The sequence below is a fragment of the Carassius carassius genome, chromosome 31 (assembly GCF_963082965.1).
Source record: "Carassius carassius chromosome 31, fCarCar2.1, whole genome shotgun sequence".
Lineage (NCBI taxonomy): Eukaryota > Metazoa > Chordata > Actinopteri > Cypriniformes > Cyprinidae > Carassius > Carassius carassius.
Genome location: NC_081785.1, coordinates 8358827 through 8430915, shown reverse-complemented (window position 1 = coordinate 8430915; position 72089 = coordinate 8358827). Strand labels below are relative to the sequence as shown.

The 72089-nt window shown below is 38.4% G+C and overlaps 5 protein-coding genes across 5 annotated transcripts in view; 2 read left to right on the top strand and 3 right to left on the bottom strand.

Moving 5' to 3' along the window:
* LOC132111463 (monocarboxylate transporter 9-like) overlaps window positions 1–6012 on the top strand; it is a 6516-nt gene extending 504 nt beyond the window's left edge. Inside the window, exons 1-6 of the mRNA XM_059518768.1 lie at window positions 1–121; window positions 529–775; window positions 2910–3053; window positions 3551–3646; window positions 3891–4766; window positions 4903–6012. The exon at window positions 1–121 is cut by the window's left edge and continues 504 nt beyond it. Coding sequence (XP_059374751.1) covers window positions 571–775; window positions 2910–3053; window positions 3551–3646; window positions 3891–4766; window positions 4903–5114 — 1533 coding nt within the window. The 5' untranslated portion in view covers window positions 1–121; window positions 529–570 and the 3' untranslated portion in view covers window positions 5115–6012. The remainder of the gene's footprint in view (window positions 122–528; window positions 776–2909; window positions 3054–3550; window positions 3647–3890; window positions 4767–4902) is intronic.
* Window positions 6013–19797: 13785 nt separating this feature from the next.
* Window positions 19798–29125, top strand: LOC132111462 (SH3 and PX domain-containing protein 2A-like). The gene is made up of 7 exons (XM_059518767.1): window positions 19798–20423; window positions 23012–23116; window positions 24137–24254; window positions 24946–25562; window positions 25761–25810; window positions 25985–26104; window positions 27551–29125. Exons 1-7 carry the CDS (start codon window positions 20207–20209, stop codon window positions 29060–29062), a joined length of 2739 nt encoding a protein of 912 aa, XP_059374750.1. The 5' UTR covers window positions 19798–20206; the 3' UTR covers window positions 29063–29125.
* Window positions 29126–36446: 7321 nt separating this feature from the next.
* LOC132111460 (E3 ubiquitin-protein ligase NEURL1-like) lies at window positions 36447–41607 on the bottom strand. The gene is made up of 4 exons (XM_059518765.1): window positions 41269–41607; window positions 37760–38389; window positions 36815–36967; window positions 36447–36699 (listed from the first exon to the last, which is right to left on the bottom strand). Exons 1-4 carry the CDS (start codon window positions 41537–41539, stop codon window positions 36467–36469), a joined length of 1287 nt encoding a protein of 428 aa, XP_059374748.1. The 5' UTR covers window positions 41540–41607; the 3' UTR covers window positions 36447–36466.
* Window positions 41608–41723: 116 nt separating this feature from the next.
* On the bottom strand, window positions 41724–55228 carry LOC132111461 (E3 ubiquitin-protein ligase NEURL1-like). The gene is made up of 2 exons (XM_059518766.1): window positions 54854–55228; window positions 41724–42159 (listed from the first exon to the last, which is right to left on the bottom strand). Exons 1-2 carry the CDS (start codon window positions 54882–54884, stop codon window positions 41906–41908), a joined length of 285 nt encoding a protein of 94 aa, XP_059374749.1. The 5' UTR covers window positions 54885–55228; the 3' UTR covers window positions 41724–41905.
* Window positions 45222–50111, bottom strand: LOC132111459 (uncharacterized). The gene is made up of 9 exons (XM_059518764.1): window positions 49938–50111; window positions 48864–49218; window positions 48314–48517; window positions 47466–47581; window positions 46974–47347; window positions 46584–46650; window positions 46232–46397; window positions 45541–45771; window positions 45222–45289 (listed from the first exon to the last, which is right to left on the bottom strand). The coding sequence occupies exons 1-8, from the start codon at window positions 50053–50055 to the stop codon at window positions 45657–45659; spliced, it is 1515 nt and encodes a 504-aa protein (XP_059374747.1). The 5' UTR covers window positions 50056–50111; the 3' UTR covers window positions 45222–45289; window positions 45541–45656.
* Window positions 55229–72089: the final 16861 nt, after the last annotated feature.

Sequence of the window (72089 nt, the reverse complement as noted above, 5' to 3'; positions counted from 1 at the left end):
GGCGCGTGATGCTGCGCTCGAGAAGGTATTCAGCTGAGAAGCGCATGAGACTGGCCTGGTCTTCCAGGCACGAGCGGTTCAGCGCACCGCGCTCTCCAAGCAAGAGCAACATCCACCTGCCGTAAGTCTCACAGCTTCTAATTTTCCCATCTTATTCTGGTAGTTGACAATAACATGCACATAACCTTTCTTGGTTATGTAAATTAGTTTGAATAAGCAAAAGTGAATATTTAAGTTGTAGTTGCTGGTTTACATTTCAAGCTTTCACCATTTTAAATCACCTGTTAACTTTTTGCAGTTCAATTTCTATTATATATTGACCTTTATTTATATACAATTAACCAAAAAAGTGACTTATTTTTTGTATGAAGTTTAAATATAATATTGCAGATTATATATACATAACATATAGTTCCTGTAAGAATGATCGTTTTGAATAAATGATAGCATATCACACTGTAGAACACTGCTGTCACTGTGTGACACGTGAACTACACCCTGTCATACTATCTCCCTTTCTTTCATCAGGTCTGTGTGCCAAGTAAAGTCAGGTTAAGATCAGTGCTGAGAATGGGTGCTGTAAAGGCTGAGGGTGCTTTAGATGGTGGATGGGGATGGATGATTGTGTTGGCCTCTTTCATGGCCCAGTTCCTATCCTTTGGATCTCCCCAGTCTGTCGGTGTGTTGTACCCTGAGTGGCTCAGTGCCTTTCAGGAGGGAAAAGGCATGACGGCTTGGGTCGGATCCATGGTGTCTGGTGTGGCGTTCATCACCAGTGAGTACTGATCATCTTGTGTGTGTGTTTGTGTGTGTGTGTGTGTGTGTGTGTGTGTAAGAGAGAGAGAGAGAGAGAAATGAAGAGTGTACAAGTTTCCTAATAAAAAGCAGTTAGTGCAAACAGCAAGAGTTCTGATGCTGTTATACAGTGCAAACTATCACACGTGCTGACAAATGGGTGTTCAACATTTTAAAAGACAACAAAAAGAGTGCTAAAATTTTTTGTAGGTTTTACATTATATTTTGTTCGATTTAAACAAGATCAAATAAATTTACTTAAAAATAAGTTCTCTTTGTTATAGTTATTGCATCAGTTAACATGAACTAACTATGATATTTGTACAGCATTTATTAACCTTTGTTCATGGTAAATGATAAAATTCAAATGTTAGTTGCTTTAATGGAAAAAGACAAAAAAACTAAGAAAATTCATGAGCAAAATTACACTGCTCTTTCCTATCAAACCTGTTTCTTTGACCTCAGCGTCTAATCGGGGCATAAAAATCACACACTAAAACATACAGTACTGCTCTTTATTTCCCATAGAATGCTGCTGACTCAGTGCTCTAAAGCACTCTTCCATGAAAAAACACGCTGACAGATAAAGAAATTATCTTCTTGTTTACAGTATAGTTGTATTTAGTCAGTCATTGCTGTCTGCATTGCAGGGGTCAAATTTACAAGCCCAGAACAACATCTTCTAAGCTTTACTTAGAAGATAGAGAAAGAGGTCAGAAAGATTGAACCATAGCCATGCAGTCTAGGTTTGTTTGTTTTTAGTATGGCCAAGTTAGCCATTTATGGTAAATACCAAAATCTGCTTCTCAACAGATGTTTTATAAAAAGAGCTTTTATGGAATTTTTTCCCTTTGTTTTGCAAGCAACATATAACCATTAGTAAATGGTTTATGATTACTGAGATTAATGTGACAGGCATAACATTGTGTTCCGAAAACAAGAAAGACAGCACTCTCTCACCTTTCATAAGCTACAGTAAAAGTTCACACAAGCCGAATGTGCTTGTGTGAATGTGTCTGTGTGCGTGTTTTGGTTTTGGAGGTGTCAGGTTTTGTTTACAGACACTTTTAGCTGTGTGGTCCTTCGTCACAGCAGGGAAAGTCATGACTGGATGGGACTGTCTGGAACATGGGTGTCTATGTGTGAGCATGAGTAGCATGTGTTTGTGTATCCTGGTCATGCTGATTCAGAAGAAGAGTGATTTACTGAGTTGTTTCTGAGCTGCGAAGCAAACACACATATCTTATTCAGTACTAGTAGGAGATGTCTATCATGCTCCAATTGATTTATGATCAGACGCACCCTGTGAAAGGGCAACAAAATAGATAGTTCCCCTTTCTCCTTATTATATTAGCTCCTTTATTATTTATTGTCTCATTATGCTTGATAAGAGTTCTGATTATTTTGGGTTGGATGGTTCTGGTTCAGCTGTAGGTCCATCCATACTTATATTGTTGGTCAGTTTATAGAGCCCTAGTTTGGAAAGATTGATATCAGTGTAGTGTTGTGCAATCGTAAGTGTATTTGAGGGCATTTGGCAATGATGTTAGATTATATAAAGTGTCCCATACCAGACAGTACAAAACCTAATGAGCCGTTAAAATAAAGACTAAGAAATCATTTAGTCTGGGTGGCACAAACACACACACACTGTTCCCACTAAATGCTCTCCAGAGTCCAGCCATTTTTGGCCATATTAGGAGCAACTCAGTGCTGAGTAATTTGTTATTTCTAATGATAGACTAACGCATTCTCTTTACCACTAAAGTATGACAGGGTCTTATTTAGTATCTGTTGAGACAGAGTTGGAGTGAGGGTCCCTTTACCCATTAATAGGACAGAAGGGCTGTTGGTCCTGTGAGGGGTCTTATAACATGGTACCAATAATTTATGGTGTAATAAATCATAATATAAGGGTAAAAATTATAACAAAACATTTACCTAACTGCATAAGGCAAAGATACAACTTTGATAGATACAAGATACAAAGTTTGTGGTTTGCGGTCAAATGTACGGTGTGCATAATTTTTCTTGTAGAACATTTCCCAGATTTTTCGGGGTTTTTTTTTTTTTTTGCATTCAGTAATATATGGTTCCTGTCTCTTTCTTTGTAGGCCCAGTGTGCAATGCTTGTGTGGATAATTTTGGTGCACGGCCGGTAACTGTCTTCAGTGGTCTGATGGTGGCCGGAGGTCTAATGCTGAGTGCTTTTGCTCCGAACATCTCTTTCCTCATCTTCTCCTATGGCATTGTCGTCGGTAAGATAATAAAAGCATCATTAGCATTGATTGAATAGCAGTTTGCCAGTAGAAACAGATACATTTGTGTCTGTTCTTTGACCTTCAAAGCTTAATGAATATGCCCTGTATTTATCTTCTCAGGTCATAATACTATTAGAGAGTGATGGTTTGTGCTTGTGTGAAAGATTGTAAGAAAATGCTGAACAGTTTGCATAATGTGATGGTGTGTTTGTGTCAGGGTTGCTATTTATTATGATTATATAACATTCATTGAGAGTTTAGAATTTGAAACCATGGTACCATCAATGTTAACAGTGCTGACTTCTGGTCATACACAACAACAACAACAACAACAACAACAACAACAACAACAACAACAAAAAAAAACCCTCTGAACACACACACAGAAGTATGCTAACCACAAAAATGATAACACATTTTAAATGTATACATATAGTTGTGAAATGCTACATTCATGTAGAATTCAAGAATACGTTTATGTTTCTGTTTTTAAGGCATTGGCTGTGGACTTGTCTATGCAGCCACCCTTACCATAACCTGCCAGTACTTTGACAAGAGGCGTGGCCTAGCACTGGGCATTGTCACCACAGGTCTGGAATGAAATAAAATATGTATTATGTAAAATATGTATTATGATATTTTATTGGTACTTTAATTTGTAATCAGTTGTTTTTGGCTTCATGAAAATCAAGTGAAACAAATACCTAAAATACAAAAATACACAAGAAATCAACTTTCATTAGAAAACATAAAAAATGGTGCAGATCGCAAAAAGCAAAGATTTTTATTTGGTTACCTGATTCTTTAGATGTTAATTATATTAATCCTACTCAGGTACAAGTGTGGGCGGGTTCATTTACGCCACACTCCAGAATGAGCTCATTGAGTTGTTTGGATTGGAGGGCTGCCTGCTTATCGTTGGAGCACTGGCGCTCAACCTGATGGCATGTGCTGGGCCAATGCGACCTATGAACTTACCTGGATACTACCTAAAGCAGAGAGCTGCTCTACAACGTACAGAAGAACCAGAACCACTTTACATCAAACCTACTGCCATTATCATTGACTCTGATCTCAAAACCACATCCGGCTCAGCTGATAAGACAGTCACCAAGCTTTTGATCATCAAGGAACCCACCCAACTGCAAGAGAGTGAAGGGGAAAGAAAAGGTGGGATATTGACTTGTTCAGTAGTAGCACGGGCTATCAAAAAGCAAATGCGCCCCTATAGACAGTACCTGTGCAAGACTATAGAGCTCCTACAGGACCGTGTCTTCATGGCTTTCTGTATCGCCATATTCTTGTTCAGCTTGGGGGCATTCCCCCCAGTACTCTTCATGGAGGATGTAGCCCAGAGTGAGGGGCTTATCGATGGGATTGCACTAATACCACTAGTCTCCATCGTTGCCATGACAACCGGCATCGGTAAGCTGGTCCTGGGCATCCTGGCAGACATGCGATGGGTGAACAGCTTGTACCTGTATGCCCTGACGCTGACAGGCACAGGCATAGCTCTGCTGCTCATTCCTGTGTCGAAAAGCTACATAGGTCTGCAAGTTTTATCAGCCGCAATTGGATTTTTCTCAGGGAACTGGTCTCTCACATCCTACATCACTACCAAGATAGTGGGCATTGAACGACTCAGTCAGGCTCACGGCATTCTCATGTGCTTCGGAGGGTTTGGAATCACCCTCGGACCACCTGTTGTAGGTAAGAAACAAATAATGAGCACAGGCATGGTTAAAAATTAAGACAAATGCTTGCATGATCAGAAAAGTAAACAAATACTAAAGAAAATACAAAATAAACTTTTACTGACGTTTTCTCTGGTTTTCTTTTCTTATAGGTTGGTTTTTCGACTGGACTCAGTCATATGACTTGGCATTTTACTTCAGTGGCACTTGTGTTTTAGTGTCTGGAATTTTTCTGTTCTTGTTCTGTTCCACTCTGCCTTGCTGGAACAGGACATCAGAGGAGGGAAATTTCCCTGCAGAAGAGGGCATCAACACTTCTCGACAGCCCACTCTTGATTGTGACAAAGTAGCTTCTGTGGCTTGAACAATATCTCAAAGGTCTAAAACCGACCTTGGTCTTAACATTCTGCTGAACATGTAGAAGATTGACTTCCTTTTCTTATGGTTTTCTTTTCTGGTATGGTTTTGACAAGGGACTTCTCATGGTGCCAAACATTTTCTTTTGTTCAAAGCAATGCATTTTTGTATATCTCCCACAAACCCTGTCATTTTTGAGAGGATGTATTCATTTCTCTTAGATGCTTTTAAGACTGCCTCATTTTTTGAGGCTTATATATGGCAGAAGTTGTTTGCTAGTAGTATAAGTAGATTGTTTACTGGACAACAGATTCTGTTTTTTTGTAGATCTTGATCACTTGAATTGTGTTACTTTACTCTCCTAGATGAATGGTCTCACCGTGTTGGATGTGGACATCATCAACCTATAAAGATACATGCTAGCATCAATGAGAACATTTGTCACTGAAAGCTGCAGAGTTATATAATATGTGAATGGGGTTTTTACTGCACTTACCATGAAAAATCCATATCCAAAGATTTATTTAGTTATTTCTGGAATAACAAGGACTTTGAAATAGTAACTGCACATTATCTTCCTGTTTTCTTGTTTTGTTTTTGTTTTACAAGAGTCTCCTTCACACAGGGCCATCCTTAAGGGGCTGCAACTGTTGCAGCCGCACTGGGCCCTGCACTTGAGGGGGCCCTGCCTTCACATTATCTTCTTTTTTTGTCTGCAATACCAAAGTGACAACAAATTGAATTTAATTGGTAGAGAGAAGCCTTATTTTGAAATTGTCTTACTTAAGCCACCTTTGATTTTAAGACATACCTCAGCATGTTCTGCATCTCTAATCATTAGTAATGTAGAAATATACGAATATGCTGAAGTCCATAAAAAGAAAAAAGAAAAAAAAGAGACAGAATTTGATTCTGTGACTAATGTATGTGTATGTCTGCGCCCGGTAATACGGTAATCCTTCACAGTTTTTTAACAGGCTGGTCCCTGACAACAGTATATATTTTATTACTGTATATGTGAGATGCCAGTGTCAATATTTCACGTCAGTATATGTTGTAGAACCTTAATATATTATGTATAAATATTTGCAAATGAATGTTAAGAAAATGCCACTACACTTTTGACCAAAGCCTTGCTTTGTGTCTTGAGTAAACCTTTGACTGGGTGCAAAATAATTCTGTATAAAATGTAACATTGTCCCCCAATATCATATATATGTCATTACTTTATTGCAGTGAGTCCGTTTTATACAATACTATGTTAAGTAATTTTTAAGTGACAATAAAAAAGGATTTATGACAAAGATCCTTGTTCTATCATCAACTTCACTAACCACCTTTTCCTTGCAGTAAAGGCGAGGAAGCTTTCTTGTGGAGTGTCTCATATTTCCTGGGAGATCTGGAAAGTCTGAGTTGTTGGTTTTCCAGATTTGGTATAGTGAATGTAATTACAGTTGCCTTATACAGGTGCATATAATTAAACTAGAATGTTGTGGAAACGTTCATTTATTTCAGTAATTCAATTCAAATTGTGAAACTCGTGTATTAAATCAATTCAATGCACACAGACTGAAGTCTTTGGTTCTTTTAATTGTGATGATTTTGGCTCACATTTAACAAAAACCCACCAATTCATCATCTCACCAAATTAGAATATGGTGACATGCCAATCAGCTAATTAACTCAAAACACCTGCAAAGGTTTCCTGAGCCTTCAAAATTGTCTCTCAGTTTGGTTCACTAGGTTACAAGATCATGGGGAAGACTGCTGATCTGACAGCTGTCCAGAAGACAATCACTGACCCCTTTCATAAGAAGGGTAAGCCACAAACATTCATTGCCAAAGAAGCTGGCTGTTCACAGAGTGCTGTATCCAAGCATGTTAACAGAAAGCCTAATGAGGATTGTCTAGCAAAATCGATTCAAGAATTTGAGTGAACTTCACAAAGAATGGATTGAAGCTGAGATCAAGGCATCAAGAGCCACCACAAACAGACGTGTCTAGGAATTTGGCTACAGTTGCCATATTCCTCTTGTTAAGCCACTCCTGAACCACAGACAACTTCAGATGCATCTTACCTGGGCTAAGGAGAAGAAGAACTGGACTGTTGCCCAGTGGTCCAAAGTCCTCTTTTCAGATGAGAGCAAGTTTTGTATTTCATTTGGAAACCAAGATCCTAGAGTCTGAAGGAAGGGTGGAGAAGTTCATAGCCCAAGTTTCTTGAAGTCCAGTGTTAGGTTTTCACAGTCTGTGATGATTTGGGGTGCAATGTCATCTGCTGGTGTTGATCCATTGTGTTTTTTTGAAAACCAAAGTCACTGCACCTGTTTACCAAGACATTTTGGAGCATGTCATGCTTCCTTCTGCTGACCAGCTTTTTGAAGGTGCCGGTTTCATTTTCCAGCAGTATTTGGCACCTGCCTATGACTATGGTGTTGGTGTGCTTGACTGGCCAGCAAACTCACTAGACCTGAACCTCATAGAAAATCTATGGTATATTGTCAAGAGGAAAATGAGAAACAGGAAAAAAATTAGCTGAAGGCCACTGTCAAAGAAACCTGGGCTTCCATACCACCTCAGCAGTGCCACAAACTGATCACCTCAATGCCACACCGAATTGATGCAGTAATTAAAGCAAAAGGAGCCCCCCCCCTTACCAAAAAGTAGTATATTTCAAATTTATTTTATTAAGTATACTTAAGTAAAGTTCAAGTATATATTTAAGTATACTTTATGTAGCAAGTATACAAATATCAGTGTTCAAGTAGTATACTTGTAAGTGTACTGTTTCAATACTCATTGGGACTAAATTTTCCCACTTTCTAGCATATAAAATTTTATTTTAAGTATACTTGAAGTATATTAGTAGCAAACTTTGAGTACACAACTAGTTTACTTCTATGTTTGTAGTTTGTACTGCAATTACAATAAAAGTGAACTTATAGGTGTACTGATAGTTTACTAATTAAATAGCTACTTTGTAAACTTTAAAGTATAATCTCAGTAAACTACTAGTTTAGTAGTTTTATACTGCAAGTATACTCATACGTTTTTTTAGTGAACTTTACATCATGCTTTAAGTATACTACTATGTCCCTATTTAGGTTTTAATATGTATATATTTTGTTATATGAACATCTGAACATACAAAACATCCAAAGAAAGAACAGAGTATCTGCTTGTAAACAAAAACATTTTATTCTAGCTTCATGCATTATTTTTTTAACACTTTAATGTGGGCAAGTTTCATAAAAAAATAAAGAGATAACATTTTGAATAAAAAGCTGAAAAAAATAATTGGATTCAGAATGATAATGAAAAAGTAGATTGAGTCAATCAACACCCCAAAGCTTGACTATAATCATTACCTCTTCATCGGTTGACATTTTATTCCATAACGTTACAGTTTTGATGCTGTTTCACGTCAGATGATCATGTTAGAGTACATGTGTTAGTATCTGGTGTTTCTTTTTCTTCTTCACTAGTGTTTTTTGGAAATTCTGTGCAGAAGATGTGTACTAGCGCCCTCTATCATATAATAATGAAAACACTGATTCTAGTATAGCTCAAATACATTTAGACTTTTTGCAAGTATAAATCAAGTATACTTAAATGTAATTCTAAGTATATTTCTGAGGAGTACATAAAGCCCATTTCTGAGAAGTGCATAAAAACTAAACTAAAAGCATATTTTCCTTTTTTTTTTTTTTTTTTTTTTAAATAAGTATACTTAAACTTATTTTTTGTAAGGGCTACCAAGTATTGAGTACATGTACAGTAAATGAACATACTTTCCAGAAGGCCAACAATTCACTAAAAATTTGTATTTATTTATTTTATTATTATTCTTTTTTTTAAATTGGTCTTATTGAAGTATTCTAATTTGTTGAGATGGTGAATTGGTGGGTTTTTGTTAAATGTGAGCCAAAATCATCACAGTTAAAAGAACCATAGTCTTAAACTACTTCAGTCTGTGTGCACTTAATTTATTAAATACACGTGTTTCACAATTTGAGTTGAATTACTGAAATAATTGAACTTTTCCACGACATTCTAATTTATTGAGATGGACCTGTAAGTGGACATTTGGTCTTCAGAGTATGAGAAACCCAAAACATGCACTGACAGTTTTAAAATGCCATTCCATTATCAACCTTTACAACTTTGTACTGTTCATTATTTTTCTGCAAATGACAGATACATGTGTGTGTTCTGAGTCAGGTTTTGTCTACATTTTGAAGAATAAATACAAAAACCTTAAAGAATTGTTTAATAATCCTGCAAATTATTAGAACTGAATATAACAGCTTCATTTTAAAGCTCCCCACACCCAACTGAATCTGATGAACTAGTGAAACATGGCAATTGTTTAGGGATTTTTTAGTAAGTGTTGTTGTATGTTGCTTATTGTGCATGCAGTTAGATATAAAGCATTATGCATATTAGATAATTTGATTACAGCTTCCTTGTCCCTTTGTTTAGTCTGCAAATCTAATTGATTATTTGCCTTTGACACACAAACCCAGCTTGCTATAATCAGTGAATATGAGTCATAGTAATGTAATATCTCTGAATTGGTTATTTGTAGGTTTTATTTACCAGTCGTAATATTTACCAGCTTTATATACTTGTAAGTGTGTGTGTGTGTGTTGTTAGTAACAGGAAAATTACCTTGTCATGTATACAAGACACTGCTATTGGCATGTTCCATTTGGAGCAGTGGAAAAATAACAGGCAGACAGTGTGTGTGTGTAAGAGAGATGCCCTTATGTATTTTTAATACGGACTGTCTGGTCACTCAGTAAACAAAATATTTCCATGCTTTTAATATTCTGGCCTCTAATACACCCTCCCATAGCACACGGTCACAAACTAAAATTATACTGCCTACCAATAATACATAGAAGTACACATATAAGTTGGATTAAGTTTAAACAGAAATAAAATTGAATTGTAAAGTCTATAATGACAAGATGGACAGAAGTTCACAGTTCATACACAGTTCAGAACAAAACTGTATTATTAATAAGTAGTGCTAAATCTTTTCAGACATTAAGTTTGATAAGCCATTTGTTTAATGTCTTTATACACTTTAGCTGAAAAGTACAATCTTGACACAGATTACCTTCGAGTGGAGTGGTAATGTTATGCAGCACCTTTTAAAACAAGAGCTGAAAGTTTCCCACTGTTCCTCTGGTGACCAGAAGGGGGAGACAGAGTGAGCCAGTCAGCTCAGAGAGTTTCTAATGAGAGGATTTGTTTCGTATTAACGATCAAAGTTAATATCCAGTAAAAACATAATATTCACATGTAAGTTTTTTTTAACAATAACTGCAATTATACAAAAAACAAACACATTTCATCTATATGTTTTACTAAATTAAGCTATAAATGGAAATCCAAAAGTAGCAAGTAGGTTTAATGCTTTCAACAACAACTTGTACATGTCAATTGCTTACATCAGCTTCCCTTCAGCGCCTATATTTCTATTCAGTTCTATTTATTAATATTATAGTTTTATTAAGTAGCCTAGGGAGTAGGCTAGTCTCATTATAGTATATAGTCTTGTTAAAGGGATACCCCACCCTGAAATGAAAATGTAAAATTCCTTGCCATTAGATAAAGTGCTAAGAGACATGACATCAAATGTAATATAAACTTGAATCTAAATTACATGCAAGCTTTTCCTTACATTTATCTGCTAATGTTCTGACATATTTACAAAAACTAAACAGCATCAAACAATATTAATTAATACTGACAAACATATGCATAAGTGTGAACCTTTTCGCATAAGCCAAGTGTGCCGTTCCAGGAAAATTCATATTAAACTCATCTATCCTCTCTTCTCTCTTTACTTCTCCCTCTAAATCTCTGCTTTGCCTTTTACAACATTTGTTATCACCCCATTTGACCATAAAAAAGATTTATTGATGTTCCACTTCCACCGAATATGACATTACAATGATACAGAACAGAACAGTAAACATTTATAATGTTTCACAAAACCTGAAAACATAACACTACAATAAGACAAAGTCACATTCAATTCAGCTATTAAAACCTGTTTAGACAAGTTTAGGTAATTACATTCTTATTTTGCTGCTGAATGCATTCATTTATTAATGTGAGCATACAGTGGGTATAGAAAAGGATCACCTCCCTTTAAAATAATCACATTTTGTTGCTTTGCAGACTGAAATGAAGACGGACACAGTTTTTGTTTTATCCAGATGTATTTAATCAGTGTAACTTATAACATCCAAGTGAAAGATATAACACCAACATGTCAGAAAATAATTACAGAATCACTGAGTTTGAAAAAAGGATCGACTTGAATCGGACTTGAAAACTCATTCAGGTGTATAATCACCTTCTCAATGGCACATAAAAACATTTGGCTTTCAACTGTGATTGGCTGTAGTCATTTTGATTAGCTCAGCATGAAAAAACTTTCCTAGATCATTTCAGTCCTTGGCAGTGCAGCTGAAGCAAACAATCTAATGTGGATGGCAAGGCACTGTCAAAGATCTCTGGGACAAAGTTGTGGACAGGCACAAGTCAGGAGATGGGATACAAAAAAAGTGTCAAAGGCTTTATCAATGCCACAGTCAAGTCTATTATTAAGAAGTGGAAGGTATTTGGAGGACGCAGTGTCTCATTCCCTACTCAGCGAACCATGGTTACATTCGTAACCTGAGACGTTCCCTTTCTAGGGAACTTCAAACTGCATCCTCTAGGGGTCGCTATGGGGAACAGTATACCCATGCTGCCATGCTGAGGGGAGTGCAGGCCAGAATCATGGCAAACACTAAGTACCAACTCTACCATTTCCATAGGAGTTGCTCCTGGGACATTTAGACGGCTGTCCATGACATTATCCCTTACGGCCATACCCAGTATTTATTTGTTAGGGCCTCGGCCCGGGGTAGAGCTAAAGGCTTGGAATCAGGAACAATTCCTTTAAAGGGATACGGCTTAGAACCCAGGATTTATACAAGATCTTGACTGTCACACAGGGGCTACAACTTGCTCTTGCATAAGCTTGCTGAAGGAGCTGTCTCAACAGATCCCTAGTAGCAACACCCTGTTTAGATAGGTATCCGAGGATACATAAATGGAGTGGTGCCCAAGATGAACGGGGCTTTTACCAACTCAAGAAAGGGCACAAAGCAACCACGCAAAGCCCTCACCATATAGGATTTTAGAAAGAACGCAGAGCATAGACCCCTAGAGGATGCAGTTCGAAGTTCCCTTGAAAGGGAACACAGCAAACACAAAAGAGAAACTGAAAAAAACCTTCAGTAATGTGCTCAAATAATGTGGAAGATGATATCTGCAAATGTGCATGATCAGGATATAGATGAACAATTTTGCATATTTAAAATTGATTGTAAAATCCAGAGAAAGCCAGATAAATAATTGTATTGTATAATCACATCATAAAGTTAGACCTTTATTTTATTTGTAATGTTTCTTACCCAATGAAAAACTTATTACATAGATGTATGATTGCGTCCAGTTGTCTTGTATGGTTTGCTGTGGTCTGAAAACAAGTGCTATTGGGTAAAGGAGGATGTTTTGTTAACAACCATCTCACATTTTTCAGGGTGCTCCGATACTCGCAGAAACATTCAAGATTACACATGTACACAGTTAAATTTAAAAACACACAGATAAAGATTAAGGAATTTGTATAGGAAAAAAAAATTCTGACTCTAAGAAACGGTCATCTAGTAAGTTTTAGATTTATTTATAGGACTTTTAGTATATTAGCAGTGGTTTAGTAAAAATCTAATAAAATAAAATTTAATTAAAATTGTGATGGATCTTATTTTTGCATGGGATATAAAACAGTTTCTATACAGTTTTTCTTCCTTGGCATGTAATAAGAGGCAACAGAAAAAGTAACAGAACAATATTATTTATTGTTAAACAGTTTGAAAATATCGGAATATAGGAAATGACCCAAATGTAGCCAACCATATTAATATGAAGGATTTTTTTTTCCTATAGATTTCTCAGAGGTGTTTAACTTGTGTTTTGAATTGTATTTGTTTTGTGTTTAAGGGTTGAAGGACACATCTGAAAATTTCTGCCAGGACATTATCCGCTTTTCTTCTGACAGTTTTTTCTTATAGTGTAATACAGAGTTTGTTGTACATAGATTGCAGTTGAGTTAGGTTTGTTAAGGATATTAATTGGTAAAATGTATAAAATGAAAGGTAAGTGTTATGAAACACTTCTGTGCATGCTGGTTTTAGGGCAATTCCAAAATGATCCTTAACATTCAACATTAGCTGAGTCTCTTATGCATTTGCAGAGGTTGTGTTATTGTAGGTAACAGTGATTTATATATCTGTTACCATGTTGTTAGCTGTTTATCAGTCCTGAACTTTACTGATTAATATAAAGTTGTTGTTGTTTTTTTCTAAAAATCCATCCAACTTTTTTCAGGTTGAATTAGCAGAAGATGTCCTTCATGTCTGAAGTGCTTTCACAGGTAAAGCTACTTTAACATTACATCATGGGGAGTGCATAATTTTAACAAAAAAGAAGAGGAACAGCTGGATTCAATTTGCACAGAAATATCTTTGTCAAGATCCCCTGGACTGCTGATGTGAAGGTATGTGGATTACATCTGCAAGGTAATGTATGATAATAAGTACTGTACCTCCCAATATCAGTGTGTGTGCAACAGAAAGAGGGATATCATTTAAACATGACGCATGTTGAAGAGGTGCATTTGATATTCTAAACACTGAGTGAAATGTAATAATGTTGTTGTGTGTGTGTGTTTTCTCTTACTGCTCTTGAGTGTTTCAAATGAGATCTCAGTTCTGCTGTCTTAGTTATGCAATTCTTCATTCCTCCACCATAGTCAACTGGAAACACAAATGTGTGTGGATGTGATACTGTATGTAGGCCAGCGCAAAGTCCTCCTCAGGGTTACTGGAAAGAAAGAGAACAAAAATTAGTTCTGTTGTTTTCAGTGTGCACTACATAAACTGTCTGTATTTGGTACTGAACATCATTTTAAGTTTGAAGTTACCCATCATTTGAAAAATGGTTAATAGAGTGCTTCAGCCATTTTGCAAAAACCCAGAAGACTAATTCACCATGGGTTCCCTTGAAATTTTCCTATGGGTTTTTATAATGTTTTTTTTTTCTTCTTCTGTTTATTAGTAAAATAAGGTCTTTGGTAAACATAACTTGACTATACTTGGATGTTTTGGTCTACAATGTAAATGATGTACACCTGTAATGAAAATGTGAAATGTAAAACAGTTAATTTTTTAAAACATGTTTGTAATAAGTAACTATATAAGAATGGTCAGGGTGTGAGTGTGTACAGTTTACATTGTACAACTAAATGTGCAAGTATTGTCAATATATATTTACCACAGACCTTATACTCAAAAAAAAAAAAAAACCTACAAACCCATAGGAAAATCTTGAGATGAACCTAATGACAAATTAGTTTTCTGGGTTTTGATGTCATGGCTGCAGCACTCTATTAATATTAAAATTTCCTAAGAAAACCCTCCAAAGGAAGATAATTAAAATATATTTTTCGGAACATTGAACATACATTACAAAACGTGCCTTTAGATGTCTGCATATTGTTTGTTTTGATAATTGAACATATTCTCTTACTGGCAGTACACAGCAATTGAGTCTGTATGGTTCAGTCATGTGAATTCTTTCTGAGTCTGAAATGTTAATAATGAGACAGACTGATATCATTGGCCATTGCATTATGTATTGCTGTTTTTTCAGCGACTGGTTCTATGAGCACTGTATTTAAAACATTTATTAAACTTTAAAAAGACATATTGAGACCCCTGCTTCCCTTTCAAGGGAACTTCGAACTACGTCCTCTAGGGGTCGCCAGTAGCAGCAGGTCAGACTGTCACTTCATTGCACATGGTGGAGGTGCTTCAGGCTAGTGATGGGAAGTTCGGATCATTTTACCGACTCGGACTTTTGAGTCTCGTTCAGCAAAATGAACGAATCTTTTTTCGAGTCATTTCGTTCATTTTAGCAAAATGTAATGAAAATGTTATGTATTACTTCCCCAACACATCTAGTACTTACGCAAACGTTGATCACACTAAAAACAATACAAAACTAAAATGCTATAAGATACAGAAGAAAAAAAATTCATTCTTTACCTGGGTCTTTAGTCTGTGATTAGCTTACCTCACCTCTTATCTGACAACAAGTCCTCGGGTTTAAGTCATTCCTTAATCACGTGACAGCCCCATACGCAAAACTAACGCAGTCTTGAGCCGGAAAGAGAATTGATTAGTTCATCTCAAGAGTCTTTCGGGTCTCGGGTCGAGTTTGACTCGTTCACGTGACAGACCCATACGCTATTTCTGACATTTTCTGTCACTGTGTTTTTGTTACTGTTTGTTGAGGATCTGTGGTTTGTTATTATTTTATAAATAAATAAAACCCTGTTATAAATAAAATATTGATTAATTTGTCTTTTTGACTGTCTATCGGTAAATAAACACTAGGCAATAATTATATAATAATCCAAGTTTACAATAAAAAGTATTTAATTTTTACTCCAATTTTGAGTTTGCTGGTATAATAATTGCTTTTCCTAGGCAGACTTGACATATTAGTGTAATATATGTATAAGAAGATTGCTCAAAAAAGGACATAATGCCATATACATTAAAAGCAAATAAAATTTTGAATTTGAATTATTAATGTTAGTTTAAAACATTAAGGTTATGATAACTTCAGCTTTAACAGTTTTAACCCAGCTCAGAGTGAGGAGGATACTTCAGATCCTGGTGCTACTGCCAGTGCAGGGGCCATGTTTTGGGAAGACTTTGACGAGAGGGTAGCAAGCTTGAGGCCTTCTGCTACCTCTTCTAAGACCTCAGATGCTATGATGGAGAGCCACTCTTACCCCGCACATCAGACCCTCTGGCCTGGTGGAGGAGATGTTCACCAGTATACAAAAGCCTTTCTGAAGTCACAAAGACAAGACTTTGCATTGTGGCCACATCTGTTTTTTCTAAAACTGGGCAGATTATCTCAGATAGAAGAAACAGACTCAGCCCATCCAAGGTCAGGGAGCTTGTTTTTTTTTTAATGCAAACATGCCTTAAAGCAAGTCCTAAAAATATAGCCACAGTGTGTTATTTATTTTAAAGCTTATTTATTTTTATTTATTTAGAAAAAGACTAGCTTGTTGTGCAATATTTTTGTTGTTGTTGTGATTTTAAAGGTAATTTGTTATTGTTATAAGGCTCCGTAGCTTTAGTATCTCTTAATTTTCATTTATTTTTATTTAAATGGTTTAAAATTATTTGGGGAATAGTTATCCTCTTTGATATAAAGTTTTTATTTTGGCACAAAAGTGTTATTTATTTTAAAACATATTCATTTTAAATTATTATTTTAAAAAAAAGCAAAGCTTGTTGTGCAATATTTATTTTTCTTTTTTCTTTTTTTATATTGTACTTTTAAAGTTCATTTGTTAAGGTTATTAGACCCTGTGGCTTTATTATCTTTTAATTTTAATTTTATTTTTAATTATTTACTTTTTCTGATTATTTTGATTTATTTTGGAATAGTTGTCCTCTTTGTTACAAAGCTTTTCTGGCACAAAAATAAACAATAAACAACAATTCAAAAGTATGTACACAGTGGTTTTAATGTTTATAAAGTGTCATATGTTACAAAAGTATGGTTTATACAGACAATCTGATTTAATAATTACTCTAGCCAATGTTGCCACGTCACGGGACAAAAGAACGAACAACCCGAAGAACCGAAAGATGAACTAATCAATTATCTTTCCGGCTCAATACTGCATTCTTTTACTGTCTATGATTTTAGCGTATGGGTCTGTCACGTGATTAAGGAATGACTCAACCCGAAGACTCATGAGATGAACTAATCAATTCTCTTTCCGGCTCATACTGCAATTGGGTTTAGCGTATGGGGCTGTCACGTGATCTGTGGGTGAACCTTTCGGGAAGAACGAGGGGCTTTCTTCTCGATGCTCTGATGTCACCTTCCAAACTTTTCGATACCTCTGTCGAGACAGTGGTTAAGAAGTTCAGGGAGGCAAAGGCGTGCTCAGCAGCCTTCAAATCCTTTTGTTCCATGAAGGTCCAGGTCTGACCCCGTACAACAAACACAGGGGTCCTGACCCATCTCGATCTGAGGATCAGAAAAGGGAACAGAAGGCTAGTCTTGTAGCTCATGCCCCTCCCCTGCCTGCAGGTAGGGGTAGGAGGAATCACGGGTCAAAGGGAAGTAGGCAAGATAAGAGATGTGATCCAGATGAGGCGTCAGCACTTTCATCCTGATTAGAGTGATACTTGAGTATCTATTCATTTCTATCAGAGGGTTTAACATCTGCTTTATCTTCCCCTTCCTAATTCCCCTGTAACCACCATCTCTCTACCTGACCACGATGGGTAGGAACTTCCTGCATTAGTCTCCTATACTGGACCTATGATGTTTGGTTGGTTCTTTGGGTCGCCTCTTGAACAGGGCTCCAGCATGGGAACCATGGTGGGTGAGTACGATCCATTCTATATATTAATGTGCTGGTGGTTATGTGTGTATTATTCTTCTGTGAGCTTTCTTTGCAGTGTTTTCCTGGGACCTGTGGGTTGTGTCCTTTCTAAGGTAGGTCCTCTGTGAGCACCCCCCTTGGCTGGATTCAGAAACCGGGGGCTGAACTTGCAGTGTTACTTCACTCATCGATATTTTGTCCAGCTGGTATGATAACACTGGTTCCGGCTTCATGCTTCCTGGATCATGCAGACATTTCAAAGGCTTCTGCAGGAGCCTTCTCGATCATCAGGCAGCATGGCACTGCAAAATTTCCTTGATGTTCGGCTAGGTCGCCCTGAGGGCCTTCATGGTCACCAGAATTCCCTTAGCACTCTTTTACAACCTCCCAGCTTTTCCGCCCTGTTTTGACTCAAAACGAAGCTATTCTGCTGTGCGCACCTGAGACTGTTACTGAAAACTGTGCTTTATGCTGGACAGTATTCATAATCATTCATTAATTTTTTGAGTTGTAACATATTTATGTACTTTATTAAGTGTAGTTTAGTGTGCATTACTGAATGTGCAGCTATAATGTAAGATTTATAATGTAAGAAAGTACATTATGCCTGTTTGTTCATGAGGTAAGCTGAATTCCTGCAGGAAACATAGGCCTACTGCAGAAATAAACAACAACTATGTAAAATCTAACATGTAAAATATGATGTTGGGGTCAGAGAGATGAAGAGAGAGAGAGTATTTGGGAGAAAGGAAAAGAGAGAAAGGGATTCTGTGATTTTGAAGAATAAGCAGTTCAGAGGGAGGCCGTTGACGTGGCAGAGAGGAAGTGGCTTCAGTGTGAAGGGGGGAGTGAGGAGGGGGGAGCCATGGGAGAGAAGGAAAGAGGAAAAATAAGAGCAAAACAGAGAAAGAGGGACTGTAAAAGGGGAATAAAACATCCCTTTACTTCTACATTGTGAAAATTAAAAGTTTATCACACTCTGTGTGTGTGCTGCTTTGAGGATGAGGACTGGAAAATGGAGTGAAGTACTCAGGATACTTTTTAAAGAATAATCACTCCAAATAACAGCATCTGCACAAATGCTTTAAATGCTAATGTATCAAAATGAGGATGTAATCTGTTTATAAAATTTCATCAAGAGTTATGTTGTTTTAAATATCAACATGTGACAACCTTAAAAAAACAAAAAAACAAATTCAGTCATAAAATTACAATTACAATATGTATACAGTAGAAGAATAATTGCTCTACAACAAACATTAACATAAACATTGCTTTAAATACAGGTATAGCCACATAGACTATATTACATAGTGTGAAAGAATTAAAAAGAACTCAATGTTTTTGAAAGAGGTCAAGGCTACAGTTATATAGCCCTAAATTAATGCTAAAAACCATTAATGTAATACCATTAATGTAGTCATTGTTTGAAATAGAGAATCAGTCAGTGTTTCAAATGTGACCTTGCTGTTTTTGCCTTTTTTGATTTTTAACCTAAATTTTAACATAATCTTCTATGTTTTTTTTTATTATTATAATATTTATTAACATAATTAGATTTTAGATACAAGAATTTCAATAGTCTCACATTTTTGAACATCCACTAACATACTAACAAACATAGACACACACACACAAAAAAAAATCAAAACATTTATTTTTGGTTTTAATAAAAAAATAACTTTAAAAAAAACGTAACTTTTTCTTTAAAACATTCAAACAGTGACGATGTGACAAACTTATGCTGTCCTCGTGATTTGTTGTCAGTGATCTGTCTTTCATGGCTTTTTTTGTTAGCATAAATTATAGAGATGGATTGAGCCCTAAAGCGAATGCTAAAAACTACCATTAATGTAGTTGTTGTTTCTTGTTTGAAAATAGAGAATCAGTGTTTCGAATGTGACCATACTATTTTTGTGTCAGAGAGCAGTAGCATGTGTTTCAGAGAATGTGAGCAAAGTTGGAGAGAATGCGAGTATGTACTGAGTGTGTGAGTATACTTTATTTTCATATGCCATATGCTTCGGTTTAAACTGTTTTAAAGGGGTGGAGCATCATTTGATTGGCGTCTGTTTCCCCTTTCTCTATTTCCCGCCCCTTGAGCCCATAGCACTTGGTTTATTTTCCACATCTCATCTTTCACTCCTTTCGTCAGCTACCCCTTTTTTTCCTTCTGTCTTTCTTTTCCCCTTTTGCTCCTTTTCTTTATTTAGTCAGGCCTGTGTCCTGCTGCAGAAGGGATCAGAAACTATTAGAGAAGATGCCAGAGCCCATCTGAGTCTTGTCTTTGGTTGGACCCCTGGGCCCAGGGTCGGTAGGATGTGCTTCAGGTTGAACTGTGCTTGCTCAAAACCTTTTACCTTGGAACTTTAAGGTGGGATGAGACTGGATGAAAGTAGGATTTGTTGTACCTGAGCATTTTTGCTTGTTGAGACATTAACTCTACAGATCTGAGCCTCTTTGGGCCATTGTTGTTGTTGATTCTTGGATGAGCCGTTGATCTGGTACCACTTGCTGATTGGCTGGGGCTGTGTTGGTGTTGGTGAATGGCGCGGCGCAGTTCAGGTGGACGCGGACGTGGAGGCAGCTGGCTCACAGCCTGTTTTTTTCCATCATCCTCAGGGAGAGAACATGGAGAAGCCCTGGGTGCAGAGGAGTGTATGTGTCTGTATGTGGTGACGGCAGACTACCAGCGTCAGGAAAATACAGAAATCAGCCTGAAAGCAGGAGAGAGAGTCGAGGTGATTGAAAAGAGTGAGACCGGTGAGTGACACACATTCATACACACACAACGTAGTCTTGTATGTACAGTGGGGTCCAAAATTCAGAAATCACTGGTAAAAATGCTTGTACTTTGCATTTTTAAAATGTAATGCAACATTTTTAAATACAACTTACATAATAAGCATCCCAATTTGAGTTTTTTAAATTGTAAAAAGAACATGAAAGAAAGTTCAGAAAGTTCTCCTGTAAGTTTTGATATGATCCAAAGAGCTTCTTGTCCTCCAGTCCTTCAGCAAGAACACCTGTCTGAACAAAGCGTCACATGATCAATGTCACAAATTTACCTATTTTATTATTATTGACCTAAAATTGAACACAATCTTCAATGTTTTTTATTTTAAATTATAATATTTATTAACATAATTCGATTTTAGATACCAGATTTTCAATAGTCTCACACTATTGAAAATCCACTAATATACTAACAAACATATACACTCAAAAAAAAAGTGTCATTTTTGTTTTAATAAAATAAAATAAAATGTGTTCTTTAAAGTGCACTTAACATTTTCTTTAAAACAATCAAACTGTGACGATGGAACAAACTTATACTGTCCTCATGATTTGTTGTCAATGCATTACTTTGACCTTTTGTAATCTGTCTTTCATGGCAGCTATGCTTATTTTTCTGATGTCACAATTATTATTTTATGGCCTTTTTGGAAGCTAAATGAGTGAATAATGATATATAGCTAGCACAAAATGACCTATTTAATTCCAAAGACATAAAAAAGGCTCAATGGTACTCATTCATCATAAATCACCTTCACAGCAAAAACTGTCTTTCTTTTTTTTTTTTAAGTAGCAATATGTACCATTTTACATGTATTTGGATGTCAAAAAATTTGTACCACAACATGAGTTGTTGCAAAAAGCTTTACAAGTATAAAAAAAAAAAAAGAAAAAAAAAGTTTGGTTTACACGTCTTACCAGAATTTAAAGCAGCAGTTGGATTTCATTTGGAGAAATGGAAATTTTCCAGCCTACACTGTTTGAAACATTTGAAAACTTGAACATGCAAAGACAGTGAATTAAATGATCTGTTCTGAGGAAAGCATTGATATTGAGTCATTTTAGAGCAGCAGAAGAGTTTGCGTTAGTCTGGAAAATGCCCACCACAGCCAGACTCGTATTTGAGTGAAAGTCTTTAGAGCATCTTAATGGATCCGCCAGAATCTTTCCCCAGCAGAAAAAGTTTGTGTTCATATACGTATGTGTATTTGTTTGTGTGTCCTTGTGTGAGTGTGTGTTGCTGAACTCTTTATGTAAAATTCATTATGAGCTTAATAAGCTAAGACAACCTTAACTTTCCATGTACTCTTCTATTTTTTTCTCTTCAACATCAGAGAGAGCTGTTATCATGTCTCTCTTTCTTACATTAGTATGGAATGTTCTGATTCTGTCTTTTAACACATGCATACACACAAATACATGAAGGCATGTGCAATATATGCTATAACAAAAAGACTGCAGATATCTGATGTACTGTACTTACATGATTCAATCTGTCCATTTATTTTCCTAAAGGAATTTTTATTTGACAGAGCATAATAAACTGGGAATCTGGCAACCTAGTGCGTGTGTTTGTTTGCTCTAATGAGCGTCTCACACTGTGAGCACTAACTCATGGCAGGTGTTTGCAACCAGTGAAAGCTTGTGCTCCGCCTAAACAGTTTTGTGGTTCTTACAATTTTAAGGCTATTTTAAAACATTAGTTAAGTATAGTTATAAGGATTAAAAAATTAATTAAATTTTTTTAACTGATATGATATACACTACTGCACGTTTTAAGGATTTTTAGTTTGTTCATCAAAGCATCTTAAAAAATAAATATATCATGGTTTCCATAAAAAATATTAAGCAGTACAACTGTTTTCAATAATAACATTAATAATAAATGTTTCTTGAGAAACAAATCATAACTATATTAGAACTGTTTCTGAAAGAGCATGTGACTGCAGTCTGGAGTCATTTCTGCTGATCACAGAAATAATTTAATTAATATTATATTAATATTAAAATAGAAAACATATTTTAATTTGTAATCATATTTTGCAATATTACTGTTTTCAACTAACAAATGCAGCATTGGTGAGCATAAAAGACTTGTTTAAAAAAAAAAAACGTTAAAAAAAGATCTTACTGAAATATGATATTGTTAACTTCTGAAGTTAAAGTTCAGCTAAATGTTTAATTGTGCCTCCATTAAAAAATATCATGTAATGTACCTGACTTTGCACATCAGTACAGATAATTTATTAGCTTTGCAGTGTAATATAAAATAATAATATGATACTATATGCATGCATATTTATACACTATGTAACAAGGAGTCTTTGCTCCACCTCTTTATCCACCAAATGGTCCTTGGCCTAAAAATGGTTGCATTACAGAAATCACAGATGCTTTTTGCCATATCCCTTTTCCCTAAAAATATTATTTAATGGTCTGATTTTTGTTTATATTGATGTGTTCAGGACTAGTTAAACTATGAAGACAGAAGGGAAGTGACCCAATTCAAATGAACAGCTGGAATCAGTTACATGACTCTTTCTCTTTCTCTTCAGGGTGGTGGTTTGTAAGAACAGCTGAAGAACAAGGCTGGGTTCCAGCTACATACCTAGTCTCTCTCACAGGACATCGAGACCACCACAAAGCACCAAATGGAGAGAGTAAGACAAATGCACTGCAAAACTACAAATTTGATTAACCCATGCTGCCGCTAAACTGAATGAAGAACCTTTGAACAAACAAGGCACATCTTTCACAACAGATATCGGAGTGGCTGGCTTGTGTAAAACACAAGCAGTGGCCAAATGTCCTGTTTTTCTTTGTCTTGCGCAACCCTTAACTCATAACAGTTTCAAATTAATTTGTTTCAAAAGATTTTTGGATGAAAACTGTTGGTGAATTCTGTTATGGACGCAACTTGATGCCATGTCAGCACATAGTCTTGCTTGGATGAAATCTATACAGGCATTGCATCATAGCCAAGGGACCCCCTTGCACCACACACACACACACACACGCACGCACGCACGCACACACACACACACACACACACACACACACACAGCTCAGCTCAGCTCAGCTCAGCTATTGGAGCATTTAACAGCCTGGGAGTGGAAATTCCAGCAAAGATGTCAGATTTTCCATCTCCTGGTCCAGAAGCTTTTACTGTATAACCAGGACTAGTGCACACTGACCCATAGAGACACAATGTGACTTTTAGTGGAGAGATTCTGCAATGTCTTCATGTTTCATTTGGGTTTTCCATTTCTACACCAAAATAGCAAACAAACTAAACACACAAACATTACTTGAAGAGGCCCAAGACGTTTGGACACTTAAGGCACATCTAAAAATATATGAATTTCATTGCATAAGATAAAAAATATCAAAAAGTGTGGCATGTTTTTTATAGAAATATAGCATGAGCACACTTTTTAGGAAGAAAAAAAAAATTTCACACCAAATTAAATTAATCAAATTCTTTACATTTTTAAATGTAAATGTCCAAATCATTGTTGAGGGTACTGTGCAGATACACATGCGGGACAGCTACACACTCCCTGACAGATTTACAATATATTTGTTCCATGCTTTTTTTCTAAGCTTTGCATTTGTATGTATATTACGGTATATATAGCAGAACAGTGTACACTGTGCTCTCTTTCCTCTTTTGTCTGTAGCAGAGAGGTATATTACGGTTCAGTCCTTCAGCAGCTCAAGTCAGGATGAGCTGGGCTTTGAGAGTGGCGTCATTGTTGAGGTCATCCAGAGAAATCTGGAGGGTTGGTGGTTCATACGGTAAACTCATCTTCCACCTGTTTATTCTTCTCTTTAAACTACTTCAATATGCTTTGAAAATCCTTTGCTTTCTTTAGCTGGAATTGTCTCAATATTTAATGGGTTTTTGCAAAAAAAATGTAATTGTAAAGTATGCTTTTTAAACAATCATTCATGACAGACAGGCAGCCCTCCAGTTACTCCTAAACTCACTCACTCACTCACTCACTCACTCACTCACTCACTCACTCAGAAATAAAGGTACAAAGTTGTCACTGGATGGTAACATACGGTACTGGAACCTAAAAGGTTCAGTGTCACAAGATACTTCTAATATGCTTCTAATTTAAAATCATTCCAATATGCTGATTTGGTGCTCAAGAATCTTATTACTATCAATATTGAAAACATTGTGATGCTTAATAATTTTTTTTCAGTATTCTTTGATGAATAAAAAGTTCAAAGGAACAGTGTTTATTTTAATTATGTTTTTTAAACATTTTTACTGACACTTTTGAGCAATTTAATGCATATTTGCTGAATAAAAGGAATAATTTATTACAAAAATAGAAAAACAAATCTCACTAACCCCAAGCTTATGAATGGTATTGTATATAGTTATATAGTTTTATTGAAAAAAATGCCCTTGGTTGTTTTGTTTTTTTTTGTATTGAGAGTATGTGAATTATCTCTCTCTCTGTTCTCCTCTCAGTTATGGTGGAAAGGAGGGATGGGCTCCAGCGGCCTACCTGAGGAAAATGCAAGATGGTGTCATAGCTGATAACCAAGCAAATGAGACCGATAAACCAGCTGTGCAGGGTCAGGTGGAAATCATTGGAAACCTTATGGATATCAGCAACCTCCTGAACAAGAAACCTGCCAACGAACGACACTCACACACACAAACTGACACCAGTGCACACCGTAACAGCAACACAAACACATACAGGCACTCACAGACTGACACATATACACAGTACAACGGCAATGCGGAGCAGACCGATGCTTACGGTAACAATACACACACCGATAGAAACAGCAGCAGCAGCAGCAGCAGCAGCAGCAGCAGCATTAGCGCAGCAGCTAATACAGGCAGTAGTGGTTTAGATAGAGTCTCTGATGATCCGGTCAGCCAGCACACAGACATCAGTGTGTGTCTGTCAGTCTCAGACAGCAGTGTGTCTGTGTCAGTGGCGGATGCTTGTGGAACTACGTCTGTTTCTGAAGCAAGTGTATCTTCAACATTATCCGCAATAAAGACCAAAACCGTCCCTACATCTCCTGCCATTGCTCGAGTCGCACCTCAGAGATTCCACAGTGTTGAGACCAGTGAGGTTCTTTCTTTTTTACGTTCTTTATCTTTAATTTTCACTATTACCTTTTGTTTTTATTTTTCAAATTTTCATTCTCTTCATTTCCTTTTGTCTTTTTTCTTTCCTTTTTTTTTCTTTATGCATTATTTATAATTTTTTTGAGCCATGTTATGTGATAGTAAACACATTTTGATTTCTGATTCGTTTTCCCTAGGATCACCATCAAACAATCAAAAACCACCTCCCCGTCGAGAAAACAGCCTGGTCAGTGTGTGTGTGTGTTCTCATTTTTCCATTCTCGGTTTCTTTTTTCCTCTTTCTCTCCAGTACACACACACGCAGACACACACACACACACACACACACACACACACACACAAGTTGGTCATTTTGTGGTTTATAATATGCTGAACAGCATATTTTTCTCTTCACTCTCAGGGATTTCAGTTACCGCAGCCCCCAGATCCCCCTACTGTTGAAGCTGAGTATTACACCATCGCTGAGTTCAGATCCTGCTTGACAGATGGGATCAGTTTCAGTGGAGGACAGAAAGCTGAGGTAAGACACTTTTCAGTTTCACTGTTTAATCAGTTTTGGGGATTTAATTTATTTATTTTAATAAATAAAAAAATTACTGTTATTCAGCAAGGATGAATTAAATTGAACAAAACTGACATTAAAGACTTTTATAAGTTGCAAATGATTCCTGTTTCCAATAAATGCTGTTTTTTCCAACTTCCTGCTTATCAAAAAATCCTGAAAGAAAAATTGTCACAGTTTCCACAAATATAAGTGACTGTTTTTAGTATTGATAGTTTTAATGTTTATTGAGCAGCAAATAAACCTATATAAAATGATTTCTGAAAGACTGTGTGACAATGAAGATTAAAATTTTGAATTCTATTTTATTTTTTAATTACATTTTGAAATATATTAAAATAGAAAATTTTAATAAAGTTTTACAATATTATTGTTGGGGATTTTTGCTCAAATAAATGTTGCCTTGATAAGCATAAAACCCCCTAAAATGATTATTTTTTCGTAAAATAATTTTATAGTTTTAAAAAAGGTACTGTTTCTAAATCAGTGACAAAAAAAGTGGTTTCCATTGTGACAGCTTAGTATGAGGCACCGTGTAGGATTTAAATCAAACTTCGCTTATCAATACATACATAAAACACGTGCATATACACCTATAAATTACTCACATATACATGCATACTGGAACTGGATGTTCAAAAATACATATATTAAATACACGTGAACACTAATATGCAATCGATACCAAGACATATAATGTTAGCAATGTATGCATACACACTTGTGAATAACTTGCGTATACATATAAACTTGACACGTGCATATACACCTATTAAACACTCGCACATACATATAAACTCGCTGCATACAAACACACCTGCACATACTCGCACATACATATAAACTTGATCCGTGCATACACCTATTAAACACTCGCACATACATAAACAATAACATTTACTAACGTATACAGTTCAGATAAGAAAAACATATGCATTATTTGTGTTCATATATATATATATATAAGTGATTTCATATGTGGATGTGCACGTGTCAAGTTTATATGTAAACGCAAGTTATTCACAAGTGTGTATGCATACATTGCTAACATTATATGTATTGGTATCGATTTCATATTAGTGTTCACGTGTATTTAATATGTATTTTTGAACATCCAGTAGTATGCATGTATATGTGAGTAATTTATAGGTGTATATGCACGTGTTTTATGTATGTATTGATAAGCGAAGTTTGATTTAAATCCTACACAGCGCCTCATAGCTTAGCCTATATAACAACTATTTCGTTGGTCAAAACTGTATAGAACTTCAAGGTTTGTATCTATAGTAAAAAGAAACTGATCTAAAATATTCAGTAAAAAGTGTGACAACTCACTCTGTTGCTGCAGATAACATTAAATATAAGTATTTCTACAGATGGTCTGGAAACTGTGTATGTTTACAGGTCATTGACAAGAACTCCGGAGGCTGGTGGTATGTCCAGATTGGAGAGAAAGAGGGTTGGGCCCCATGTTCTTACATCGACAAACGCAAGAAACCCACCTTGAACCGCCAAACCAGTACACTGACCCGGCCAAAGGTCCCACCTCCTGCTCCACCAATCAAAAAGCAGAACTCGCTTCCATGTGTTGAGTATGAGGCTGTGAGTCCAAGGGTGTATGAGGAACCAGAATATGATGTTCCAGCAGTGGGCCTTGAATTCGACCTTGAGAAGGAGTTTCTTCCAGGAAATGCACCAACTAAAGCCCCTCCTCCTTTAAGTCATTGTACCGTTTCTTTTACATTGGGTGAAGGGGATGAAGAGGATGATGAGGGTGTTTATGTGAACGGTGGCTTCAGAGCTGTACCACAGTGTAAGGACAGTCACTCGGACACGTACTCATCCTCTGTGGCTCACCAGACATCTATGTGGGATCCACCGGAATATGACGCCCCAACAATCGAGTCCAACATTGAGACCAATACAACACTCTACGCACACACAAAGCAATCTAAACTCAAACAGCAGGCTGACGAGTTGAAATCCAAACCATCGGTACGTCCAAAACCTGCAAACCAAGACTGTAGTTCCATCAGAAGACCCCAAAACCAAGAGGAACCACGCCAGATACATTTCAGGACCTCCCGCACATCTGAGGACTCGGAGACCGACTCTGAGAACTTCCAGACATTCTCTAATCCGCCTTCTTTTTTGTACCACACTACTGCGGCATACCAGCAGGAAGAGCCGAGTGAGCTCAGCTTTCCCGCGGGAGTGCAGGTAGAGGTTCTGGAGAAGCAGGAGAGTGGCTGGTGGTTCATCCGCTGGGGGAACGAAGAGGGTTGGGCGCCCACTTACTACTTACAGGCAACCAAAAGCTCAGAAACAAGTGGTACAGAAGCCAAAACCATAGAGATGGTTAATTCTGAGACGTTTTGGTCTGCATCTCCCGAGTTGGAAATATCATTGCAGGGAGATGTTGGAAAGATGGGTAAATGCGTAAGTTTGGAGAAGAACGAGCAGCGTGTAAACCAAAGCCTAAAGAGCGGACACCGATCTAACCACCAGAACTGCCGGGTTGGCGTGAAGCAGCTCGCTGTCAGACCTCAGAATGTCCTCAAGGACAACACTAATACGCACACAACTCCGGTAGGACAGAGGAACGATGCACTGCCTAGTCATAGCTACAATGATCAAAGCACCTCTTCCTGTGCAGTTAATACTGAGAGCATGAGACGTAAAGTACCGGTGTCAATGGTGAAGCCTAAACCACATCTGATCCACAACAACCTTCGCGAAGAGTACGTTTCTATCGCCGACTATCACGGTGACGCAGAGAGCATGAGCTTACCTGCTGGCACGAGGCTGGAGGTCCTGGAGAGAAACCCTAATGGATGGTGGTACTGCCGTGTGCTTGACACAAATAAAACACAAAAAGGATGGGTGCCCTCCAATTTCCTGGAGAGGAGTTGTTAGTGGGTTACCAAAATTAATTACCAAATGCCCTTATGTCTCATACTCTCTATCTTGCCCATGATTCCAATAAAAACATGTTCCCTTTTTAATTCATAAGAGACATGACTATCTCTGTTCACAAAATCAAAGGGAACACTAAGAGAGTCAGTCACAAGTGAATTCTCTTGTTGACTGACACCTTGTTTATATGCTGTATACTCCTGCTTGTGCCGGATGATGTGATGTTATTGTCACTGAACAGATTTTTAGTTATTGCTCTTAGCTGTTTTTTTTTTCTTTTCTTTTTACTAAATAAATATCAGGTTCTGTTTACAGACTAAATGCACTTTCAAATCTATCTATAAATCTATCTATCTATCTATCTATCTATCTATCTATCTATCTATCTATCTATCTATCTATCTGTGAATGTGTAATTAAACATGGTGCTATTCCTATTAAATCACTTCATTTTCAAACCAAAGCTTATAATATATGTCCAAGGGCTATTTTGTATCTTAATCACAATAGCTTGATGCTGTTTGTGTCCATGCATTAATATAGGGCAAACGTAGGTTAACTAAATAATTCAGTAAGTGGTCGATCACTGCATTATTCACAAGAAATAAGGTAACCCTTAAAACAAACAATTGTTTATACATACGGATGATAAATGCTTAATATAAAAGCCTTACAAAATATCTATATTTATATTTTTATATTTACAATAATAAATACAGGCTTTTCTGTTGGGTAGAATTACAGTTTGTTTAATTCCACATCGAACATAAATAAAAGTTATTGGCACTTACAATTTTGCAGTGGTGTCAAAAGTATTGACATTCATTACTTAAGTAGAAGTATAGATACTAGGGTTTAAAAAGACTTTTGTAAAAGTCAAAGTATCAACTCAAGCTTTTTACTCAAGTAAAAGTGTAAAAGTACTGGTTTAAAAAACTACTTAAAGTATAAAAGTAAAAGTAATGTAAAGGAATAAAAAGCCATTAAGAACAAAAGCTTAGGCCGCGCCACAGGGGCCTATTGTGCACTACCCCACGTCCTCAAATAAAAAATTTTCTAAAGGTCATAGGCCATAATGACTATAATGTTATATTCAAATGTTCATGTTGAAAAATTTGGGATGCACTAGGCTACCTGTTTCAGCCGCATATATGCCCATTGAAAATGAACGCAATTTAGTACAATGCAAATACATCAAAGGACTAGAGATATGATGACTAGTTGCCTATAAGTATTGTTATGGTGCAAAAAGTCAAACTTCAGAACCACGTCATCAATAACCTTTGATGGAATGTAAATGTACATCCAAGCTTAGCTGCAGGAATCTGCGAGGGCAATGGACAAGAACATTGGTGCAGGCTTAGTAACAATTACTCTTGTATGGTTGTCTATATACAATAAACATTATAGTGCTGTCAAAATGAATGATTAATCCAAGTGATTAATCAAAAACTAAAAATGAAAAATAACTCATAATTCTGATACCTTCTTGATTGGTAGCTTCCTGTATTCGGTACATACGTCTGCTATGTCCAGTGTGGGGTAACGAGTTACAAAGTTGGTATAGCCTAGTTATCACAACATTGTCAATCGCGTCGTCAATCGCAAACGATAATTTAAATATGAGTAAATGAGTCAGTGAGAAATAATAACTTTTAAGTAGGGTCCGGTGCCATTTCGATACTTTTAAAATGTTACCGGTGCCTGAACCGATACTTAAAAAAAAAAGAGCCACAAAAAAAACTATGGATAACATTAAAGAACATTACAAATAATTAAAATAAATCCATAGCTTTCACCTTGGATGCTCTCATTTCACAAGTTGTGCTTCCCTTAATCTAAGGCTAATAAATGTATTTCACAATCTGGGTCATTATTTAATACAAAACCACACATAATGTTTCTACTGTATCTCTGTCAATCTCTCTGATATTTAGTTAAGATGAGTGCTGTCTGTCACTCTCTTTAATCAGTCCTGTGAATTACTGTATGCTCATTCTTTATAAATTAGCAACAATGTAGTTTTAAAAATACAGTACTGTGCAAAAGTCTTAGGCACATTAGTATTTTCACCCCAAAAAAGGGTTTTAAGCCAGTTATTTTATATATTTTGCTGAAGTGTGTCAGTAGGAAATATCAGTTTGCCATTCATTTTAACAATAATCTAGTGCGATTTTGAATGCACAAGCAGTCTGACAACGGCTAAATGAATTTTTGGAAATGTAAACTGATATTTTATACTGACACACTACAGCAAAATATATAAATAACTGGCCGAACGCCATTCTTTTAAGTGAAAATACTAACACTGTGCCTAAGACTTTTCCACAGTAGCTAGTGTATGTATAAAGTACGTATGATTAAATTAAGTATATTTAAATAAGTATAATTAAAGTATGTGTTCGTTCATAGGTGTTAAGGGCTAGATTTTCGCTGGAGGAAACGGCTGTGATGAGCGGTGACAAGTGAAAACTTTACAGTAGATGAGAAACCTAACCGACTGCTCCCTCATGACCTTTTGTAAACCGTATTTATGACAAAGAACTGCACAGATACGGATATTCTAACAATCTATCGATAAACACATACCTTGTGTCCTCTGTTTGTGTTTGTTTCCGCTTGCGCTTCTCCGCCGCGGTCTGCGGATTGAAGAGCTCGCTGAAAGAGGGAGAGGAGACCGGTCTGACGCTGGTTTCATATGAAATTTATGGGGACTGACTCTCAGGCGATCTATCGCAAATTTGTGTACAGTTTATGGAGCTAAATGCTACAGCCTCGCTAAAAAAGCCTAGCGACGCCCGTGCTTCTTGTGTACATTTCGGAGAACCAGGACAAATTTCAATCGATCGCTCAGGCATTTAAAAGGCACCGAAATCTGCGTCCTTATTCAGTTCGGTGCATACCGGTTCCATATACCCAACCCTACTTTTAAGAAATATATTTTTTGATAAACGAACCCAAACTGTCTATGTCCTTGCTGGACTGTGATGTGAATTGTGTCATGTGCAGGTGCGATGGATCGCGTACAAACCAATAGTGTGTCGGAATGGTATATGTTTATACTTCTCTTCCAACCACAATCAAATTCACTTCATCCAGATGGCGCGATTTATCTGGATAGGTTTTTTATAAAGTATAGATACCCCAAATTTCTACTTAAGTACATTTACATTTACATTTAATCATTTAACAGACGCTTTTATCCAAAGCGACTTACAAATGAGAACAATAGAAGCAGTCAGGTCAACAAGAGAACAACAACAGTATACAAGTGCCATGACGAGTCTCAGTTAGTCTAGTATAGAACGCATAGCCAGGTTTTTTTTTTTTATTAATAAATGAAAAGACAAGAAAAGGAAAAGTGCTAGTATTAGTTGGTTAAGTTCAGGCGAAAAAGATGATTATTTAGATGTTTCTTGAAAATGAGTAAAGACTCAGCTGTATGAATTTAGATTGGAAGGTCATTCCACCAGCTGGGCACAGTCCAGGAAAAGGTCTGTGAGAGTGATTTTGAACTTCTTTGGGATGGCAACACAAGGCATCGTTCACTTGCAGAACGCAAACTTTTGGAGGGCACATAAGATTTAACCAGTGAGTTTAGGTATGTTGGTGCCGTGCCAGTGGTCGTCTTGTAGGCAAGCATCAGTACCTTGAATTTGATGCGAGCGGCTACTGGTAGACAGTGTAACCTGATGAGGAGAGGAGTAACGTGAGCTTTTTTTGGCTCACTGAAGACAACCCTCGCTGCTGCATTCTGGATCAATTGCAGAGGCTTGACAGTACATGCAGGAAGGCCCGCCAGGAGAGCATTACAATAGTCCAGTCTGGAGAGAACAAGAGCTTGGACAAGAAGTTGGGTGGCTTGCTCTGACAGGAAGGGTCTAATCTTCCTAATGTTGTATAAGGCAAACCTGCAGGACCGGGTCGTTGTAGCAATGTGGTCTGTGAAACTTAACTGATGATCCATCACAACTCCTAGGTTTCTGGCTGTCCTCGAAGGAGTAATGGTTGATGAGCCCAGCTGTATAGAGATGTTGTGATGAAGCAATGGGCTAGCTGGAATCACCAGGAGTTCTGTCTTCGTAAGGTTAAGCTGAAGGTGATGGTCATTCATCCAGCTAGAAATGTCACTCAGACAGGCTGAAATGCGAGCAGCTACCGTCGGGTCATCTGGCTGGAATGAGAAGTAGAGTTGGGTGTCATCAGCGTAGCAGTGATAAGAAAAGCCATGCTTCTGAATGACAGATCCTAATGACGTCATGTAGATGGAGAAGAGAAGTGGTCCAAGTACTGAGCCTTGAGGAACCCCAGTAGCAAGGTGGTGTGACTTTGAAACATCACCCCTCCAAGACACACTGAAGGATCTGTCAGAGAGGTAGGACTTAACCCACAGGAGTGCGGTTCCAGACATGCCCATCTTTCTGAGGGTGGACAGGAGAATCTGGTGATTAACAGTGTCAAAAGCAGCAGACAGGTCCAGTAAGATGAGTACTGAGGATTTTGAAGCTACTCTTGCTAGTCGCAGGGCTTCAGCTAAGCAGTCTCAGTTGAGTGGGCACTTTTGAAGCCAGATTGGTTGCTGTCCAGGAGGTTGTTCTGTACAAGGAACATAGAAAGCTGGTTGAACACAGCTCGCTCAAGTGTCTTTGCAATGAATGGAAGAAGGGACACCGGTCTATAGTTTTCAAGAAGCGCTGGATTTAGAGTGAAAGAGAGTGGAGTGAAGAAAGGAGTTGATAATGTGAGTAAGCAAAGGTATGACTGAAGAACAGATTGCTTGAAGGAGGTGAGTGGGGATCGGATCAAGTGGACAAGTAGTAGGATGATTGGACAGGAGAAGTTTGGAGACGTCCATCTCTGAGAGTGGGGAGAAGGAGGAGAAAGAGTGTGCGTCGGTCATTGTGAAGTTGTCCTCAGTCTGCGGTGTGGAGAATTGGTAACTAATGGTTCTTGTCTTATTTGTGAAGAAAACTGCAAAGTCCTCCGCTGTAAGAGTCGATGGAGGAGGTGGTGGCGGCGGATTAAGAAGAGAAGAGAAAGTCTTGAAGAGTGTTCAAGCGTCACAACAGCTGTTAATTTTGTTGTGGTAGTAGGATGTTTTAGCCGTGAAGACATTTGCAGAGAAGGAAGAGAGGAGAGACTGATACACACTGAGGTTGGTAGAGTTTCTTGATTTCTGCCATTTCCTCTCTGCAGCCCTGAGTTTAGATCGATGTTCACGGAGAACCTCGGACAGCCAGGGGGCAGATGGGGCGGTGCGTGCTGGTCTAGACAACAGTGGGCAAAAGTTGTCCAAGCAAGATGTTAAAGTGGAGCAAAGAGTGTCCGTAGCGCTGCTCGTGTCCAGAGCTGAAAACTGAGAGAGTGCAGGAGGTGAGGATGAAACCACAGAAGGTAGGCGAGATGGAGAGAGTGAGCGTAGGTTCCGTCGAAAGGTGACCTGCATTGGAGTGTGAGGCGCTTCAGGAGTAAGTGCTAGGTTAGCAGTAATGAGGAAGTGGTCTGAGGTGTGCAGTGGAGCAACTGAAGAGTTGTCCACAGAGCAACAGCGCGTGTAGATGAGGTCCAGTTGGTTGCCTGATTTGTGAGTCGCTGTAGTAGACACTAGCTTGAGATCAAATGATGCGAGCAGAGTTTTGAAGTCAGCAGCCTGGGGTTTATCTAGGTGAATGTTGAAGTCACCAAGCAGTACCAGAGGAGTACCATCTTCAGGAAAGTTTGATAGCAGCACATCTCACTCATCCAAGAAGTTTCCCAATTGACCTGGTGGACGATAAATGACCACAAAGTGGATTTTAACAGGGTGGGTTACAGTAATGGTATGAGATTCAAATGAACCAGTACCTGTAGGTGATGGCTGAAGATCAAATTTCCATTCTTTTGACATAAGGAGACCCGTACCTCCACCCCTCCCAGTGGTACGAGGAGTGTGGGAACAAGTGAAATTAGTGGAGAGGGCTGCAGTGGTGGCAGTATCTTCAGGCTTGATCCATGTCTCAGTCAGTGCCATGAGGTTGAGACCGGAATGAGTAGCAATAGAAGAAATGAAGTCTGCTTTGTTAACTGCAGACTGGCAGGAATAGAAAGAGACCAACTGGAATACAAAGCGTAGTAGTAGAGGTCAGAGGTACAGGCCGTAGGTTTGTCAGACAGGCCTTCCTGCGATGTACGTAGCGTGCTCTTCGAGTGTTAGTAGTGTTGAAAGCACATAGTGACTACAAGTGTAAGAAATATTTGAGAACAAGTTATACAAAAAGTAAAGAAAGGGGGGGGGGAAGCAATACTCAAGTGCCCTGTCGGTGTCTTTGCTCGGTGGAGTCACGCAGGTAGAGTCGATTGTCTTTACACTCGTCGGTCTTCACACAAGGAGGGATCACACGAGGGCTGCCGCGACCGCTGCCGCGGTGAAACCTACCGTTTTTGTATTTGCCTGATTACCTGTGATTGAAGTCAGCTGGCCAAGCCTCACTATTTAGCAGATCGAAACTGGCAGTCCCGCGATAGGCAAACGCAAAAGCAAGCGACACTTTCAGCACGTATTTACCAGGGTAAGAAACACACAATTTAAACCAAAAAATTTCCTAGCAATGACGATCACAAAGTAGTCTAATGAGAAAACGAGACCAAACACTCACACGCTGCTGTCCTTCTCTGTAGCTCGACTGTTTCTTCTGACAAGTGCTTTCAAAACAGCTAATTAAGTACTTTCACTGGCTTTGGCCACGCCTCACTATTTAGCAGATCAAAACTGGCAGTCCCGTGATAGGCAAACGCAAAACCAAGCGCCACTTTCAGCACGTATTTACCAGGGTAAGACACACACAATTTAAACCAAAACTTTCCTAGCAATGATGATCACACAGTAGTCTAATGAGAAAACGAGACTAAACACTCACACGCTGCTGTCCTTCTTTGTAGCTCGACTGTTTCTTCTTAATCTGCTAAGTAATGTAACAAAGTATTTGTACTTCGTTACTTGACTCCTCTGCAATTTTGTGAATGCCTACTTTGGTATGTAAAACATTTTTTAGTTTTTTCGGTTTAATGTTTTGCAAAAAAAATTCATTTACCAACACATCAAATCCGCAGTGTATTTTTCTGATTCTGGACTGATTGAACATATACAAGTTCATACAAGTAAATATGAAAAGAAAAGAAGTGCGGGAACAAACATTTAAAACACATGTGAACAGTTTTGCATGAAGTTACTAGATTTATAGTATCTGGGATGTGCCATTCACTTAAGCAGTTACTTCTGGGTTTCTCAGCAATTTTGGTCAGACATTTAGTACCTCTTCCTTGCTGAGCTTAAACAAGCAGTCTTTTAAATGGAATTGTGGGAACGAGACCCATGTTCCCATGTTCTGTGATCCTACAGTATTTGTCAGAAAGGTGGTTTCCAGGTTACATGCTGCCGAATATTTTGATGATGTCTCTGATTGGGCTGCGACACATGGGGCAAGATGGGCTTGACATCTCCATTAACTTCCCACCACAGACGGAGCACATGCACATGTGACCACATGCATACAGCACTGAGTCCACTGCCCTCTCGCAGCATATCAAACACTCCTCACCAGTAATCACACAGCCTGATGGGGTACTGGGAGATTCTGAGGACAGTGAACTGAATGTCCCTGGTGACCACAGCAATCACAGAGAAAACAGCAATGAGGAATTATATTTTTAGTTGAGGAATTTGATAAATAAACAAAGTCATAGAAAATAAAAGAATGAAAGACAGGAACAAACCTGCAGAACTGAGGCACTGTGGGAGGGACTGAAAGCTGTCTGTAAAGCCCCTGACTGCTGTTCTGGTAATCTGATTGGCTGAGAGGTGACTGGCATCACTAAAGATGCGCCTCTGTACTTCTGAACGGGGTGGAGAGTAACCACTGGAAGTGCCTTGAAAAAATAAATAAATAAAGTAAGAAAAAATCCATTAACCCTGCACAAATAATAATAAATAATTAAAATGATATTGCATTATAATTTCATTTCAATAAAAACACAATTTATGTTACTTATGTAAAACTGGATATAAGACAAAAAAAGAAAAAACAAACCCCTAAACATCTTCACGTCATACCAGAGCAATAATTAAAAATGCATTAACCTTCCACAACTACCGGTAATATCAAATACAATTGTCAATCATACCTTTTATTATGTCATAAAGAAAACTATTCAGTACAAAAAGCAAGCAAATAAGTACTATATTATATTATTAATTAATTAATTATAATCAAAATCAATTAAAGTTACCGCTACACTTTATTTTAAGGGGCCCTTGTTAAAGTGTAATTACACATATAAGTACTGAGTAATATTAATTAACTACATGTACTTACTACAGTATATGTTTAGAGTTAGGATTTGCATGTAATTATGCATAATTAATTGTTATTATAACAGTAAGTACATCTAACGTGTAACAAGGACACCTTAAAATAAAGTGCTACCAAAGTTACTTATGTAAAATTGATTATAGGAAAAAAATAAATCTAAACACCTTCACCTTACACGAGAGAAATAATTATAAAAGGTGAATAAATATTTACAATTAAAATTATATTATAACTGAAATATAATCAATAATCAATTAAAGTCACTTATGGAAAGTTGGATAAATAATAATAAACATCATCATCACCTTATGCAATAATAGCAATAATTGTTATAATTGTATTTTTTTACCCAGTATGCTGATTTGCTTGATGTGTGGCTGTAAATGAAAGATCATCCACAGAGGAGTGGAGTTATCCACACATATCCCTCTGCAGGCCCTGCCTCCATTCTGACTCACAAGCACTTCCCCTTCTGCAGTTGCCCGGAACCCGATGACATCCCCGCCCACAAGTGGTGAAGTCAGGCAGCTAAAAGCCCAGAATTCTGTGCGGTCTATCAGGTCATCTCGATTGACTGGCAGGTGCTTTGGGTTAATATGGGCTGGGTTACAGGAAGTGAATCCATAAGACAAAAATCCATTCAGAGCAGAAGACCTCAAAGAGACCTTTAGGAACACACACTCTCCACAGCACAATGGCCGATGAGTGAACGCCAGAGTACAATCCTCACGTTTGTTATACCTATGCACCACTATGTGTTCAGTCAGCAAATGCAGACCATTGCCATGGACACAGTGGAAATGCAAGTCATCATTGAGCTGATGTGACAGCACTGAGTTTAGAGCATTTGGAGAATTTGAGAAGGATGGCGGATCTTCCTGGAGGTCAAGCTCAGAGCAGCTGCTTGACAGATGCCACTCATCCAGGCCTTCATGAGTCACAGCAGGACAGAGATATTTAGCTGGCACCATCGTACTGTCTGGAAAACACACATACACACTGCATTAATCAGGATCATGCTATTATTTTTCCAGGTAGTTGAACTTACATTTTTCTGCTCGGTGGGTAATAATTTATTCAAAAGGGAAGTCAAATGCCTAGAAACCAACCAGAAAACACTGGCAACCACATAAAATGTATTTTTGCATCATCCTTTCCCCTATTTTTACATTTACACTACCACAGGAATAATATAATATAATATAATATAAAATTATTATTATTCAAGTGAAATCATATTTCACAACTTTACTGTTTTGCTGTATTTTTATATTTATGCTGCCATGGCTAGCATAAGACTTAAAAAAAAAAAAAAAAATTACCAACCTCAAACTTTTGAAAAGTACTGTATGAAATTATATTACTTTAATATTCATTTATTCAGAATTTTCTGATATTGACGAATCTAGCATCATGGCAGTGAGTTTTGCATGCAGAAGCACTTTTCATATTTTCTTCATAAAAATCTATTGCTCATGTAGCCTGCAATCAGCAGCATCAATATAATTGTACTGGATGGTTTTTCATTTAGACCTCAGTCAGTAAAAACATTGCCACTGGCCATCCACAGTGGACAGCCACTGATGAGAACACCAGAGCTTCAGTGATGGAAATTACTGGTGTTATAACTTTCACTGCAGCTACATCAGCAGAAACGTCTTATACGCAGTAGATGTTCCTCTCTCGGTTTTTAGTTTCTGGGCTTGACGTCGCTGAAGGCTACTGAAGTGCCTTTAGCTGACACTGACGAGTCTGAACAGGAATTATTGAGAAATCGAATCTTCTGTGACACTAGGGATGGAAACGTAAGTTCAAAAGGAAGGAAACATGCATACAAAATTGTAAAATATTTGTCATACTGATTTTTAAAGTATAAAAATATTCTATAAAGCATGCATTTTGTTTTTACAAAACAATGCACATGTAGTTAATGCGTGCTGACCTACAGTACAAGGGACCACCCACCCATCACTGAGCCACTTTGACTAAATGCCAGATGTGGTGTGATCTACATTAGTGTGAACAGGAGGTGATTTTAGTCACGGCATCTGGCCATCTGACTATAAACACAGTTTGGAAGCAGAGGTAATGTGAGGGACTACAGCATGTGGGGATGGCTCGTAGCATGATTAGTAGTCATCTCTGAACCGACTATGTACGTGTATTTATACAGAGGCAAAGTGCAACTGAAAATACACATAGTGGATGTAGCTAGATAAGAAGCAAAATATAACTGGGTGCATAGATGTGTACTTGCGTCTCTTGTAGGTTTGAAAACTGAGATCAGGTTATATAATGAAGGTTAAATTAGTCTAGTTCTCCCATTGTTAAGTGATGTTGCACCAACACTGAGCCGTGATATCAGTACACATACATGCTGTCTATGCTTTTTATTATTAAACTTATTTTTTTATTATTACTGTAGCTTTGTTTTTCATAAGTGTGTACAACACAAGTGTAAGGGAGCAATTAACTTAAAAGTAGCAATGCTACTAAATTAGGTTCATTTTTTGTAGTGTGACAGCTCAGCTCTTTTCAAAACAATGTAGCTTCTTCAGTAACAATCTACTTTTTCCAACAAGCAGCAGTGTAATGTGACAAAATGCTACATTGCTATTTTTTGCACATACAGGTAGCTGAGTAGCTGTGGCTGAGATACAGTAGCTGAGACAAATGAGGTCTTAATCAAACATACTGGGAAGTTTGATTTATTTTATTGAATCAGTTTGATCAAGTAGTTTCCACAAAAAATATTAAGCAAAAAGAAAAGGTTAAAAATGTGTATTGAGCATGAAATCAGGCTTTATCAATGTCTAGAAGCACAGTGATGGTATTTGGTACAAACACAGAGCCTCCCTGGATCAGGACGCAGGAATTTATGACAAAGAGTGGTCATTGTGTATGTAACAACATTACAATTCTCCACAAATGCGGCTTGGTATGTGAGTGTTGCAAGAAAAAAGCCACTCCTCAAGAAAAGCCACCTGCAATGACGACTGAGCTTTGCCAAAACACACCTTGAAGATTCTGAGGCAGATGAGAATAAAATTGAATTATTTGTCCTCAACACCAAACGATATGTCTGGTGATAATCCAATACAGCTCACCATCCAAATAACAGCATTCTCCAGTAAAGCATGGAGGTGGTGATGTCTTGTTTTGAGGTGTTTCTCTGCAGCAGGGACTGGAGCAGTCGTCAGGATAGAAGGAAAAATGTATGGGTACAGTCACTTGACAAGGAAAAATTTCAAAAGTTTCCTAAATATTGTCAACTTTTGATTTTACAGCAGCCCTTTTTTTTCTCTCACTAAAACTAAATTATGAATAGAATAATTATTTTCCATTCAGCTGGGTTTATTGATTTTGTTCATCACAAATTGTTTTTCTCACTTTGCCAGCATTCTGGAATTCCCTGGTATGTTTTTCATTTTAAAAGTGAACGTGTTGCTAGGCGACCGTTCCTATCTCTTCCATCATTTTCCATTGGGCAGTTTTTGTAATTAGAATAAGAGGCTATAAATGTAGAATTCTATTTTTAAATGTTGTGAATTTAAATTGTTTAAACATGCTCGGCACAGAAAAAACGCACTGGCCTCTGTGAACTTTTCAACTCATCAAGTGATCAACATGTGCTCATTGAAGTGCAGCTCAGATACTGGCCCACATTACATGCCAACCATTGCTCAGCAATTCCACTCGGAGCAAACTCTGAATGGCATGTCATCTGATCTGTGTTACTTCACAGAGACGTCCAGCTAACCAGCTTCAGGCAGTTTGATGACTGCTTGGTTTAGAACGGAAACAGACATTATAAATTTGTAAGATCTGATATTTCATGTGAGAGAAATGTGAGCTTACCAAGTAGCTGTACTCCATGTGTCAGCCCGTAAATGTCAATGATCGCCCAAACCGGCTCTCTGGCTGGTACACCACTAAAGATTAAGATTGGAGGGCTGCAATTAACCCGGTAAAACACTCGCCCTGTATTATCCAACCAGAAAGACAGAATGGTTCCTTCTTCACACTGATCCTCAGGAAGTGCTCTGGCCCAAAATCCCTTTTTGCTAATTAGATCTGGGCAGGAGAACCGTGGCAGCCATGCTGAACTTAAATCAGATGGATCCACCATACTGAAACCCACTCGGAGGGCACCATTCCAAGATTCCTGTCTCTTTGTGTCTCTCTATCTAAAAGAAGTGACCAAAAATGAGAGAAACTGAGAGGGTTAGCTAAAATTGTAAATATTTCAAGAAATAAATGCCAAAGTTATTGTGTGACAAGTGTGATGCAATAAATAATTGAGACCAGCAGACGTTTTTAATCAGACACAAATTCTTGTTTTTTCATTTCCAAACAACCTCAGTCACCAAAACAAGATAACAGCACTACCTCACATGTTAGCATTTCTAGCATTCTCTTTCTGTTTTCCCCTTCTCAGGAAAGTCTGAGATTGAGTGATATGAAAGGGGGCAATTTTGGGACCACACAAAGTGCTTTACAGGATGGCATGTTGAAATGGGTGAGAGATAAGTAACCATACCTTTAGCCGAACCTGTTCATAGATTCTGACTGGCCGGTTGGTGAAGGTGATGGCATTACAGAAGCTGGCAATTCGGCGCACACTGCGCTGCATCTTGTCCATCACGATTTGAGAGCCTTTCGTGGTGGCATGGAAACAGAGCGGCGGGGGAGCTGGCAGCTGTGGGCACATGTTCACCTTCAAGGGGTGGCAGCGAATGGTTCCTCCGTCTGAGAGATGGACGAAAAATGGGGTGCCAAAATTGAGGTTATGTCTCAACACACACAAATACACACAAACTATAAAGTCAACATCTCTACTCAACATCAGCCTACTACTTTTGTTGATGATTTCTACATGTTTTATGCTATGCAAACTTTAATTTACTGAACACTGTTGTTATGAATTGTCATTATTTTAGTATTTTACCAGAGTAAAGTTGTCTAGCTTGCTAAGTAAGGTTAGGTCACACCTGTGATGTATGAGAATGTTTCACAATAGTTTTGAAAGCATCAGTTTGAACGTGTTAAAAATAAATCATGTTACCCCACAGTATGTAGGCCTACATTATCATTTTCAATCTAATTTAGTATATAATTTATTGTTATTGCTGCAAGATACATATTTTTGTTTAGGAAAACATTTACTGAAAAATATGAATATACTTATTTTTGATATAACAAAAATGTTTCTAAAATAATTTTTGTTGTAGTGGAGCTGGTACAAACCTGAGTTATCGGACTGACCAGAACAAAAACATACAAAGAAATAAACAAATAGATTAGCAAATAAACAAATCAACCTTATTAGGTGGCTGCATTACTATTTTAAACTACTGAAATAATTTGCTTTGATTTGGAACTGCAATATGGTCCATTTCTGGAACTACTCCATGGCTATGCAGTCATTGAAAAAATAATAAACACCTCAAAATTTCCCATCAAGTATCAAGCATTCTCGAGTGTTGTAGCATAACATTGAAATACAGTGACAGGTACTGTAGATGAGTAAAGAAAAATGCAGTGGTAAACAGTTTTGATATATTCAATATATAATAAAGTATAGTACATAACATATATAGTGCACAATTCTATAATGATGAATTAGACTATCTAGAATTAAAAATATAAACAGCCGTTAATAAGGATCAAATCCGATGCGCACTGATTCTCACAGACAGATCAAACACTCACTCCTCGACATTTCATATTTTTTAAGTCAAGGACACGGTCTTATTTCAGAGACGTTTCTCTTTTTAATTAACTGCTGCTGGCATTTCACTGGGTGTGAGTCAACAATTGAAACTTTAGCTTTTAGTTGCACAAGCGAGAGACTGATTCTGCATACTTCTCCCACTTTATGATTTCTGTGTGGGCAAATGAGGACATGCAGTTGCAGGTGTGAGGTTTTTTTTTTGTAAGTGTTTATATGGGAATCATGAGACAGTTTAAACACACGCACACACACACACACACACACACACACACACACACACACACACACATACAAACATAAATAAAAATAATACTTCAATCACAACCCCCTGACCTCTACAGTGGGGAAAATATTGATTTGATCCCCTGCTGATTTGGGCAAGCATGGGCAAGACCAAAGAGCTGTCAAAGGATGTCAGAGACAAGATTGTAGATCTGCACAAGGCTGGAATGGGCTACAAGACCATCAGCAAGAAGCTTGGTGAGAAAGAGACAACTGTTGGTGCGATTATTCTGAAAATGGAAGAAATATAAAACAACCATCAATCGGCCTTGGTCTGAGGTCCGTGCAAGATCTTGCCTCATGGGGTATGGATGATCATGAGAAAGGTGAGGGATCAGCCCCGAACTACACAGGAGGAGCTTGTTAATGATCTTAAGGAAGTTGGGACCACAGTCACCAAGCAAAACATTAACACAATATGCACAATGGACTGAAATCCTGCAGTGCCTGCAAGGTCCCCCTGCTCAAGAAAGCACATGTACAGGCCCATTGGTTGCTATTCTGTCTCTATACATTAAAATAAACCTACAAAAGTAAAAGTAAAGTAAAGTAAAAGTACAGACCCTTCATTTGTGGGCAAACTTACAAAATCAGCTGGGGATCAAATAAATATTTTCACTGTATGTCATGACAAATACATGAAAACCAATAAATGTGTTTGAGTTTTCATTGTGTTGTTTTTCAATATACATTTAGTTTGACGGATCAAAATACATTAACTAATCAGACAAAACCAAAATCCTCAAAGAAAACGTTTCGCATTTTAATATTTTCATTATAACATTATTTTGTGGAGGCAGTTGCTGGTCTTGACAAAAAGTGCCCCATATGTAATCACTAATCACATATTTCAATATATCTTGTTTTTCCTCTTGGTTTAAAGAGATGTTAGGGATGTTCTCTTGGTACTAATGTCATGTCCCATTATATGTGTGGACTCTCTCTCTCTCTCAGTGCTGCAGGCAATAGCAGGCCTAAGTGTCAGTTTGACTCAGTGTCAGCTTAGTTTACTAAGTGGGTATAAATCTGAAATGCTCTATTATGCCTACTTTTCTTGTCTACAGCAAGAAAGAGTAAAACCTATATAACTGGCTATATATACTATTACAGGCAAAAAAAAAAAAAAAAGTCATTTTGAGGGCATAGCCTACCCAAAAGTAAAAATTACTCAAAAGTCATGCTAAATAAAGAAAATTATGTTTTTTATTATTATTTAATTATAAGAATTAAAACACTTTCTTTAAGGTTAGAGTTATTTTATAACAATTTTATTTAGCTTTATATAAAAACAATGGATCCCTGAAAGACAAACTGTTGATCAGTACACTGCAAAATTTTTCGTTGTAAATTTACAATAAATAATTGGATAAATTTTGCATGACTTTCACAGTAAGGATTACAGCAATATACTGTGAAATATAGTCACAGCAATTTATTGTAATTTTATATCTGTGATATTACAATGCATTGTTGTAAAAGCACAACTGTATACTGTAACTTCACAGCTTCAATGTCAAAGCAATTACTGTGATATTACAGTACATAACTGGGGAATTACAATCTCTTGCTGTACATCATTACAACAAGGCCCTGTACTTTTACAGTGTGTACTGTGAAAGTAATGTACAAGTTGACAATAATTTACTGTGAATTTACAATGTATACTGTGGAAGTCATGCTAAAATTGTCCAATAACTTACTGTAAAAGTAATGCAGATGAAGCTTCCATTTACTGTGAATTTACAATCATTGTACAATTAACCCCCTCCCCCCAACAAACAACTCTGAGGTAAAGTCAACGTTAGCCCAATGGCATATTTATTAACAAAAAAATATTTTTCAATGTACAGCAGATGCCAAGAACTTCAAGAGTTCAAGAAATTCAAGTCTAGTCATTTTCTAGTCATAAAAGCCATCTTAAAATGCAGAAAATCCAGAGAAATTGTGCAAACTTCACAAAGTCGCAAAATTCAACTATTCAACTAGCTGTGTCACAATAACAGTAATGGACAGGATGAGAATGAGGCCTTCATGGCAAGATAAGAGAGCAAGGGAGAGAGCGATGAAGTAATGTCAGGCACTCCTCTCAGTCTCAAACATTATAATGAGTCCACACACAACAGCATTGTGTAAAAATCTTGTAGTGCAAAGTTGTCTTGAAAAATTACAAAAAGAACAAGGCTACTCAAAACTGAGCCTGACAACTACCACTGCAAAAAAAAAAAAAAAACTATGATGCCCACTCAAAGTCAATAAGTTTCCTCAAAAGGGTGCTCACATGAGGGTTCATTGTTGTCCGCTTCTTGGTCTTTGAGCCTCTTTCAGGATTGATGCCCAGGAAGCATCTGTTAATAAACAAAGATAGTTTCAGTTTTAAATAGACTTACAGTATATAATGCAGACAGCATTTATCAAGGTGTGCTTTTTCCCCACATCAAACCCTAATAGATTTATAATTCAAACTTGTTAGATCTTCTGCTACCCATAATTTTTTTTGCCATTTTTAGCCAAGGTGTCTCAGGTTAGGTTTGCCTGAGGCAAAGTGGTTGATTTTTTACTATGAGAGGTAGCAAAACAAAATAAATAGTTGTGATTGGACCGGCAGGTATTTGTCAGCATAACATGTGTAGAAACCCAGACTGATCGGCAGAGCGAAACTGAATGAGTTCGCGAGATCAGGATGGTCTCACCAGGCTAGCCTCATGTACCTCGTTTGTCAGCATTTTCGACCTCAAGACAATCATTGAGTTGGAAACCTGTACTATAATGTGAATTACAAGATTAAATGTGATCTTTATAAAATACCTTTGAATGAACTCCAGTGTCGAAGATCCAGCGGCAGGATACTCAAGGTTGAATACGTAATAGCTGCTGAAGAAAGCAGCTACTCCGTGTAAAAAGAAAGGTTGTGGGCCCATCACGACATGTCCCTCGATGGATATAAGCCATCCAGAGGGCTTCATCATGACACCTGAAATGAACAGATACAACATTATGTGTTATAAGCACTTTGCGATCTGCTTAAGATACAAAGGGCTATACAAATGTAATTATTATTATAATTAGAATTATTATTATTTATTGTGGTCATGTAGATTTTAGGATGAAAACAAAATAATGAGTTAGAAATGACGATACTAGATCAAAGTAACATTACCTTGAATGATCAAGCAGGGGGTTCCGGGGAGTTCTGCAGTATTGACGTCCACAGCAGTGGCACATGGCTGTAACATAGTTAAGAAAGAAAGTGACGTGACATTCAGCCAAGTATGGTGACCCATACTCAGAATTTGTGCTCTGCATTTAACCCATCCGAAGTGCACACACACAGAGCAGTGAACACACACACACACTGTGAGCACACACCCGGAGCAGTGGGCAGCCATTTATGCTGCGGCGCCCGGGGAAGCTGTTAACACACAATAGCATGGATTTAGGATAAAGGATAAATATTGTTAATTGGTCAGAGGTAGTAAATAATGCAAGGTAAATGTTGATAATGTAATCACTCATTTTGCATTTTAAATATTTGAATGAAAAATCTTACATCAACTTCAAGCATCAAACTCTCTTTCGGCTCTTTGAAGTACAACATTAGGAGCAGCAGAATGCAGGCAGCCTTGTCAGAGTCTGGATCATAGCAGGCCAGAACATCACGGATCTTGGGGTTGTCCAGTGTTGCACAGTAATCCAGGATGGTCTGTCCTCGTCGACTAATTGCCTCCTGTAGCTTCTGAAGGACATCGACGTCCGTCAGGAGGCCAAAGTGCGAGAATAGGCATTTCTGAGAGAAGAGAAATGGCCATTCCTGTTTGATCTCAGACATCGCTGCAGCAGGCACTTTGTTAAGGTATTTCCGCAGGATGACGTATGTCTTTTCCATCATTGGTTCTGCTCTCTCTGCCCCACTCATTCCTTCCTCTGTGTATACAGACATAGAAATGTATTGTTAGTACCCAAGTAACAATTTGTTCTTGTAGCCGCCCAACACACACAGTGTTCAGATCTTGACCAATTACTAAAGTCTAAACAAAATTACCCCAAAAGACAATAGATGGCATGCCTGAGTAGATGTTCAGCAGATCCCTCTTTATATTCTCCAACGTTGCCTCGGTCTCCCCCTCTGGCAAATCTGCTGGGCCCCACCTGACACACCTAGGAGTGGGCATCACAGGGTAACAATACTATTGGGGACAGTTATAACCCAGAAGGTGGAGCAAGTCGTCTCATGACTGAAGGGTCAGCAGTTTGATTCCCTATTGTGACTGTCTAAATAGACCCATCCCACAGAAGTTATGTTACAGTGTAATAGTGTTGTAAACACAGGTGTATTTTATCAAACTAATTAAAGGGATATTCCACCATTTGGGGAATTAAGCTAATTTTCCACCTCCCCTCGAGTAAAACAATTGATTTTTACCATTCTCTCGTTCATCCAGCAGTTCCCTGAGTCTGGCGATACCATGTATAGCTCCAGCCTAGCATAGATCATTGGATCGGATTAGACCATTAGCATCTCGCCCGCAAAGTGACTAAGATTTCCAGAATTTGTCCTATTTAAAAGTTGTATCCCTTTAAGGTCAAGGTATTTAGTGTACCACAACCATGCATGCCAGAGAGCCACTATGCACAATATCAGCGCCCTGGCTCAGATAAATCCTAAATGGAACAAGGCCATAATCACAGGTAATAACACCTGTGTTTACTACACTATTAACATCGCAACATGATTGCTGTGAAAAGGGTCCATGTCAAAGTGTCAATAAAGTAGTCAAGAGAAAAGTATGTTTTGTCCTGTTTCAGGGTTATTCATATTCATATACAATGCTTTCGAACAAATATTGACAGAATTTACATGTATATTGCCACATACATATTGCCACATACCCGTATTGGTCAACAGGACCTCTTGCCAGTCTGGCCTCTCCTGCCATTCCCGTGCGCGGTCTACTTTCTCTGCGGCGTTGAGCAAGAGTTTTATTCCTATTTTTGTACTCCACTCTCGTTTTTACTTGTTGCAGAAGAGAGTGACATCCGTCTCCAGCAGTATCACCGTACTTGCCAATGTCGCCAAATGATTTTGGATGGCTCCTGAAAATGTGGGTGGGATAATTAGAAAACACTTATGACAGAAGCGTACAGCTAATGTAAGGATTACTTAAAGGAAAGAACTATGCTTAAAAAAAAAAAAATCAGGCTGAACAAGACCAAAAAAAAACATCAGGCTGAAACAGACCTTCATAAAAACATGTGAATTATTATGGTTTTCTTGAATATACTAGCTCTGTTTAAGCAAACCATGTTTACAAAGTCTTCACTTTTGCACCCTTTTAACATAATAGGTGCAGGGAATGAATCAGTGAAAGTTACAAACAGTTGAAGGGGGTGGGGCTGGGGATTAACTGACAGCTAATATTGATAATAGTCCCATCCCTACCTGACAATGTTTCTCACAACGTTGTGGCACATGGCTCTGGTTGGGTTGCGGTCGTGCTGCATCATTTGGTCCACGAGCACGACCACGAGAGCCTTTCTCTCGTCTGGCAATGGTCTTTCTTCTTTTTCCACTCTAAGTCGAATGGCTGGTGACACCTGGTCCCAGTTGAGACGAAAGTCAACATGCCATGGTACGCCAGAGTGTAAAGCGCTTGACGTGCTTGGGGCAGTGCTTGGAGGGCTGGGCAACAGCTGATTTGGAGGCTGGAATGTTGTGTTTGGAGGACATGGAGTTAGGGAACTTGGAGCACTTGGATCAGGAGCAGAGACCAACTCCATATTAAGAGTAACAAGTCCTAGAGGGCACAAAAACAATTTATTAATTAAGATAGGGCAAGATGAAGTGCTATGGGGTCAATAGACTGTGTGCTTAACTGTAATCCTGCTCCAGTACTTCCCGGAGGAAGCTCACACATTGGTTTCCTGTCAGCACTATTGGATGAAGAAATTTGAATTTATTCACGTGAGTGCCATTTGTTAGAATGTGACATAATGGATTGGGAGAACGCAGAAGTGGCCATTGACTCATGTTAAAAGATTGCTCTGATAATGCCACTTAAAAAAACAATAGTTAAAATAACAGGCCAATACACTATTGGAATTACAAACTCATCATAAAAGGGTCTGATTGTTTTTCACTGCTATTGTTATTAAGTTTGGAAATGCATGCAAGTAATAAGCATCAGCTGCATTCACTTCTATGTATTTCCAGATGTAAAAACAACAGCAGTGAATAACAGCCCAGTTTTGATGAGTTTGTAATTCCATACACCATATACATTTCCCCAACCCATTACGTCACACTAAACAAATGCCACACACATGAATAAGGTCTATAAGCTGTGCTGCACTCCTAAGATTAATCACTTCATCCAATAGTATTTGACAGGTAACCAATGTGTGAGCTTGGGACTATATACAAAGCATATTGTCTACCAGTTTTGCAAATGTTCTAAGGCCCTACTTCAGTGACATGAAAGAGTGAAAAGTGTAATGGGTGAACAGATGAATTTACCGTCCTTGATGCCCTTCAATAACTTCCGACTTTGGATAGGTTTGAGGTATTTCACCAGATCCCTCTCCTCCACCAAGGTCAGATCTTCAATAGACTCGACCCCAAGCTCATCCAGCATGGTGGTAAGAAGGTCATCAGGGAGATCAGGCAAGTATGACAACACTGCCTCCTTGGCCTAGTCTCATTAAGTAGTAAATCATGAAACACTGTAATTTCTCATTTTTGCCATCCCTACACTGTATGCATATTTCATACTATAGTCTGTTCAATCAACAAAGCAAGTTAATGACAAAATCAACTTTATTCAAGGCTACCAAAAAAAAAAAAAAAAACTTTGTTTGCTTTGACTATATAGCCTGCTCTACTACTCACATCTCTCCTCACGTATCCTGTATACTCACTTTCCTCCCTGCTCATACTGCCTCTGGAAAAGAATGGTGGAGAGCAATAAGGGACTGATCATACACATTGTATGCTGAAAGAGGATAGTAGTCCAGTAGATCTTCCTGCTTAATGCACACATAATTGTCTTGGGCCACTCCTAGGTCACAGTACACACCTGTGTCACATAACTTTACAAAAGTATGTTTCTCTGAGACAAAATAGACCGAGTTATGAACAACAATAATTAGCATAATCTTCCCAATAAGAAGCCCTTCATCACTGTTCTCTAGTAAAATGTGCATCCCCCTTTTGTAATCTGTGCCTTTGACTGTAACATAGTTACAAGCCACTGCCGACTGTAACTGGAATAGACAACTGGCTACAGATGCCCTGATCTTGTCATTGTAATCGTCAACATGAAAATCAGTCCCCTTTTCTGCTTGTACAAGTGGAGGGAACAAGTTTCCTGCACTCAAATACGCTTGTAGAAGTTGGTGCCTCTCTGCTAGAGTTTTGCACAAATTTTTAAAATTGTGCAATTTTCTGGCACACTGTTTAAAGAATGTATGTTTGCTCTCAAATCGGAGTGTCCATAGGCGAATAAGTGGGCCAAAGTGAATAATGAGAGATGGATAGTGGCACAGATAATGGTGCTTTGGTCTGAGGGGGGCATTGGGGAAAAGCCTTGTCCTGTTGTCTATGTACTCCTCTATGAGGACTTTAAGATACGCAACCTGGCCCTCTGTAATGACCGGTGCACAGATAAGCTCAACAATCTCCCTCAGCTGCAAAATCATTTGCCACACCTCATTTTCGCAGGGATCTTTAATCCTGTCACCGACCATGAGTGGGAGAAGTCTAAGCAAACACCAGTTCTGAACTGCATGCCCACTGAGCTTGTCGCTGCTGGGAGAGAGGTCTGCTGGTTTGTCCTTACCATCGTTAACTTCATATCTGAACTGGTTCTTGCACCTGTTTAACTGCAGGTATGTAAAATGATTATCCTCAACTAAATGGCGAATATATAAAGGAAGGTCATAAGCTATGACTCCCTCAAATAAGTCATGGCCTAGACATGGTGGTAGGCCAGGCTGGCAAACATGGAAATGTGAAAGCTGATTGAAAGGAGAGTCAAACTTGATGCCGCATACAGAGTCAGTGGCAGTAGTTTCCTGCTCTTGCAAATTACTTGCATATGATTGGGCTGTTCTTTTGGTACCACACGATATAGGATTAGTCAGGAAATCATCTCTACACACCTCACAGTAACGACAAAAATAAGTAGACCGACTGAAGTTCTCCAAGAATCCCCCAATAGAATGGGATCCCAGGTTGTCTCCTGCAATGGCAACCAAAGAGCCCTTTAGAACAATGCCATCAGATGTGACTACACCTCTCTGCTCCAGAATTTTGAGGTCCTCAATCAGGGGAGCAAAAACTTTATTTACCCCAAAATACTTAAAGTCCTGTTCCCTACATAAGAGAACAAGTTGCATCTGATCAATAGAAGATCTATTGTGAGGCAAGATATCAGTCAGAGTTAGGTAAACCGCTAAAACCTTGTGCTTTTTTTTCCCTGAGCCCAGGGGGTTGACAACCTCAAAGGCATCTTGGTACAGTATTAAACCAAGTGAAGAAGGGTCAGCTTTCAACATTGGAATACTTTCAAAGCCTTCTCCATCCTTGACATCCTGATAGACAGCATCAGTAGATGGCTGCAAACGTGTCATGGTATACTGTTCGTGTAGAGACTCATTTTTGAAAAGTGTCACCAATGTCTCATGAATAGGAACATACTGAGCAAAACATTCTTTGTCATTTTCATCATTGCCCAAGAGCAAAGGAACGGGATGAACATAGTTAAAAAACTCTTTAAAAGCAGCCTTCCTCTTTGCATCTGTACTGAGCATTCCCCTGTTATAGAGTGTGAGTAGATCATCTCTGTTCATGTCCTCAGTGATGCTGCTTATAGTGGCCTGAGGGATTCTGAGTTCTTTTAGTTTCTCACTCAGAATGTTTAGGGAATTGGACAGGCCAAGTTCATGAGCACTTTGAAAACCATCAATAATGGTTTGAATGGTGCTTGCTGGTAAGAGTAGCTTAGATTGCAATTTCAGGTAAAAAAGTGTAAGGTTCTGTAAAAATAGGTTTTCGTCGATAGCTAATGGCATTTGTGGTTCATTATGTTCCTCGGCAGCCTCTGAATATGACTGACTGGGTCCTGGCAACGGCTCTGTAGCAATAGACTTGTCTAAAACAAGGTTATCTAAAACTGAATCCTCTGCACACCTATGTTTTCTGGAAATATGTGAAGCAAAAGTCATTACGTATGTGAACGTGCAATCACAACCTCTAAATGGACATCTAGTTACCATTCCTTCCCTTATGTGTGTCTTCAAATGCTTAATAAGAGAGGTCAAAGTGTCACACTTAAATGCACAAGCCTCAAGCAGACATTTCAAGGGTGTGTCAGGTGGTAGAGCTGATGTGCCAGGTAGTATAGGCCCAGCAGCCTGCAGGTAGGACCTATGCTGCCTATACATATGAATTTGCAGTCCCGTGTGTTTTATGTACCTCCGTGGACAGTCAGGCACCCCACACTGGTAGTGATAATTGGGGGCATTGCTATGCAGTTTTGTGTGCTGAACATAGTTACACACATTCTCAGACACATGCTCACAGCCAACGAATTTACAGTTGAACATTGTGGTGCATGTTAACTAGTCACCTACTGTACCTAATCTATTTCTCCTCACTCTTAGCCTGACACTGAACAGAATGGTTAGCCTCGCCCTCTGATGACCTGGAAAGAAAAGAAAAGGAAAGAAAAAGGAGAAATTACACGGCAACCAACAATAAGAATTTCAGTTTGAATGCAGATTATGATCATTTATCATTGTAATATAATTTTAGCCGTATGTCAAAAATGATAGTGGTATATAAATAGTGTTTTTTTCTGTAGCACTTTGAGATTGCTCACTCAATGTAAGGTGCATTTACAACTTTTACAATTATTATTCATTTATATCAGGACAAGTGGGAACCCAAGTGTTAAAACCCTCCCGTTGTCGAATACGACATGAGACTAACTTACTCCAGTTAGCTCAGTCATATTGTAACTAGGATATCTGCTGGAAAAAAATAATAATTCATGTACCGTTTGAATCACTAAGTCATTAAAGTTAAACAGCTAACGGTTAGCCCTGCTAATCTATGATAACCTTGACTAATTAGAGAAATGTGCACACATAAATAGTAATGTTTGTCCCATCATTGGTTTATAAACTTTACAAACACCAGATTTGTCTAAACTGTGATATTGACATGCAAAATATTAGCGAAACTCTCGTCATTACTAACATTACTACTATTAGCAAATGCTGTGAGAGAATTTTCAACAATTCCGGACACTTGCTAACAAAATGAGAACTGTTGTAACTAGGATATCCGCTGGAAAAAAAAAATCATGGACCGTTTGAATCACTAAGTCATTAAAGTTAAACAGCTAACGGTTAGCCCTGCTAATCTATGATAACCTTGACTAATTACAGAAATGTGCACACATAAATAGTAATGCTTGTCCCATCATTGGTTTATAAACTTTACAAACACCAGATTTTTTTAAACCGTGATAGTGACATGAAAAATTATAGAGAAACTCTCGTCATTACTAACATTACTACTATTAGCAAATGCTGTGAGAGAACTTTCAACAATTCCGGGCACTTGCTAACAAAATGTGAACTGTGTCATGCGATAAACGTTTATTTGAAAGTATATATTGTAATTATATCAAAATAACATCGGTGTAAGTGCTGCAAACATGCATGCTGCTCACCTTCTCCATTCAGCCCGGAATAGAAGAGGGACACGATGGCGCTTTCAATTCAAAACAGATCGGTTATGTCATGTGACTTCCCAGGGCATATTTCAATACAATATTTCACTGTAATAATACCGTTTAATGTTGTGAAATCCTTAATTTTTTTCACTGTGTTGCTGTGATATTACAGACCTTGTTGTGATATAACAGCAGGTTTTAGATTGCAAGATTTTACTGTAAAATAAGAGTTAAATTCTGTAAAATCCAAGGATACTGTAGTTTTTACAGGTATTCATTGGGATATTACAGGGAAAACTTAATTACAACAAGTAACTGTAAAATAATACTGTTAATTATTGTGAAATGCTGGTAATTTTTAACAGTGTAGCCTGTTGATCTACATTACAAACCATCGTCACAGACAAAAACCGAAACCACCTGAAATGCATTTATGTTGGAGAAACAGAAGAGAATAGTGATTTGTTTGATGAAAAGACTCTTAGCAACAAGTAGGCTACGTTTATGTTACAACGTTTTTATAGTAATGAAGAAACAAAAACTAATTTTTATTCTGATAATTTTAGAAAAAAGCAGACAAGATTCTTCATATAATTCTACAATGAATAATTCAGATAATTTAGATTCAAATATCAGATCAAACAAGTTCTTCGAAATTCTAATGAAAAGACGCAATTTTACTGTCACTCACCTAAAGAGGTACGGGTTACCTGGCCACCCATTTCAGCACAGCGATGTTCACACAGTAAAATCCTGCAAAAATATCTTGATTCTGGTCTTCAGTAGCTTTGCATTTCAAATAAAGTAAGTCATAGTATGTTCCTCTCGTCTGGTGTGTAATAGTACAGTGGCTGTACACAGTACACCACGAGCAAACGCGCTCCCATTCAACGAGACACTTCAGCGAGAATTCATATTAGCATAGGGGGCGGGGCTTGTGAGGTCTACTGGTCATTGATTGGCTCATGTAGATGAATTAGCTTACGTGAATGGACGCTCTCGGAAAGTTACTAGTAAGCAACGTCTGAATGACTCGATTAATATTTAGTAGAGACAGTAGGGTGATATTCAGTTTCCCACTTGTGACCATACAGTCTATGCTTCTGACTGATCCGTAAATTTCCTTGCGCTGCCAAAAAAATGACAGAGACTAAACTAATCCACAATGTAAGAATCCATAACTATCCCAGTCGTTTTAGTAGATTGAAAATAGTAAGAGGAAGCTGACAATTTCATTTATGTTATGCTTGACCTGACCACTTTCTAGCATTACAAAATAGGCTACAGACTGATTAAATAACAGCATCTCGATGAAAGCAGTTACCGTGTGGTCAGATTGACATTGTGTCTTGATCAAATCAGCTTCACTTCAGATGATTATCTCATTGATAATCACTGAATTCAGTAGACACATACATAGGCCTATTATTCTCTCTCTCTGTGTGTGTGTGTGTGTGTGTGTACACAATCATACCTGCAGACACTGCCCATAAAGGTCAAAACGAACAGAAGACAATCCATCATCATTTTCTTTCCTAAGATCATCGTGATTGTGAATGAACAAAGTACACAAACCCAGACAGTGTTTCCTACTGAATTCTGTTTTGGCAGCCTGCGGAGACCCCATCTTCACTTTAAAATAAACAAATAAATAACATAAAAATAATAATTCTGGAATCGTTCTACATTTGGTTACGCTGCACAATTTTGATTCGGTAAAATAATAGTAGTTTATTCGCTGATCGGACTACTTTGTTCGCGTGATGTTGTTTGTGAGCGCAGTTCATCTCAATAGAAAGACGTTACTTGCCATTATTTCGCGAATCATATTTAATACACGGTGAAATATTATTTATTTTGCCGTGTCGCTGTAGATTCACGCGATACAGTAAAGCAATTTATATGAAACCACAAAGAAGCACAGGAATCATTTTTAATCCGATTAGGCAGTGCAGTTTCTCTGTCGTCCACTGAAGGGTGCCCAGCGCTCACAAAACATTTCCTATACAGCGTTCACGTTTCAATCTCACCGGTCCTCACGTTTAGATTATTCGTCAACATTCTATGCATTTTATGCAAAATTTTCAACAAATGCAATGGTAGATGGTTGTTCTACCAAGGACAAATTTTGGCAAAAGATCATAATTTTATTCATGCAGCTGCAGACGGTGTGTGTGTATGTCCTCTGGTGATGTTCTGCCTCTATGTTTCCCCTCAGCACCCTCTTAGACAGTCTAATTCTGTGTCCAGTAGTTTGAACAATTTCCACTGCAGGAAAAACAAAACAAAAAAAACAAAAACAAATTATATATATATATATATATATATATATATATATATATATATATATATATATATATATATATATATATATCTGTGTGTGTGTTGTGTGTGTGTGTAACAAACTAATATGTCAACAGCTGGAGGCTCTGGTGAAGGCCGTTGTGACACTGATTAAGCCCCTCAAGGCCCTGACAGATTCAGAAGCTTAAGAGTGAGAGAAGGTAAATGAAGACGGAAGTAAAAGTTGCAGTGTCTCGTGGCTGACCTGAATGAATGTGGAAAGAACCAACTTTTGTTCAGAATATTAAAAAAAGCAGGACAAATAAAAATTTAATTTTCTTAAAAATGCATTAATAATAATAATAATAATAATAATAATAATAATAATAATAACGATTTAAAGTAATATAAATGTTTATTATAACATGCTGTTTGTTTTTAACTTTTGTCTAAATGAAAGAAAAGTTACAAAAATATATTTTTAATTTTTTAAATGCTTATTTGATTTTATTTGATTTAATTATGATTATTATTATTAATGCATTTTAAAGAAACTTATATTATAGAAATACCATTAATAATAAAGTACTATTAATTTCTTTATGTGTCAACTTTTTAAATCAAGGAAAAATGACAATACTAAATGTATGTTAAATTACTGATATGTTTATTTTATTTAATAATTATTATTAATGCAGTTTTAAGAAAATTCTATTGTACGAATATATAGAAACAATTCATGGATACCCTTAAAGTTGTGAAGTTAAATAGGACATACTATAAAGTATACATTTTGTGGATGAATAACTGTTCCCTTTCGAAGGGAACTTCGACAATACGTCATCGACGTTATGGGGAACGCCCATAGACTGTATAAAAACATGGACGTAGTGTCCGTGACGTCACCCGTAGACTCCTGAAGAGAGTAGGCTTGTTTGAGATGAGCAAAATCTGCGCAGAATCGATCACCGGTGATCAGCGCGAGATGCATGCCGGTTAGAAATGTGTCCGAGTGCGGTCCGCCTTGCTCTGATGTCATGCTGACGTATGTCAAAAATCTCTCGCGAGCGCAAGGCGCACCTGTCGGATTCTGCAGTCGCGCGCAGTTGCTCTCCACCGACTGCGCTGATCAAAAGCATGATGGGAAACGACTTGCTGACGACACAGCTTAATGGTCATTGGCAGCGAATGTCAGCTGATATTTTTTTTCCCTTAATTCCAAGAAGTCCATTAGCATAATACTATAAGTATTTAGGACATGTGCTTTATATACCCTTTTATTTTCTTGGTTTAAAGTTCTGTTTGTTGTCATTTTCTCTTTATTGTATTGCATGCTTGTGTTAATTTTGTACATTGAGATTTTTGAACAACAGTAATCCATTAAATAAATTAGTCAATCAAACATGCATATCTAATGTGACGGTTTTACAATAAGGCCTCATGTTTGTGTTTTTATCTAAGATCTTTATCTAGGTATGTCTTATTCCAGGAGTGCAGTAAACAAAACCCACAAATGCATGCTAATTTCTTAATTTAGAATGTGTTTTTGTTTTATATAATTTTTGAATATTAATTAGCTGTACACACTTTTATTGGTCATTAAACATGAAATCCAAACTTACATTAAGGTGACACACAATTGTGTAATATATTTATATGGAATATTTTTCATGTAAAAAAGGGATAGTTCACCCAAAGATTTTTTTTCTTTGGGTAAACTATCCCTTAAGTAGGATATACATCAAGTTAATCAGCTGTGCCATGTCCCACTCTTAAATGTTTAACCCATAATTAGGGATAACAATGTAAATTTAATGCAGCATCTGTTTGCTCATCATTTCTCATTATGGCTTTGATTATAAAAGGCATCCACAAAGTTTACAATTGTAGCAAGATGGAGAATATGTTACTAAAACTATCAGACTCCCAGGGAGCAATCACATTAACAGTAAGCAAAGAAATTGCTGAGAGAATAAAGAATGGTAAGTAAAAAAATAAATAAAAAATTGGTTGCTTGATGATGTAAAAATAATGAATTTTATTTTTATTGATTGAAATTCGTTTTTTATAGACAAAAAATATGCAGCATATATAATGCAACAAGTGAGATCTGCAGAACAGAAACAAGGTAAGGCATTTTTCTTTTAACCATAATAACATTATAACGTTTAGAATGATCATGGGGATTTTTTATTATTGTGTTCTCTTTAGCAGATACTACCCACTGTCCAGCATCTCTGTCTCAGTGTCCCCCTCCTGTTACTACTCTGTCTCAACTTCCCCCTCCACGTCCAGCATCTCTGTCTCAGTGTCCCCCTCTTGTTACTACTCTGTCTCAACTTCCACCTCCACGTCCAGCATCTCTGTCTCAGTGTCCCCCTCTTGTTACTACTCTGTCTCAACTTCCCCCTCCACGTCCAGCATCTCTGTCTCAGTGTCCCCCTCCTGTTACTACTCTGTCTCAACTTCCCCCTCCACGTCCAGCATCTCTGTCTCAGTGTCCCCCTCCTGTTACTACTCTGTCTCAACTTCCCCCTCCACGTCCAGCATCTCTGTCTCAGTGTCCCCCTCCAGTGATTGATCATCCAGTATCCCTTGTCGAGTGCCCTGTTGAAACAAGGAAAATAAATCTCACACAAACACACAATCTTCAATCCCCTTCCATGCAGTCAGAATGTGAAGAAACCCAACAAGGTATGCACTGTTTCTAATATGTATAAAGTTAACTAATATCCAATATGTATAAAGTTGATCTTTCACAATTTTAAACGGCTGTTTTCATAGAATTCACACACAGGACCACGCTGCTGCTGCTTGACCTCACACAAATGTATCTGCATTTGTACTACAGAAATAAAATAGCATTTTACAAAAAGCTGGAGCAAGCCTTCAAAGAAAAAGGTTACAACATCAGCAATGAAAAATTGCGCAAAAAACTTGGCAACATGATCACTACTTACAAAAGGGCTAAAGACCGGTGTCGGTCAACAGGAGAGGGAAAAGTTACATGGGAGTATTACAAGGTTGGTGTGCTTTTTGTATTGAAATTACTGCAAATCACTGGGTTTACATAAAAAATAATTTCTAAAGCATCTCTATTTACATTGTTTTACATGTTTTCTCAAAGGAAATGGAAGACTTATTTGGGAAATCTGGAGTTGGGAGTGCACCATCAGGCACAATCTGCTCGACTCCTCTGTTCAACACTACCTCATCCCAGACCAAGTCCTCAATTGCACAGGCCACAGGCTCCCAAGAACAGCCTCTCCCAGAAGAACAACCAGGTCCCTCCACTGCTATGCCCTCCAAAGAAATGCACAGAAGGAGACAAACAGCATCAACATTCTGTGAAGTTTATGAAGCGCATTCAGAGAGGAGAACAGCTGCTCTAGAGTCACTAGTGCGGCCTGACTTGGAACGCAGAAGAAGGCTTAAAGAGAGGCGGAGAAGGATGTTTGAAAAAAAATCTCTTACCTGCCTTGGAGAAATCATTGAACAACTAAAAAAAATCAGTAAATCCCAGGAAATGATAATCGATCTATTAAAAAATAAAGTTTAACCATATAATCCATTCCCATGTGTATCATCATTTTATTGCTTATCACATCATTATTATAGAGAACACAAACATTCCTCCCTAGAGAGGGGACAGTGGTTGACTAGCAGAATATATGTCAATCATTTGATAGTAAGTGCTTAAAATAATCCTGTACAATCCCATCCACCACCTCACAAAACAGTTAAATCAAAAACCTTCTTAAGATAAGTTTAATGGAGGGAATTGTTGAAGGTAGAACAAGTAAATGTGATGTTCACAGGCGGCCACAGATTGCATCTCTATAATGTGAAGCATTATTGTGAATGTGGGCTTCTGGTGGGTATGGCTCATCCTCCATAACATCTGCCTGCTGATCCTCGTCAATTTGGTCATTGGATTTCAGGCAGATGTTATGAAGAATGCAACAGGCTGTGACTGCAGAAGAAATGTTCTTTACTTTTTTCATGTGAAGACATCTGAGTCTCCTGAATTTTGATTTTAAAATTCCAAATGCATGCTCAATAACTACACGAGCAGAATTCAGTTTCCTATTGAAGCATCTCTGCCTGAAAGTCAAGTGGCCATTGTCTCTGTATGGCTTCATAAGCTGAAGCGAGAGAGGGTATGCAGAATCTCCAATTATATGCATGCCCTCAGGAACCAGGGAATGTGGATCTTCCTCAAGAAGTCGGCCTACCTCTGACAACCGAAATGCCCTTGAATCATGCCAACTACCAGGGTGACCCACACTGACATGACAGAACCGCCGCTGACTGTCACAGAATCCTGTAAGAATTACAGAATAGAACTGTTTCCTATTGATATAGGCCACAGGATTCTCACAGTGCGGTTTTACTATTGGAATGTGGCATCCATCAACTGCACAGACAGTGTTAGGAAACCCAGCTGTTTCAAATTCTAACTGTGATATGTGCAGGGCTTGTCCTCTGGGCCAGGAGATGTAATGTGACAAATGTGTTATTACAAGAGAACAGAAATCATGCAGGTGTGTTGAAACTGTAGATTTGGTTATGTTAAATCTGTCTGCCACTCCTCTATAGGACTCTTGGTTGGAAAGAGTCCATAGAGAGGCAAGTATACTGTTTGTCAGCGGCACCTTAGTCTGCTGTTTATTCATGTAAAAAGGACCAAGTGTATTAATTAAATCCTGCATTAGGAAGAGAAAAAAAATAGTTATCATATAATAAAACCATGGACACATGAATTTGCATGGGGGGAGCATATGCCTAACATGATGTTTTGTTTGCCTACATACCTCCACATGACCTCTAGAAAGTCTGAAATGACTTTGAAACTCAGAAGGACTGTACAAATGGACCACATTCTCAACAAAGTGAGGAATTTTAGGGACATTCCTAGGAGAGAGAAAACATTTATTTTACGTTTTAATTAAATCCTTTAAACCTTTATTTTATTTAGTGCTGAATTATCTGCAGTCTGGACTGTTTATTTTCATTAGATCTATTCAACTTGCAACATACCAAGACCAGATAGATTTATATCCCTACTATTTACTGAAAAAGCCATTTTAAGTAATGAGCACTTCACCTTAAGTGATTCTCCTCATCATAACCATCTTCGTGCAAAAGCAGTGGTATTTCAATTGCATCCACTTCGTCTGCGATAAAGAACGCGAACGCGATCTCTTCCATTGCTGACGTTTGCAGTCCACAACACAGCGAGATTCAGGAAGTGTCCGGCTTGCCTGCACTTTTTTAACTCCTCCCCTTACTGCAGCCGCCTACTCTCGCTTACAATTCAGGCGAGGCAAGGCGCATCTCAAACAAGCCTAGTGTTTGAAGCCTAAAGTGTGTAGAGCGGGCCGTCGCCGTCTTGGCAGCGCGTCACCGCGCGACTCTCCCGGACAATCAAAAATGGGCAAAAAGGCGGGAGCTACTTGCTGAAGCAACGCCCACCTAGCACGACGGCAGTGTCAGCAGCGGCAATCCACCTGTCACTCAAGTGCCTACGCCCTTAATTATGCAGAACTTTAAGTCTTAATATAATTTAAACGGATGAGTTATAAAAAAATTCACCCCCCTCACAGTTGTCATGAAGGCCAAAATTAGCTATTTAGACCAAAATCATTTTTTGAACCAGGCTGTAAACATGTTTTTTCCTGCTGTAAAGTTGGGCATTTTAACATGGCGAGTCTATGGGATTGACTCTCTTTTGCAGCCAGCCTCAAGCGGCCAGTCGATGGATTGCAGTTTTAGTCACTTCCTTGGCCTCACGAGAGAGAGCGGGAGGTTGGCGCTCGGGAACGCTTCAGGCGTGACAGGTGTCTGAAATCAAATATCAACTCACAGCAATCATGCTGACCGGCGGCAGCCGTGAATCATCAGCTTGAATGATGAGCGTGCGACCTGGATATATAAAAAGGGCGCCTTGAAACCATGACAATATCCGGCTTGGGTGGCTGGCGGAAGACAGCTGATCTGTGACTGGAGTGTGCATGGTAGGAAGTGGAGTAGAATCCGGTAGCGATCCGGAAATGGAGGATGAAAATTTTGGCGCGGAAGGTGGAGATAGTGAATGGAGTACAGTAGGAAATCGGAAAAGGAAGAAAAATAGAAGAAATGAATCGGAAACTGAAAGTGAGAATGGATTACACGTGACAAGGGGAAGGAAAGAAGAGTTTAAGGTATTGTTGAAATTAGATGCTGGATCTTTCAGTGTCATTAATCCACTGAAATTATCTAAAGTGATTAAGGAAAAAATAGGACTGGTTGAAAGTGTGAAGAAGTTGAGGGATGGTAGATTGATTATATATTGTAAGGACAGTAGACAACAGAAAAAGGCTCTAGAAATTAAAACGATCATGGGACAGGGTGTGAATTGTTCAGTTCAAGAAGAAAAGAAATGGGTTAAAGGAGTAATTACAGGGATCCCTACTGATGTAACAGAGGAAAAGATTAAGAAAGGTCTTACGGGAGGCGCAGTAATTGGTGTGAAAAGACTTAAATGTAATAGAAACAATGAAAGGGGAGATAGTCTATCAGTGATGATTCAGTTTGATGAGGATAAGCTGCCAAGTAAAGTCTTTTTAGGATTTATGAGTTTCTCGGTTAGGCTTTACGTACCCCCTCCACTAAGATGCTACAAATGCCAAAAGTTTGGACATGTAGCGGCTGTATGCAGAGGTAAACAAAGGTGTGCGAGATGCGGTGGAGAGCATGAATATGGCAAATGCGAGCAAGGAGTTGATCCCAAGTGTTGTAATTGCGGAGGGGAGCATAGTGCGGGGTATGGAGGATGTGAGGTGAGGAAAAATGCAGCTCAAGTGCAAAATGTAAGAATAAAGGAAGGATTGTCATATTCGGAGGCGGTGAAGAAAGTAGGAAATACTTTGGAATCAGGGGATAAAGGTAAAGGAATTCCTCAACAAAAGATGGAAACGGCTCAGGGAAAAACTAAAGAGAGCTTTGGGATTAAGAATAATGTGGCATTTGTAACCTTTATAGCTGAAGTGGTGAATTGTTCTGCGCAAACAGAAAGCCGGACTGAAAGAATCAGAATAATAATAAAAGCAGCTGAAAAATATCTAGAGATTGAGGGGATTTCTGTGGAAATGATTAATGAAAAAATTAAAGATGCAGTTAACAAATACGCAAGCAGGATGTGGTGGTTCATAATGGTGCTTTTAATATTCCAGTGGAATGCGAGAAGCTTAATGGCTAATGGACAAGAGTTTAAAAAATTCATCTCTGATCTGGATAAAAGACCAGATATTATATGTATACAGGAGACATGGTTTAAACCTCAGTTAAATTTTGTTTTGCAAGGGTATCAACTAATTAGGAAAGATAGGAAAAACTGTAATGGAGGTGGGGTAGCAATATTTATAAAACAAGGGGTGGGATACAGGAATGTAGAAGTGAGTGAGGATCAAGAGGCGTTGATGATGGAAGTATGGGAAGGGAATCAAAGTATAAAAATAATTAATTTTTATAATCCATGTGAAAAGCTATGTAAGAATGCAGTGGAAAAAATAAGAGGTAATACTAGTCAGAAGGTAGTATGGTGTGGTGATTTTAACGCACATAATACATTATGGGGGAGTGTTAAAACAGATTATAATGGGTTAATAGTGGAAGAAATGCTAGATTGGGGACGGTTAGTATGTATTAATAATGGAAGTATAACAAGAATAGATGTGAGTAATGGGCGTAATTCAGCATTAGATATTACTCTGGTTTCAGAAGATCTAGCTAGAAAATGTGAATGGAGTGTAAGCAAGCAAAGTTCAATGGGAAGTGATCACTATCCAATATGGTGTCAAATTGGTGTGGATATTGTACAAACTGTGGTGGAGAGAATGCCAAGATGGAAATTTAAGGGAGCTAATTGGGAGCTTTTTAAAGAACTGTGTAATAACAATATGAACGAAATGGGAGAAATTGAAGAAATAGAAGAGTTAAGTATGAAAGTAATTAAAGTGTTAAGAAATACGGCAGAGGAAGTAATAGGAAAAACGAAAACTATAAGTAGAAGAAAAGCAGTCCCGTGGTGGAATGAAAAATGTAGTAAGGCAGTGAGGGAAAGAAATAAAGCAATGAAGAAAGCCAGAAAATCTGTATTGTTTACTGATTACATTATTTTTAAGAGAGCTCAGGCTATGGTTAGGAGAGAAATAAGAATAGCAAAAAGAATGTTCTGGAGAGAATATTGCAATAGAATAGGGGAAGACATTGAAATAAATGAAGTTTGGAACATGATTAGGAAGATGGGAGGGATTCAGAGAAATATTAATATTCCAGTTTTAGTAGGACATGGGAAAATAGCGATAAAAGATAGTGATAAAGCAGAGATGTTAGTGGAAGCATTTGTAAAGGTGCATAGTAATGATAATATTACAGATAATATGAAGAAGTATAGGGAACAGAAAGTGAAAGAGAATGAGCATATATATGAAAAGAAGATTCCGTCAGGAAGTAGGTTAGACTCAACATTTACTTTATATGAGTTAAAGAGAGCACTTGTAGGGGTTAAACATACTTCCCCAGGAAAGGATGAAATCTGTTATGAGATGATTAAGCAATTGTCAGATGGATCATTGAATATAATTTTAAGACTTTTTAATAAAATTTGGGATTCAGGGAAGATTCCTGTGAGTTGGAAACATGGAGTAATAGTGCCAATCGCTAAACCTGGAAAAGACCATTCCCAGCCAGTTAGTTATAGACCAATTGCATTGACATCCAATTTATGCAAACTTATGGAACGGATGGTTATGAATAGGTTGACGTATGAAATGGAGAGTAAAGGTATGCTGTCAGCATGTCAAAGCGGATTTAGAAAAGGGCGAAATACGATGGATTCAATTCTGAGTTTGGAGGCGGAAATTCGAAAAGCTCAAGTTAATAAAGAAATGTTGGTGGGAGTCTTTTTCGATGTTGAAAAGGCTTATGATATGTTGTGGAAAGAAGGGCTGTTAATGAAATTGGAAAGTTTGGGAATTGAGGGAAAAATGTATAACTGGATTTCAAGTTTTTTGTTTGGAAGAACGATTCAAGTTAGAGTAGGGTCTGCATATTCTAGGATTCTCTCAATTGAGAATGGAACTCCCCAGGGAAGTGTGAGCAGCCCTATTCTTTTCAACTTAATGATTAGTGATATATTTAGAAATATTGAGACTGGAATAGGAAGATCATTGTATGCAGACGACGGGGCATTGTGGAAAAGGGGGCGTAATAGGCTGCTTGTAGAGAATAAAATGCAAAAAGCAGTGAAGGAGGTGGAGAAATGGTCAAATAGTTGGGGTTTTCGATTTTCTGTGGTAAAAACACAAGTAATTTGTTTTTCAAATAAGAAAAATAATCCTATGTTAAATATTAAAATGTATGGTAATCAGCTGGAACAAGTCAATGTAGTGAGATTTCTGGGTATGTGGATGGATTATAAATTAAACTTTGGAGTTCATATTCAGAAATTGATAGAAAAGTGTAAAAAAGGAATAAATGTCTTAAGATGCTTGTCAGGTGCGGACTGGGGAGCAAGTTGCCAGTCACTGAAAAGAATTTATTATGCAGTGATCAGGTCAAATATAGACTATGGAAGTATGGTATATAGTTCTGCGAATAAAACTTTACTTAAAAAAATACAAGTAATACAAAATCAGGCATTGCGAATTTGTTGTGGAGCATTTAGATCTTCTCCGGTAGTATCATTACAAGTTGAATTAGGAGAATTATCATTGGAACAACGCAGACTTCAATTGAGGATGAGATACTGGTCTGGTGTATGTGGACATCTGGAAAGTCATCCAGTAAAAATACTTTTGAAGGAATGTTGGGAGTATGAATACAAAGAAATAGAAAGCTTTGGTTGGGTAGTAGGGAAGGAGGCAAATAGCTTGGGATTGAAAGAATATTTAATAGCCCCTTCTGTTCCTATACCAGCAATTCCCCCTTGGATGTATCCTATGCCATTAATTGACTTACAAATACATAAAGAAATAAATAATCAAATAAGCATACCAACTAAGTTAGTAGTTGAACAGTATGTAAATCGAGAATATTATTCAGTATTACAGGTATTTACAGATGGGTCAAAGGATCCAGAGTCTTGTAGAACAGCAGCAGCAGTATTCATTCCTACATTTAATATAAAAATTGCAAAAAGAGTATCGGATCATGTGTCAGTATTTACTACTGAATTACTAGCTATCATATTAGCAATACAGTGGATTGAAGAAGTGCAACCATCAAGAATTGTGATATGTACGGATTCAATGGCTGCTCTCACTAGTCTTATGAGTGGAAAATCGGAATCTCGACAAGATTTAATATTTGAAGTTTTGCAAGGTTTATTTAGAGCAAGGCAGTTAGGGGTATTGGTATTCTTCCTCTGGGTGCCAGCACATGTGGGTGTGGATGGTAATGAGGAGGTAGATAAGTTGGCAAAGAAAGCATTAAAGCATCCACAAATAGAAATTAAGGTATCATTAAGTAAATCAGAAATCAAGAGGTTAATAGCAATTGAAATTAGTAAAAAATGGCAAAAGATATGGAATAATGACTCTAAAGGAAGACATCTTTATCAAATTCAGGAACGGGTTGGAAATGAGAGGAAAAGATATGGAAATAGGAAAAAAGATGTCATTATTACAAGGTTAAGAATTGGTCACACTGCATTAAATTATAGTCTTTATAAAATAGGGAAGCATGATACAGGAAAATGTGACAATTGCGGGGAGTTAGAAACAGTGCAGCATATTCTTTTAGAATGTGCTGCATATGAAAGGGAGAGACAACAGTTAAGTCAAGAGTTAGGAAGGATGGGAGTTGATACAATTTCAATTAAAGTATTACTAGGAAATGGAATAAGACAATCAAGAATTCATGAATTATTATTTAAATATCTAAATAAAACAGGAATAGTAAATAGAATTTAATTTTTTTTTTTTTTTTTTTTTTTTTTTTTTTTTTAAATTTTTTTTTTTTTTTTTTTTTTTTTTTTTTTTTTTTTTTTTTTTTTTTTTTTTTTTTTTTTTTTTTTTTTTTTTTCTCTCTCTTCCAAAGCCAAGTACACTCCACACTCCAGATCAGTAGGTGGCGGAAATGCACCATTTATGTTGGTCTGCCAAACCGCCATTAAACACTAGTAGTAGTAGTAATAGACATGACAATATCCTTTTCGTCTTCAGGGACTGTTTTGTCTGATTTAAACGTCTGCTTACAGCGAAAATGAAACGCACATCTAAGGCAAGTCCTAAAAATTTTGTGAAATGTGTTGACCCATGCCCAAGATATTTGTCGCCGGGTGACACTCACGAGATGTGTGTGTACTGTTTGGGTGAAGAGCATGCACAGAATGCTCTTGAGGGAGCGTCCTGTGCAAATTGTGAGCGTTTTCCTATGAGAACGCTCCGCTCTCGTCGGGCTCTATTCTTGAGGGAAGAGAGTTCAGCATCTGGTCCTCGCGGATCGTGTCCTGCTCGTGCCGAGGCAGAGCGGCGACGCGCTTCATGGGGCTTCCAGATGGAGCTCGCTGACAGTCTCGAGAGGGGTGTTAACCTCTCGGACGCGTCATCGGCTGACGAGAGTGAGCTGCAGGTGGATGACGGAGACGATTCTCCTACTGATACTGCAGCGAGTGCTCTTCAGTCTGGGCAAGAGATGGCTGAGGAGGAGGATTTAGATCCTCAACCTCGTCAGCCATCCTGCCCCGTGTACGCAGAGTTGGTGGAAGTTATGGAGCACGCCACTGACAAACTTCAGTTGCCATGCCGGCACGCTCAGGGAGAGATCGTTCGCGGTCGTTTGGATGATCAGTTTCTCCCTGAACATAGACCACCAGCTCAGCAGAGCCTTCCATTCCTTCCTGATCTCCATTCAGAGATTGAGAGGGCATGGAAGAAACCATACTCTGCCCGTATTCATCGACATCAGCGGGGTAATTTCGCTGATGTTGAGGGGATCGTGGAGTATGGTTATGTGTCGATGCCGCCCATTGGCGAGACGTTTGCGAACTATCTCGTATCTGGGCGGGTGTAGACACTAAAAGCTCCGACTCTGCCATCCAAGCCCCTTAAAGCCATGGCTCGCTTGAATGGCAGAGCGTACACGGCAGCAGGTCAGGCTGTGCTGCCCTTTATACCATGGCAGTGCTCCAAGCCTACCAAGCTGACCTGCTGCAGGATCTCGACCAGGGGGCGGGGCTGTCCCCTGAGGCGGTCGCTGAGTTGTGCCGGACCACAGATTTGTCTCTCCGGGCCACTAAACAGACTGCTGCCGCGATCGGCCGATCGATGGCGAAGATGGCGAAGAGGACTTTAGGGCCCTGAAGCCTTCCCCAGTTGGTGGCTAGAACGAATTAGGGAGAAGCTCAAAGAAGATTTGGCTTCCGTGCTGAGTATGTGATGGCCTTCCTGTCATAACATTTTATATGCGTGGTGGGCCACCGCTCATTTCTGCTCATTTCAGGGCTATTAGCCACCCAGGGGTAGAGTAATTTGTCTTCCTAAAAAAAAAAAAAAAAAAAAAAGGAGAGCTTTTTGCTTTAGGTTTAGACTGACGCTGGCGCTTCAGATAGATCTTCAGATAGATGTCCTGCCTATCGGTTTGTGACATTGGTATCCTGAGCAGTGCCGGTTTCTCCATTAGGGCGATTGGGCGATGCACCACCAAAGTGCAAAAGGGAGGGATTTTTTTTCTTTTACATTCAACCACAGTGTCATGCTAGCTTTCACTATTCTAGACTGTGTGTTCTGCCTCTAAATAGTCCAATCAGCGTTGAGTCGCATTTTGTGTAGTACCGCCCCTTTTTGGGCGATTTCTGTCAAACTGAGAATCGCCCCGAGTGCTCTCATAGACTTCCATTCAAAGATAATTTTTTTCAAACTGCAGGCACTGCAATGCAATCTCAATGAGTTCCGGGAGGGCTAGCTCTAACGTACTTTCGTCATCGTGCGTAACCTTAACTTGTGCAACAACTGGTGGGTACAGTGACATCCAATAATATTTAAAAAACTATTTTTAATTTTAACAACGAGAAAAAATGAAAAACTTCTTTAATTTCTTTATCAAATGTGAAAAAAAACTATGCATACTATAACTATAACGGCTATGCAAATGTAGTTGTCAGCTGAACTTGATCGATATCACGGCAAACGTTACCTCAGCGCAGATTAATTCTATCGTGTCATTGAAAGAAAGACCATTCATTCATCGTAGCAATAAGGATAAGTTAGCAATTAAAGAATTAGGACCACCAAAACCAAATTTAAACATCAAATAAGAATCTACAAAGGGAGGGAAGTTGTATTAATGAGGATTTTCGAGGATTTGGTATGAGCAGAGAAAAAGGTTAGCCGGCTGCGAAGTAGCTGACGCTTTATTTTGCTCATTTACCGCTGCATTTTGTTCCATCGCGAGAGCGTAACGGACATCGCATGGACAACTACAGGCGTCACCGAAATGCATCATCTCTCGGATAAGGTGAAAAAACACGAAAGAGCAAAGATGCATATGGATAGTAGGGAGCAGTTTAATGTAAGGGAGAAATGTAATATAAGTGAGCAGTGTAATAAAAATGAGCAGTGTTCTATAAGTGAGTTGCGTAAACAGTGATTTATGTGACTTCAATTATTTCTTATTAAACTGAAATCGAAGTAAAAAGTTTTTTGGGAAAAACCACATCCTGGCGTCAGTCTTCATTTGCTGCTGAATTGTTAACACTCATATAGAAACATAAGGAGAGCAAGAGATTGATTCTCAATGTCAGTTTCTTTTTAATTAATACTATAGTAGTTCAGTTCCCTTTACATCTTTAAGTAGCCGTTAATTTATCAATTGAATGGGTGACTTATCCTCATTAATCATGCAAACATTTGCCCCCCCTGAGAGAATTGGCAGGAGCCGCCACTGATCCTGAGTACTCGCTCCCCTGAGCTCTTTAAGGTTTCAGTAGGTTGAGTGTTTCACAGCCTCTCAATTAAGTAGGCTGTGGCTTCGCCGAGCCCTCAGGTAGATCTATGCTTGTAGGTCGGCCCTCACCCGGGCCGCCTCTGTAGCTGGCCTAGGCTATGCTAGGGATATTGGAGGCGTTTTGCTAAGTATAGCTGCCGCATTCATTATGTGTTAGGCTTCCTCCCCTAGATTTCAGCCTCCTCCCTTAAATGGGAGTTGTTGGCCAAGGCCCACCCCTTTCTCTGCATTCAGGGGTGATAGAGTAATGCAGGGTGATAGCTGAGGTAGGATCAGTCTGGCAGGGTTACGCCATCTTTCGCTCTGCGAAGTGACAGTTCGTCAGACCCTGCCGAACAGAGATGTTTGGGCCTCTAGAGCTGGCTCCACTCAGCCCGTTGAGCTAATCGCTCGACCGATGGGTTGAAGTGGGTTGGCTTGCAATTTAGCCCCCCGCTCCCCTAGGCTGGGCGCAGGGAAATCCCTGTCACCCTTTGGAGCCACTTGCAGGCCCGCTCCCTGTCTAACATTGCAGGGGCATATGGTTGTTACTCCCCGCTAACTCAGGGTAGTTTTGAGTAGTCCATTCTCAGCTCTGTATTTATCTACCTCACACCACGATGGCTCTGGTTGAGCAGGGAGTTCTAAACTACATTTCATTCCGGTTTTTGAACTCTGCTCCCTTGAAGCCAGAGCATTGCCATGGGCTGACGCCTATGCATATAGGAAAAGTTTTTTGATAGTATGGTTCCAGTAGTGTTCGTTAAAGTAGCAGAATAGACTCTCTATCAGCTAGTAGGCTCGACCAGGCCTCCCTGTTAGGCGAGTCCCCAGCAGCAGTCACATCCAGCTGATTAGACTGTTTCAGGTAGTAGGCCTCTTCAGGCCTCCCTGAAGGTTGGCTCCCACATTTTTTGGTGGTCAGGTAGTAGGCTTTACTAGGCCTCCCTGAGGGTTAAATCCCACATACTGTGGTTACTAGGTGGCAGGCCCCACAGGCCTCCCTGAAGTTGAATTCCCGCTTTTTTGAACTATCAGGTAGTATGCCTCATAAGGCCTCCCTGAAGGCAAAGCCCCAAAGACAGTCAACTGGACTGCCAGTCTGGCTCACTATCAGCTATGGTTTTCAGGTAGTAGGCCTCTCTAGGCCTCCCTGAAAGTAAGCTCCTTCATGTCATGGTTTTCATACTTTGAGTTTCCACTTAAGGTGGTTTTCTGGTAACAGGTAGTATGCCTCTCTGTAAGTGAACTCCCATGCACTGTGTTTATCAGGTAGTAGGCCAGCTAGTAGGTATCACCAGGCCTCCCAGGAGGTTTAGCTCCCACATACTGTGCGTTTCCACTAAATAGCATGGTTTTTCAGGTAGTACTTCTCTGAAAGCGAGCTCCCACATTTTGTGGTTGTCAGGTAGTAGGCCTCACCAGGCCTCCCTGGAGTTGAGTTCCAAATTACTTTGAGTTTCCAATTAAGGTGGTTATCTGGTAACAGGTAGTAGGCCTCTCTGTAGGTGAACTCCCACATATTGTGGTTATCAGGTAGTAGGCTTCACCAGGCGTCTCTGAGAGTAGTTTCACAGTGGTGCTGGGTTTTGTAAGCTAGTGGCCGCTTACTTTCAGTTTAGCAGTCCTTATCAGGCAGCTACTGAAGGTGAGCTTGTGCCCTGGCTCGACTCAAG

Coding starts and splice junctions, on each gene's coding strand:
- LOC132111459 (XM_059518764.1), bottom strand. CDS start 50,055: ATGCTGGATGAGCTTGGGGTCGAGTCTATTGAAGATCTGACCTTGGTG. Junction 48,518..48,863: donor GTTGTGAGAAACATTGTCAG/GTAGGGATGGGA, acceptor CCACATTTTCAG/GAGCCATCCAAAATCATTTG. Junction 47,348..47,465: donor GCCATCTATTGTCTTTTGGG/GTAATTTTGTTT, acceptor CTGTATACACAG/AGGAAGGAATGAGTGGGGCA.
- LOC132111460 (XM_059518765.1), bottom strand. CDS start 41,539: ATGGTGGATCCATCTGATTTAAGTTCAGCATGGCTGCCACGGTTCTCC. Junction 36,968..37,759: donor CAAGCAAATCAGCATACTGG/GTAAAAAAATAC, acceptor TATTTTTTCAAG/GCACTTCCAGTGGTTACTCT. Junction 36,700..36,814: donor ACAGTGCCTCAGTTCTGCAG/GTTTGTTCCTGT, acceptor TGTGGTCACCAG/GGACATTCAGTTCACTGTCC.
- LOC132111461 (XM_059518766.1), bottom strand. CDS start 54,884: ATGGGTGGCCAGGTAACCCGTACCTCTTTAG. Junction 42,160..54,853: donor GGTAACCCGTACCTCTTTAG/GTGAGTGACAGT, acceptor TCCATCTCTCAG/ACGGAGGAACCATTCGCTGC.
- LOC132111462 (XM_059518767.1), top strand. CDS start 20,207: ATGGCGCGGCGCAGTTCAGGTGGACGCGGACGTGGAGGCAGCTGGCTC. Junction 25,563..25,760: donor ATTCCACAGTGTTGAGACCA/GTGAGGTTCTTT, acceptor CGTTTTCCCTAG/GATCACCATCAAACAATCAA. Junction 25,811..25,984: donor CCCGTCGAGAAAACAGCCTG/GTCAGTGTGTGT, acceptor CTTCACTCTCAG/GGATTTCAGTTACCGCAGCC.